Source organism: Lagopus muta, chromosome 15 (assembly GCF_023343835.1).
Source record: "Lagopus muta isolate bLagMut1 chromosome 15, bLagMut1 primary, whole genome shotgun sequence".
NCBI classification, from domain to species: Eukaryota; Metazoa; Chordata; class Aves; order Galliformes; family Phasianidae; genus Lagopus; species Lagopus muta.
In genome coordinates, this window is record NC_064447.1 from 8,490,133 (window position 1) to 8,551,080 (window position 60,948).

Here is a 60,948-nt window from a genome sequence, read left to right on the forward strand (position 1 = left end):
TTTTGAGGAAACAGTAACCACTAAAATTGATGGAAAAGTGTTAATGTCCAAGTATGTCCATGAAATAAGACAGTGCTTCTCTTACTCTTCCACAAACTTCATTAAGTCGAGGGAAGGAACTGAAAAGCACCCAGCACTCACAAACCTGGCTAGAAATTGGTTTATGTGAACACATAATGCAAAGAGTAAACAGAGCTAACATCATTTGCATGCAATAAAGAAAGGAGAACCTATGAAGCATACTCTTTGTTTTACTGCTCTCGAGTTCAGTAAAAATATCCCATAAATTACTTTGGAGAAACCAAACCAGTCAGAGGACTGACTGGGAATAGTGGAAGCGAATTGAGAACAGCATTCTGAGACAAGTAATGAGATCAGACAAAAATCTGCAGCAGACAGAGCCACATCCTCAGAGGCACTGCTCTGTAGGCAAGGCTGAGGTAGCACTGGGATGAGGTCTTTGTAGCCCAAATACTGCCAGTGTGAGCTGCAGAGTTCCTCGGAATAATTTCATTTTCACTGCCCAAGTCCACAGAATAACTAATGGCAAAGAGGGTTTTATACATACATAATTTTAGTTAGAGCAGTTTAAAGTGTTGTTATTGGCATAAATAAGAAGCATATATAAGAGGATATATATATAAGAGGATGATTTGCAATATCAGTTTTAAACTTGTGAGTCAGCTTAAACAGCATTTACAAACTCTATGGCTGACTTCTACTTCCAAGTTCCGATGCCTACGGGATAAAATTCTTAGAAAGAGGCAGATGTACCACTCTTAGCAGGGTGTCTAATAAAAGACAGATTATACAGTGAATACAAATCATCCTTTTCTTTTCAGAAAAGTTGGACTGGGAAGGCACTTGTGCCATACCAAGTACACTGATGTCATACTTGTAGCTAGCACATCTCTGCAAGAAAAAATCGAGATATATTAGCTTTCAGTACATTCTGTCTGGCCCCAGTGCTGGGTTGTTTTTGTGCACAGCCAAACTGTCATTCAGACCGCTACTTGCCGGCATTCCTGCATTTAGTTCTAAAGCACTACTTAAAAATATCCCGGCAGTCTGAACGGCTACTGTTCAAGGAATAATTGTTATTGTATGTGCCTGCAGCACTGTTCAGGAATTTAATTTTCTTCTAAGCTCCCTTCCACCGTTCACATGGAAATAAGCGTTGTCCTGCTTGCTCTAATATAAGAGCTGCATTGAGAAGTGATTTTGTTAGCACAGGGAAGTCCTTGCTCTCTTCAAGCATCCAGTTTGCAACATCATCACAAACATTTACCTGCTCAGTTTCACCATTCTTACTAATGTTTGTGGAAAAAAAAAAAAAGAAGAATGCCATTTTATGCACCTGAAAAATAAATGGATGTCCTGGACAAATGGGCAGTTGTCTCTGAAAATATGCTGTACTATCACCTGCCTTTCTGCCAGCATGAATGGTGTATTTTTCAGCTGAAGCAGATCCTACTTTATTCAAGATGAGCACTTACGACAATGCAGCCTAGCCAGCAAGGTTATTTTTGTCCTCTTCCTAGAGGCTTAATGATAGAGCTTGAATTGCTGTGAGCTGAACATGCACATGCATAAAGTGATAGTATTATTTTTCATGTACTTAAAGGAGCACTGACAGTTTGAAATTGGTTTTTCTGCTTCTATTAATAACTTGGAAGTTAAATTTGGTCTTAAGTTTATTTTTTTTTCATGTGGGGAAGTTAGGATTGTCATGTAATTGGGTGCAACTAAGAGCTGCTATTTGCTAGCATCTGGATTCAGCTTCCTCTGGCTGTTTCATTCACTGCAGTTCTGTTTTATGTGTCTTTAAAGGGACTGTGCTCAATGCAGGAGGGCTGCTGTTAAGGTACTCCTCAGTTATGAAGGCTAATACATTCATTATGTATTCTTTTCATGTTGTTTTGTTAACTGTATTATGCCTCTTTCAATAAAATTCATAGTCAAGATCTGTAGTTTTCTTTATTATTTTAGATTGTTCCCTAATTTTATTTATGCACATGCTCCTAGCAGCTAGACTGCTGCAGAAAATGCTTCCATTCTGTCTTACAAATATTACAGTTGTTTGTACTGCTGGCCAATCAGCTGCATTAACTAACCCCACTGCTTATCTCAGCATCTCCTCACACCAACCTTGCACTCCTGCAGTTTTCACCCTCCCAAGTGGCACTTTATTTCAGCTGTGTTCCTACACTGCTGGGTTACTGCTGGGCACGCTGGAGAAATTCAGGCGAGACAACAACGCTTGGACAAGAAGTGCCTCTTCTTCAAAAAGCAGCAGAAGGATGAACTTCATCCCCATCCCACACCAACTGCCTGCACCCCAGCAAAACAGAGGTGCTTTGGGATTTGGGAAGCAGCACATCGTGTCCTGTTAGTGCTGAACTTTGCTGCTTTCCTGATGAGTACATGAATATCTCCAAAGCACCACGGCCATATGTGAAACTAGAAAAAATGGAAACAACTACTGAAGGGAAAAACCTGCTCTGCCGTCATGCAGCTGCCAGCAAAGGATCTCTGTTACATTTTCACCACTCAGTAAACATGGCCTTCTGGTCACTGAGCCCCACACATCCTCTCCCAACAGCAGCCGCCATCTGCCCCCTGCCAGCCTGGCATACATCTGGATCCTCCTGTCTTCAGTTCCCCATTAACTTTTTAATTAGGATTTTTACATAATCAGAGTGAGAGAATAAACTGCAAGAGACAGAGGAACGCGCCGACTAAAAGCAGTTGAAAAGGAGCTGGCGCCATTTCAGAGCTCCCCTTTCCTCCACCCTCCCCTTTATCTGCGTTTGCTGTGAAGGCTTAGTGTGAAAATGAAGCTCCAGCATGGAGTTCTAAAGCTGACATGTTAGGAAATACTTTCTGCCTAATGTCTGGGGAAAATAAAGCAAGGGGCTCTTTTATAAGTCGACATGAGAAGCACGGGCCTGAGCATGTGGAAAATTTGCTGTCAACAACCCTTTGCTGCTTGTTACATTCAGCATCATTATGCAGAATGAGGAAGCCGTCACGAGCAAACCAGATTGTTTTCAAAATTGCACTTGACTTAAATAATCTAAATGAGCTGATCTGACAGACAAGGGAAAACAGTTTTCTCGCTCACAGAGAGGCTCTGTGCACTGCTCTGTGGAAAGGCTCTTCTTGTTCATGGTAGGGATTTTATTTACAGGATGCATTTTTAGAACTATTTAAAAATGACGTGGTAGGAGCTGGTAAGGTGAAAGCCCTGAAGAGGCAGTTCTTGCTCATAAAATAAAGCCTGCCCAGGAGCAGCTTAGTTGAGTCAACCAAACTATTTATGTTACACATCTGGGTCTCCGTAGGATCCTTATTTAGGAGGGGCAATGCAAACAAGAGAGTTGGAAGGTGCTAACACCAAATGCCTTCTTGCATTGCTCAAACGCTTGCCTTCTGAGCAGCTTTGGGAAGCAGCTCCCATGCTGTGCTGCAAGGCTCACCACAAAGCAGCCAGCGCCTGCTCATGGGCTGCAGCAGCGAGCAATCATCAGGTCTGTGCTCGGGAGGACAGAATATGCTGCTGTGCCTCCAGGCTCCCAGTGCCTTTCCAGCATTATCGCTGTGACACAGAGTGATCAGAATGGGGGGAGCGGTCACTTGGGCTTATTAAATGAGAATTTAATCCTACCCTTTAAATCAGCAAAATATTATAAAAGATAACAAATTTCCCTGTGTTTTAAAGCTAGTCCAGCTTGCTTCCCTTGATCTGCACTTGGGAAGGCTGCCAACTGTAAAATGGAATCGCTGAGCCTGACTTTCACTCTGCATCCAGCCAATTACACATCCCCTGGTCTCTTAAGTGGCGCAGTGCAATAGATGCTTCCAAGCTTTATTTGCCAGGGCTGCACCACACCTCAGAAGAAAATCACACTGAGGGTCCCTCTGTGGGGAGGGGACATGGGCACGGCATCGGTCCCCAGGCTGTGCCTGTGCTGGAGCCATCTGAGTCACAGCTGGCAGGTGGCTGCTTTATGGCCATGGTTTCTGCAAGTTTTGTTTCTCTGTTTTTACTTTTCCTAAATAAAAAAGCAAATCCAAAAATACTGTGGCACTGTTTGGAGAAGAATGCAATAATAAAACAGTGTCCTTCATCACCATTATCAGGAACATGGAGTGAGGAGTGCAGGGAAAAACATGGGCTTTTCCCTGGCCCCATCACTGCTGGGATCCTAGTGCTGCCCTGATGTCCCCTGCATGGCAGGGTTAGGGCTCACAGGGCCAGCGGGGGGACATTTCAGCAGTCCCACCAGCTGTGCTACTCTCTCCCCAGCAATGTGCTCCTGAGCATCACTGCTGCTGCTCCTGATTTTGTGCACATCAGCTGAGGACACACATCTCCTAAGGATCAGTTTTCAAAGAGCTCTAATTTTGAACTGGCCTTAAATCGCTCCTAAGCACATCTGAAAATAGACTTACTTGGTGTGGCCACATATCACATAGCACAGCCAGGCTCACAGCATAGAACAGGCCCCAGGGTTATCCTGGTAGCAGAGGACAGGCGAGGTCTGCTGCTCCGGACCTGCACTGGCTCCTCAGCCTCCTCCATTACCAGGTGCTGTGCAAGAATCTAATTCCAAATCTTTGCCATCTTGACAAAAATTCCAGTAGGTATCTCAAGTGTATCATTCTTTTTTGTTTGGCCTGTTTTCATTTACATCTGCAAAATCTTGTTTGTTATTGTGCTTGTTTGGGTTTTTTTCCCTGTGGATTTTATTTTATTTTTTTTTAATAAACTGCCCTTGTTTTTCCCTTTCTATTCAGTTCTGAGAAGTGCTACAGAGATCACAGATGAAGATCTCCTCCTCCTTCACTGCACTGCAAAACAAACACATTGCTTAAGGCCAGTGTGTTGGTTTTGACAAGTGGACTTCCATTTAGCTGTAAATGCTGTATTTATAGGATCATAGAACCATAGAATGGCTTGGGTTGAAAAGGACCATAATAACCATCTGGTTTCAACCCCTCTGCTACATGCAGGGTCTCCAACCACCAGACCAGGCTGCCCTGAGCCACATCCAGCCCTGAAGATTTTCACATTCATTTTCGCAATAAAATGTTCAGTTTTGCCTTAATAAGACTATCCACCTCAAAGAGACTGAAACGTAACAAGTAAAGACTGCTCGTGAAGTTGTGGGGCTCGTTTGGCAATCCTGGCCGGTTCCACTTGGCAAATGCAGGGTGCTGGTGGGGCAGCGAGCCCCAGGGGAGGGTCTGACCCACCCGGGAGCTGCAGGCCGGGCTGGTACCGCTGCTACTGCTGGCATCGAATTGCCGGCGCTGCCGGCGTTCCCTTGCACCGCACTGCACTGCTGGCACCACGCTGCTGGCAGCGCTGCCATTGCTCTCTGCCGCCGGATCCCCTCCAGCTCAGCAGCCACCACCGCGTGCCCGGCCTCCCGCCGCCGCCCGCCTCGAGGGCGTTCCGGGAGCCCTGGGCGCAGCCACGCCGCGCCTCTCCTGGGGCCCCTTCGCCTCTGGCAGCACGACATAGGCGGCCCCGCCGCGGAGCCCCGGCTTGGGGCAGCTCCTGGCCGCCCGCCAGCGCCGCGCTGCACACAAAGGAGCGGAGTGGAGCGGCGGCGCCGTTACCACGGAGACAGCGGCAGAGCGCGGAGCGGGGCGGCACCGAGCGGCGGGGGGCGGGCGGGATGCAACGCGGGATGCAAACGGGATGCACACAGAGTACGTGCAGCTGAGGAAGCCCCCTCAGGTGCCAGCTCTGGTGTGCACGGGGAAATAAACGCCCGTTCGCTACACGCAGCAGCAGTGCATCCCTGCTGCAGCACCGCACACCGCCCTGTGCCTCGGATCAAAACCCCACGGCCACCCCTGCAACCCCGGCAAAGCTCATTTCGCCTTGTTTTAGCTAAAGCTTAAGCATCCAGCAGCCGTTGATTGCTCCCATTAATTAGCGGGCAAACAAATCAGTAAAAAAAAAGTAGGAGAATGAAGTGACACGACAGGATGGAAGGCCTTTGAAATAAACGTGTGCCAGTTCTGTTGGCTTTTATTTAATCTGTGGCCCTTTTCGTAAAAGAAATAATTACGTTTCCAAACCTCTGTTCCCTGCTCAGAGAGCTGCCTCCTTCCACATTAATGCTATTTGCATGCGCCATCTCCTCCCACCCTTCAATAATTTACACCTTCATTTTTTATTCACTCAGTTGTCAGATTCATTTACATACCATATATCTATATTTAACACTGACTTCACTCGTCTTCTTTTAAAAACAGGAAATAGATTTCCCTTCTAATTTAATGGGAAAGACTGCAAAGAGAACATCGCTTGCACCGCTGTCAGCTGCTGGGGGCTGGGAGCTGCCCCTGCATGGAGCAGCAACACTGAGCCCCACAACCTTCCCATGCCTCCCCCCATGCCTGCCACGTGCGGGGCTGGGGACCATGGCTGGCACAGACGCTGCCTGACTTCCGCTCGAGCAGTTGCTGTGCTTTGACAGCTCTGCTTTATTAATAGCGTGGTGCAATTAGCAGGATTGCTGTTCAAGCTGTCATTAATTGTCACTTTCACTGCCGGCCGGGTTCCAACAGGCTGGGGTCCCTGCTGCAAATGCATTCAGAGCCACAGGGGCAGATTGGTGCAGGGTGCATGGCTGCGAGCAATGCACCAGAGCCCTGCTTTGTGGAATGTGTGGCTGTGGTTGTAGTGTGGATGCAGCACACGGTTTGGCTCCCTGATAGCAGCAACTGGTGGCCTGCAGCAGTCCAAAGCTGCCCTGCTCCGTCCTGCCTGGACCTTGCTTCACAAGCACCTGACCAAAGTGCACGGCTGTGTGCTCCTTGCAAGCACAGCAGTGCAGTGCCAGGAGAACACATGGCAGGGTCTGACCATGTTCACATGGACAGGCTTAAAACTATGGAAAGCAAGCTGTGCTACAGGCTGTTTGAAAGAAAGGACATGGATCAGGAAGGGCTAAATCAAAGAGTCAGTCACTGAGGGGCGGCTCAGATCCCCCTCCCTCATTTTCTACTTTACTAGAGAAAACACAGAACTGATATCAGACAAATGAGCCCTCTGGACCCAATTTTTCAAGTTAATGAGCTCCCTTGCAGCTCTTCCCCACAGCGGAGACTTCCAGCACCTACCCTTTGCCACAGGCTCTAATGAGCAAAGCCACCGCCATCCATCTCAATACCTGTGGAAGGGAAGGCCTCCACCTCACTGCTCAGGCTCTGCCCCCACCAGAGGGGTGTGCCCACATCCCTGGGGTGTGCTCATATCATTGGGGTGTGCTCACATCATTGGGGTGTGCCCACATTGCTGGGGTGTGCCCACATCATTGGGGTGTGCTCACATCACTGGGATGTGCCCACTGCCATCCCCAGCACAGGACTCCTGCTCTCCAGGTCTCAGCACCTTCATTCAGCTGAGCCATGCTCCAGCTCAGAACCACCTCCTATTCCAGGAGGAAATTGCTTTTCATGCCCCCGGGAACCTCTCTGCAGTCTTTGCTGGGAGATTTCAAATGGACCTCAGCGTATTACTAAGATTCTGCCTTGTAATTGCCCTCTGCAGGGCTGAGCAGAGGGAATAGCAAAGGTTGAGGATGGCTGCAGCACTCACACTGCTCTCCCACCATTATGCTTAAATTAACAGCGATTTTTTTTTTTTTTTTTTTTTTTTTTTTTTTTTTTTTGTAAATTGACTAATTTTCTCTTAGGAATAGATCATTAAATTACAGATTACCAATGAAAATTTACAGCATCTGGACAGGAGCCAGAGGGAGGGGCAGAGGCAGCATTCTGTCCATTTTCCCCCCCTTTTGCTTTTTTCCCCATTCGGTTTGTTGGGGGAGCTGCAGCCCCAGCCCCAGCTCCAGCCAGAACCTCCCCTGCACCTGGGAGTCACAGCACAGAGATGAGGTGGGGTTGGGATGCTGTGGGGCTGCCCCCACCTGCCCACCTTTGGCTGCTGGGGAGCAGTGGCCGCACTCAGCACTGCACTTTTCCAGACAAACTCAATTTCTTTGCAGCAATGAGGCACAATGGAGGCGAGAAGCTGCATTTTGGGGAGGGGCCGCTTGGGAGCATTACGTCTGGGGGCTCGGAGTGAGGAAAAGCAGATTTCTTTATTGCTTTGATCATACATAATTTAAATATTCAAACTACTCTGGAATTCACTGAATTATACATGAATTGCACAGGCAGCATTTTTGTAACTCCTGAAAGGCATGAATATTTTCCCCCTCTCCCCTCAAAACCTTGTATAACCTTAACATTTGTATTTTATTTTTTTTAACCCAATTCAATTGCATCCCGAATCACCCAGAGAACAGCACCTATCCCTCTGAGAACCACCAAAACACATGCTGCAGTGCTGGGGAGCTGCAGGGCTCTGCCACTGTGTGGCCAAGAGTGAATAAATGGGGAGATAAAGTGAATAAATGGGGGGTTTGGGCACAGGATAGGAGTGCAGGGAGCACAGCCTCGGCAGAACTGTCTCCTCAGAGAGCTGCCATTGATAGCCATAGGCTGACCCTAATTTGTGGCATTGCCCTCATCTCTTTGCTCTGCCTGCACTGCCACTCACCTTGGAGCCACCACTGCTGTCACGGCCACCACGGCTGCAGCAGCACCTTCTGCTGGACCTGAGGATGAACACACAGCCCTGCTGCCATGTGCAGGCAAGGAGGTGCTCCAGCCCTCGGTGGAGAGCATAGAGCAGCAGCCTTGTCTGCAGCTTTTCCCTGGTTAGCTCGCTCTTCATTATTGTGCTCTACCCTTTTAATTTCTCTCTAAACTCAACCAGCTATTGCTGTTCAAACTGAAATAATTAATTGGGACAAAATTGCCACTGTAGGAGGAAAGAATGATTAAACCCATCCAGCGGACAATGGGGCAATCATAGCCTAAGCATCTAATTACAGGGTTAGAGTGTGTGGACGTGGGGATAATAACAGGGCCTTTTGTGAACGTGTTGCTGGATGAGCTGGGAGGAGGCTCCGTGCTTGACTTCGCTCCAGGTTCAGTGCATGATTCCTGGAGTAAAGACACAAACGCGGGAATAAAAGACCATTCTGGGGTGGATACCCACAGCGGTGTGCTGGGGAAACAGGAGCAGCAGGAAGCAGCAGCCGCCCCCGTGGCTCTGTCTGCAGCGTGCAGGACTTGCTTGGGATGCAGCAATGACGGGGGGAGGCAAGCAGGGCACGGCTCAGTGGTAGGAGAGCAGGGAATACGAAATGGAGCACACGGACAGCACAAGGCACCCGCGTGTAGGGGTGTCTGTGCACAGCCACTGCCCGGCAGGAACCACCTGGAACTGCAAGGAGCACAGTGAGAGCTCCCTCCAGAGCAGCTCCGTGAGTCCTGGGGCAGGGGGGCGGGAGGAAACCTGGCAATGGGTCTGCCACGGTTTTATGGTCAAGGAGCAAAACAGGCAGCTAAAGGCAGCAGAAGGAGGACCTGCAGCACCACATGGGTGGAGGCATGCACACTCACAGCCTGTCCAAGGGTGCACAGCCCATGTTGCCCTGAAGCAAGAGCCATCCACCAGCTCGAGACAGTCCAAGCAGCCAAAAAAATGCAGCTAAATCCTTCATCTGGAGTTCTCCCACCAGGCTCTCACAGGAGCTCAGGCACCACCATGCCACCTCCAGCCCCGCACCCCTCACCCCACACATTAAAACGTACTTAGCAGCCAATCAGGGACCTGCGACTTCCCTTAATAAAGACATTTTTCATCTCCCCAATCTCAATGAGAGCGAGCTTATAGCGGTGTGAAATTGCAGGTGGTCACGGTGTGCTTGTGGTGAGGCTTCTGAAGTATCCAGCAAATGGAGCTCGAGCTGCCCAAAGCATATAAATCTCAGGCAACTCCGAGTCTCTTTGAGTAATAGTTCATTTTTTGATTTAATTTTGACTGTGACCGGAGTTTCTAAAGCCCATCAATGATCGGCTTGTCCTAGAGGAGGGGTGAATCCACGGAGTAAAATGCAGAGTCAAGGAGGCTCCTCCCTGGCTCTCAGCTACAGACCGGCGCAGCGCCGTTCAGGTTATCCCCAGGAAGATTCCCTCCATGCTGAGCTCCTGGCAGGGCTGGGGAGGTGGAAGGGGATGGTTTCCTCACCGTGACCCACGCACAGTGCTCCAACATAGGGCAGGGTGCCCGCAATGCCCCAGCACAGTGCAGCACTGACCACTGGGTTAGCTCCCTTTGTGCATCCTGGTGCCAAGAAGTCGCAGGGACTGGGATGAGTACTCTGCTGGCAGCTGGATGGGAAAACTGCAACTCGAGGGCACGAAGCACTGCTGGAAGGAATTCAGCACGAGCAGACAGGACAATACCCATCCCAGACACAATTGTTTGTGTGACTGCCAGAGCAGAGCTACGTCAAAAAGCAAAGAAACAGACCCCTGTGATCAAACACACAGCAGGAAGGAAAGAAATTGACGGAGTAAAATGCAACCCAGCAGCAACTGCTCAGAAAGAAAAAACACTGCCTTACTGTTTGAATTCTTGCACCGGAGAGTGGAAGGCCTCTTCGTGGCACTTAAAGGGTGGTGACTCTTCTTGGACCTACGTGGAAACAAGAGACAGGAGAAGTTCAGCTGTGCCACACTGGGAGCAGAGCCTGGAGCCTGAGAGCTGTGCCCTTGGTGCAGCTCTGTGCCAACTCAGTGCTGGCACTGCCACCGTGGCACCACCACCACGGCACTGCCCATGGCCCTGGGCTGCTGTGCTGCTGGGGCTGTGCATGCTGCCTGGCACTGGGCAGTTCTGCCCGGAGCAGATTTTGCTGCTTGCTCAGAGCCAGCCACCTCCATCCAAGAACAAACACAACAGAGCAGGCCTGGAACTGTAATACACACAGCCTAATTAATCACATTACTCATGAAAATATATTGGTATAATTAATAATACAAGGCATCTCTATTGGCCTCTGCGGCGCAGCAAATTATGAAGCAGTAATACTTGGACGCACTGACCTGGATTTCATACATAATCCATCAGGGCAATCCCACCAGATCGGGTCTCCAGAGACACAAACAATGCAACAGTGATAATTAAACAAAAGCGAGATGGACAGAAGAACGGGTGTCACATTAATCACTGCCAGTACTGCGGGGAAGGAATGGGACACTGAGCTTCTCTGCATATCTCTACACTGTGGGTATTTTAATGTTATCAGTTCTTGGAAGGCGAAGGCATGTTCAGAGGGAGTGCTTTGGTGAGAGGTATGGGAGGTGCAGAGCTGACTGCTAGCAAACTGGGGTTTAGTATCCCATTAGTGGGACTGTATCTGGCAGTGGGAAGTAAAAGGTTTGCTGAAAACAGACAAAAACGTTTTCAGTGAAGAAGGAAATCTTCTGCTCAAACCAAAACCACAAAGCAATGAATTTGCTTAATTCAGATATCATGGCAAAGGAGATCTGCAGCGTGGATGGCAGTGTGTCATCCCCAGGGCTACACCTGGGCTTGGAGGGCTGCTGTCAGAGCTTCTCCTTCCAAATTAGTTTAATCAGGTCTGTCGTTAGTCATCTTTGCTTGAGCCCTCATTTGGAGGCCATTTAAAAGGAATTAGAGAAAATCTCTTCTCTTTCTTCCCTTACAATAGAGATTAACTACTGGGACTCTAGTGACAGAAAGAAGCAGAATGTACCCATAAGCAGAAAGCCCCACACTCTGCACCATGCATCAGGGCTCAAAGACAGCAGGATGTGCTGCTCCTGCTGTCCCAACTGAACCCGACCAGATAAACACAGGCTGATGCAAAAATACAGCTCAGGGTCAATTTGGCGGCGGGTTCTTCAATATGCACAGCTTTGAGTTACACAGAGGAATTAAGAGCTTTCACTGCAGATGCAGTTCACGTTTTCCAACCAACGGGAAGTTCTGCCCAGGATTCCTTTTCCTGGAGGAGGGGCTTGGCTCCCCTCGAGGCCCATGCAGGCAGGGGGGCACCGAGCAAATCTTTCCTAATGCCAAACAGTCCAACACAGCTCATAGCAAAATGGTCAGCAGCAAAACGGGTCCGTGGAAACCTGCAGGCACTGCTGGGACGCAGCCACTCCAACAATCCCTCCCTCCTCATCCATCCCAGCAGCGTGCACAGGGATGAGCTGCACCCTGTGCCCCACGTGCTCCCTGTGCCCGCTCCCCATGCAGCACAACCTGCAGCAGGAGAGCCTTGCTGGAAGCTCGTTAATCTTTAATGAAGCATTTGGGTTATTCCAAAAGGTTACTCACCTGTCAGGGGGGAGGGATCCCGCTGTGAGTGTTCCTCCAGCTGACCTGCTCCAGCTCTGCCCAGTGCATGGTGACATGGGGACACGGGGATGGCTGTGGGGCGCAGGGCGCTGCAACCTGCCCTGCCCTGCATCGCCCAGGACCCTGCACACAGCCATGCACACATCCTAAAGGAGAGCCACTGCCTCCACCTTCATCCCCAGCAAATTTCTGACTCTGTCGGTCCAAAGGGCAACCGCTCCGGGTTTGGGTTTGGCATCGACTGAGAGAAGTCCTCGGTGCGTTCTGTGCTAAATAACTAAGGTTAATTTGATTTGATGCACCGCTTCATTACCATAAACAGCTCACAGTGTGTCAGTCCTCGGTAATTACAGCTCCCTACAGCCGGCATCATGTTCATTTCCCATCACTGACAGTGTTTCCCTATGATCGCCTCCCAGCTCTGCGCTTCTGCACGAGCTGCCCCATCATAATTAGGTGTCATTTATTCTGTAGCTGACGGTTACACTAATTTACAAAAATAAGGGCAAGCATATTAAATTTACTTTCCATCACAACTACATTTGTGTCTGATGGTTTGGGCCACAGCTTGGCTCTGCAGCTCCCAGTGCCAGCAAGGAGAAGGGCACAGTGCACAATAGGAATACACAGGATGCAGAAAGAACAGCAAGAATGCATCAGGAATGTGCAGTACACCCCAGGAATAGCCAGCACACAAGGGGAAAACCCATCAGAGGGAAGGAAAACTCAGTAATTAAGAGCACATGGCAGGAATCCCCAGCATACAAGAGCACAGTGTGTGCATTCAATGCATTGAAATGAATGGGATGGGTGTGTGGGGTCTGAGGGTGAAGCTGTGCCCTGGGATCTGCCTGCTCCTGCTGCTGTACAGTGACCCACAGCCATAGCCAAGCCCAGTGCCAGCAGCAGTGGGGTGCAGGAGCACAGCCCAGGGGCTGCGCAGTGGTTGTGGAGCTGCAGGAAGGCAGTGCCCACACGTTGCAGCACAGAGCTCTTGGGGCTGAAGGTGCTGTTGGTTCCCCCTCTTCTTTTTTTTTTATTTTAATTGAAATATCCATGGAGCCGAACTGATGGTGTTTGCAGTGACTGCTGAATTAGCAGGGTACCAGACTGTGACCATATAAAACACATATTGTTAAAAGGCACTTAGGGCTCCCTCTGAAAGGGTTTGCTCAGCCTTTGAACAAGAACCCAAGGGAAAGCCCTTTATTACCTCTGTGACCGGGTCAATTACTCTAGAACTGAGCAAATTATTTATGAGGTGATCAGCCTATTAAAACATTAACACATCCGTCCCTGTGCTGCTGAGCTGGCTCTGTCCCTATTGCGCTGGGTGTGGGGCTGGGCTTTAATTTACCAAGAGACTTCTGAGCATTAGAACTCAGCTGTAGTTATTGCCATCAACATCTCTGCCTGCCCTGTAAGTAGCAGTGCATGCACTGAGGGTGTGTGCGGGGCGAGCTGAGCCTTTGGAAGTGATAAAACATCAAATGCAGGCAATGGATGGGTGGTGAGAACATGCACAGGATGGGAATGGCTGTCTTAATCTACTACATGGACACTCTCAGCTTTTTAAAATGCCTTTTGGCTAGTCATTTCCCTGCATCTGATATTTTATTATCATGTCTTTGATGACATTTCCAGACACTTACTAAATCAAGACGGAGCTGTGCTTTGTGTTGGCTGTCAGACGGGGAACCCAGAGAGCAAAGGGAGCAGATGGGAACGGGTCCTGTCCTGTGCTGGGAGGGTGGAGCGGGGCTGGGCACGCTGCTGGGGTCAGCACCATGGGACAGGGACGGGATGGGATTTGGCCACAGGGATTGAAATCCATTCCTACCAATCGCAGTGCTACACCCTGGGAAGTCATGGGCCGTGGGTTTTAATCCGGTGCACAAAAGGGCTGGGTGTAACGAGCAGTACGAGCAAAAAGCAAGGAAAAGCCCACAGAGAAAACCCTGCACACTGCACTCAAGCTGAACCTCGGGAACAGGGGCAGAAGGCTCCTCAGTTCTCTGCAATGGACAGGGAGTTGCCGTGAGGAGGAAAATCAGTTCCCTCGGTGCACTTCAGAGTGTGCCGAGCTCAGCGCCCAGCCGGCACATCCCCATCGCTAACACAGACCCGCGGTGACCCACACAGCACCGGCAGCGGGACGTGGGTGATTGGCAGCCACATTCAGCAGCGGCAGAAATCCCCGTTTTGTTGTTGCCGTGAGATCTTTCGGGATGTCTCTGAAACATATGGCTTCCTTCAGCGGCACAAAGGGGCCAGCGATTACCCAGGAATGCCCCGCGTATTAAATACGGGATCACCGCCATCACAATGCCGCACCAGCGCGGCAATTCATACCCGGCGTCAGCTCAAAGGAGCTTTTGTAGATAATTAGTTCAAGGACAAAAAAAAATCGCCACTAATGCTTAAAACGGAGCGGATGCTCCGCGCGGTGCTATCTCCCGGTACGCGCTCGGCTCATTGTCTCCCCGTATCTCGAGCTGCGCCTGATTAATTTTACTTTTCTCTCCGATTTCTCTGCTGACAATGCGCGGGGAACAAAGGCTCCTGCCTGAACAGGGGCAGTAATTCATCGGCGCCCTCAGAGCCGACGCACAGCTGCCCCTTCCCAGCGCGGCTGCCAGGCACCGGCACCGCGAGCTCTCCGTTCCCATGGTCTCCAGGGAGATGGCGGTGGACCTGCATCCTAATGACAGCGCCTGCCACCCCGCCGGACCCTGCAGCCTCTTCCAGGCTGGGGCTCAGTCCCTGGCACTGGGAGGATGGATCCCGTCTGCCCTCAGGGCCGTTTGCTCGCTCGCGTGCTGTGAGCATGGCGGGGGGCAGGCGGGGCACCGCGGCATGGCCGAGCCGTACGGCAGCCGGGACTCAGCACCGCGGCGCAGCCCGCGCTCCGAACACTCATCCCGAGTGCTTATGGATGGGGAAGGAAAAGAACTAATCCCAGCATCAAGGCAATGAGCTGTAGTAGCTGCGGGGGTCCCACCAGCCCGGAGCACTGGGAGCATCTCAATGGAAGCAGGGATGCAGGATGGGAGCACAGCGGGGAGTTGGCGGGAGGAAGAGACACCGAGCAACAACCCTTGGTGCATGGCTCTGCACGAGCAGCAGCACCCCGCAGCACCACATACCCTGCAGCACCCCACAACCCGCAGCACCCCGCCGCACTCCCGCACCCAGCAGCCCCGTGCCAATGCTGCAGGCAACGAAGCGCCCACACGCACCCTGCATGCTAATGAGCAGCGGCGGGAGAGCTGCACCAATTAATTGCTGGCAGCAGCAGCGCACTCACCAAATGGGGAGCCGTGGTGCCAAACCAGAGGGCAGAGTCTCGCAGTGCGGTGGTGGCACGAAGCTCCGAGTGCCGCAGGTACGGCTCGGTGACAAAGGGGCAGGTGAAAGGAGCAGACAGACCCGCTCATGTTTTTGTATTTAAATTTTTCTTTCTTTCTTTCTCTCTTTCTTTCTTTTTTTTGGAGCTCACACAGCATTTGGGGTCACACGCCGCCACGTGGCGGGGTCAGGGCGCACGTGAAGAGCCAACTTGCCCCCCCAAAGTGCCACCGCGGCTCAACTCGCACCGACCCTCCAAAACTTCGTTGTAAAGATCTAATTTATAGCGAGCTAACGAAATAATTAATTTTTTGAAGCCGGCTCCTAACCTTTAGAACCAACTCATTTCGGGAGGGGGGGAAGCAGGCGGGGAGCGAAATGCCAAGATTTCGATGAATATTTAATAAACGCTCATGAGCTCGGCAACTTGGAGCCGCGCCAGCGCCATTTGAATGCTGCCCTTTGTTAATAACTAAATTGACGCCTCTGTTGCTATTCGGTGTTTGTGGCTCTATCAAGCTGTAATCTGTCACAGCGCATATGGGGGAAGCACAGCTCGGTGAGTGGCCGGCCCCACAGCGCCCACAGAGCAGTGATGGTACTGCACCGTGCTCCCACTCCTTCAGCTCCACGAGCGCCCGATGTGCACACATGTATGTACAGGAACAGATAGAAAACGGAGCAGAACATCCAAAAAAAGAACGCTGGGCTCTGTGGGGATGCGTGGGGATGGCCCCATTCCTGCTGTGGAGTCAGAGCACCGCGATGCTGCAGGGTCTCTCGTAGCTGCCCCCGCTTCTCAATTAGTTTAACTAATTGGGCAACAGCTCCAATGTAATTCGCTCGGTTCTCCCAAACCATTAATTATTCTGCATTCAGGACAAATGCACTTTGCAGTGGCAGTGTGGGCTCATTGGCATTCCCGGCACACGGCAGCGCTGGGAGCGGTGTCTGAGCGGTGCGGGCTGTAATGAAACGCGGCGAGGAAACACTCCATTGGCCACACGCAGGAGCAAAGGGGGGAAAAAAAAGGAAAAACAAACCCCATTTCCATTTGGCATGAAATGAGCTACACACAGAGCAGGGAAATGTGGGGCCTCGGGGGCTGAGCGGAGGGTTTGGAGGAGCCCTGAAGCCCCACATCTTGCTGCCCCACAACCCGCTGCAACACAGAATGCTGTCGCCCACCATCCACGACAGATCACTCTCGGAGGTGCCCATGTCATCCTCAATGGGCTCACAGCACAGCCCCCACTGTGACCTGAGCCCCCCCGAGCCACTCATCCCCATGTGCACAGCAGCAGCAGGGCCGGCCCCATCGTCACGGCGCATTCAAGAAAACAGAATACACCAATTAAATACAGCTGATGAAGGGCACCACCAATCTTGTGCCCGTGGTGCCACCGTGGCCACCGCACGCATGCTGCAGGCATTTCACAGGTCGTCCCCAGACCGCTGCGCCATCCTCGTGCTGGCGGCCATCGAGACCACATTTGGCTCTCCATGAGGCTGTGAGGCCCCACAACGCGTGCAGCGGCCACCCCGGGGAGCGGCATTGCCAGCCCACGTGTCTCTGCCAGCAGTGCCCCAATGGACGAGCTCCGTCCCACACCTACCTGCGGTGCCAGTGGGGGAGGACAGGGCCGGGTGCCCGCTGCTCCACGGGGACAGGGGGGGCCTCGTGCTCGGCCAGCGCCGCCCCACGCGCTGCAACCCGGGTGGGCACCGGGCACCGGCTCATTCGCAGAGGCGAAAGGGAGCGGCCGGCTGCAGCCTTGGCATGTCGAGGAGCTTCCCTTCCCTCTCGGAGGAGACGAAGGAGCGCCCCGGCTTCATCTGTCACCACGGCGCTGCTGCGAGGCTGCGAAGGCGCTGCGTTATGTCCTTGAGACACAGACCGATGCCATCTGGGCAAAATGCCACGAGATCCCTGGAGACCGGGGAGGATCGCGCTGCCTGCGAGAGCTGCACGGAGCCGAGCACGCCGCTGCGATCAACACATGTTAACTGCTTTGTGGCTGGGGCGAAGCACAGAGCGGCGTGGGGGCATGGTGGGGCTGCTGGCACTGGCTCCGTGGGCAGGGGGCTGTGGGTAGCGGGATGTGGGTCAGGCAGGAGCCCCCAGCAGCAGCGCCGTGCCCTGCTGGCGTCACACAGCGCTCGTGTGCTGTCATGTGAAGAAACACTGAACGGCCCAGATGAGCTGGAGCAGAGGGAATGTCGTGCCCAGGGGTGTCCTGAAGTCACTGGTGCCTTGTGCCCACCTCGATGCTCCCCTGTGCCGGGGGACATGGTACATAGACATGGCAGCCAATGGGCACAGCCATCACTGCCCCAGGGCGTGGATGCCCAGCAGTGACCCCAGCACAGAGCCCCAAGGGAAGCACAGGTACAGATGGAACAACAGTGCTTTTCCTTGGGGGAAGTGGTGACGCCAGTTGGGCTTAACCTTCCCCCATCCCTCTGCTGGAACGGAGCATCTAGGGAGTGCCTATGGCACCAAGCAGACGTGCCACACATCCCACCTGCTGCCATCCTTCCATAGACATCTGTAGAGAGCACCTCCTGCACCCAGCTGGCAGTGATCCTTTGTGCTGGGGGCCCTGGCTCCCAGCAGCTGAGGTCCCACAAGGAACAACGGTGCCGACAGAGGAATTTTACCCAATCTCTGTGAATGAGAAGTGTTTGGAAGCCGAACAGTTTCCCTTTTCCTCTGAGGAGCACAGCCCCACTGGCATCTCGTGCTGCTGCTGCAGGTATGGCACATGGAGGGGTCGCTGGAGCCCAGGAAAGAGCCACTGCATGGAATTAAAATGTACATCTAATTCATTAGGGATAATAATGCATTTCCCTTCCCAGAATGGGCTACTAGCAAAGCTTTTGCTGAAGAGAGCAGAGCAAAGCACTTTGTTTCTATTCGTTTTTTAAAAGGAGAAAGCCTCATTTATCTGAGCATGACCCCAAAAGGCAGCAGCTCACTCCGACAGCATCTCCACAGCCACATACCAACGAGATTCAATTATCCAGCAGAACACGTCCCAGAGGCATTCGGATAATTGCAAACATAAGTACAAAATCTGCTGCTAATTATTAAAGAAATACCAAATAAAGAGTCCAGGCGATGGGAGCGTGGGGTCCCCGCACGGCCCGGTGAGCACAGCGAAGCTCTCCTTCTGCACAATGAATGCACGGGGCTCACCTGGCCCCCAGCACCACTGGGCTGCAGTGGGAGATGCTGCTGAGGTTGGGACAGGGAGGGCAGGAGCACGGCTGTGGGCGCAGCACCGCGCAGCCCCAAGGCTTGGAAAGGAGCCCGTGTTTGAGGGCTCCTGAAGGGAAAGCAGCTTCTCCGTGACAGCATTTTGGCAAAAAACAGGGTTAGTTAAACACAACGGTTTCTTCAGTCAAAGTAAATAATAATTAAGGAAACCCAATTAAAATTAGGAGCTCTCCCAATTGTTCTCAGAGGCATCAAGATCTCCTCCCAGGACCCCGATCCCAGCTCATCCACCTCTGTGGGGCTGGACAGGAGCTGCCCCCAGGGCCGAGTCCCTCCTCAATGTGCCCCATAGTGGACCTCCTAAACATGCCCTATAGCGTCCCTCCCCATCCCAGCATCGTGTGCAGGAGCAGTGCTGATGCCAGTGGGACATCTCTGTACCTGCGTGGCGGCTGTTCTAGCTGTGTGTCCCCGTTTCCATCCCAGCCTTAAAGCAAGGCGGAGCGCTTTCACTGGCAACACTGAGAATTCCATTTTCTCAGACATTCTTTTGTCTCAGAGCTTCTCTCTTTCTGTCAGCATCATAATAAAACAACGTAAAATTGTGCTCTTTTGGAGGGATGTCCTCAAATAGCCCAGGCATTTCCGAGACACGCTCAGGTGCAGTGCAGAGCTCAGGGTGGTGCTCTGGGAGGAGAGCCTTCATCTGCACTGAGCCACTGCTTTGGTTTTCAGCCTGCAGAGCTCTGATGAAAGCCTCTGCTCTGCACACTGCAGCCTTCAGGTGTGTGTTTGGACGTCTCCATTTATTTTCCTGCAAAAATGTATCACGATGCATCCACTCTGGTGGCAATGCTGAAAGCAAAGCAATGTCCGTCCTACCAGCCCCGAGGACAGGCACTCGTACACCATTCTTGCAGGGCCTCACCTTCACCAATCAACAATCAGCAAGCATGACAAACAATTGTTCGCAGCTGTCATTAGCTGAAAACGAGGCTTATCTGCATATGCTTAATCTTAATGAGGTGGTCTTGGCAGGGAGCCCCACTCACTGCTACCAAACAGCCGCTGTGTGTGCAAAAAGGCAGCCAATGCCCACGTGCACAGACACACACACATGGAAGGAACCTGTGAAAGGAGAATCCAAAGGGCTCAGGGGGAGCAGTGCTGGGCGGCCCCTGGCTCTGCGGCCCCACACTGCGCAGTGCTGGAGCTGAGGCAAATCACAGCTGAGGGATTCTGAATGCATCACCGCCAATTATTCAGCTCTCAAATGAGAGGGCACTGGTGGACTTCAGAGGCATTTCTGAGCGAGGATAAGGAGAGCCAGGAGGGGTGGGAGAGGGCTCGTGCCAGCGCTGTGCTGGATTGTGGCTTGGAATTCACAGCTGCAGGGAGCTCTCATACACAGCTTCCATTTGAGAGCAAGGATGTGGGCTGCTCACCTGTCCGAGGTCTTTCTGCCACTCCTGCAGTGTCTTTCCTGGCAGCAGGAATGGGACAGGATGGGGTCAGGGCACTGGGACCTGCGATTGGAATGGCACTGACATGGGCACATCTCTGTGGGGCCAGACCAGGGCAGAGCAGCATCCCAAGGCAGCTCCATCCTCTCTGCCAGGTTTTATATCCTGATCCCATGAAATGCTCCCCGCAACCCCAGCCACCCCAAGGCACCACGGTGCCCTACATGAACCATCTGTGACATGGGGGACACCTGGAGCTATTCCTACCTGGCCACTCGTGTTTGTTGAATGACTTTAGCACTCATCAGCCCACCACAGATGTGATGGAGTTCCAATTCTTGTGTGCAGCCCCCAAGCCTGGCCTGCTGCCCCACAGCTCACTGCTGCTCCTGGGCCCTCCCAGCCATGCTCACACCACCATGTGTCACACTGCCCTGAGCCTCCAGGGCAGGCTGTGGGTCCTGCCTTGCCCCCCCAACTCCTGCCTCAGCAACCCCACTTAATGAGAAACCTCCTTCACCTGCAACGTGCTCCATCAGCAGCTCACCCCATATCCTCCCGCCCAGTGGGATTCCTGAGAGCTCCAGGCCTTGATTAGCTCTTCCTTTTAATTAGTCTCAATCAGAGGCGTCACCTCCTTCAACCTTGGGCTGCCTTTGCTTTCTCTCCTGTCCCAATAACAGACCCCAGCATTTCCCATCTGCCCGCCCCAGCCCTTGGCACTCCTCTTCCTGTGGGGGGCTGATGTGAGGACCCCTCTCTGCCCCTTCTCACCCACACACCGGCTCACAGGAACCCCATCACCCCAGGCAGCTGTGCCATGCCCTCAGCCCGTGCCATGGCCTCAGTGCTGTGCTGAGGCTGCCCTGGGCTGCCCTGGCCCCATGCCTTGTTGTGCTGCATTGATGCAGGCAGCAGACAGCTAAGCTCTCAGTACAATCATTCTATATTAAATTTGGAATGCAATTTCAGGGCACCAACGCTAAAAGCAAACCTCAGTCGATCCTGTTTCAATATAAAACCCAGCCTAATTCAAATGACTCACACAGCTTGCTAGGCAGGAATACAAGCAGTGATATGGCAACCATCTAAATGCTGTGCATTGTGGCATTTGGGTTCAGTCAAGAGCTTAGAAAAGTTCAGCAACAAACACTACAGTCTCGGAAGACACCGGGGTTGTGTACAGAAATGATGATTTTCCCCCTCCCACAGCCAGCAGCTCTTGGCCTGCAGCAATGGGCAGGGCTCACTGCACCCCTGTGCCCTGCGGGGTGAGGGTTGCTACAGACAGGATGATGTGAAGCCTTATCGTACACCACTTTGATGTTTCCCATCACAGCACACAGCCAATGCAAACAACTGACAAAACCTCCACTCTCTACAGAATCCCACCAAAAAATCATTTTGAATCAGGAAAACACAACTGGCAGAGAACTCAGCTAACAGCCCCCACCCAGCACCATGTTATGCCACCTGCAAGGCTCTCAGCTCGCCTTGCCCTCAGCACAGCAGCTCTGCAGGCAGGACCCAGCCCAGCCAACCTCACTGACATCATTGAAGTCAGCCCCCATCCCCTCCCTGTGCCATAACTCTCCTGCCAGGAGCCACAACTCCTCCCATCGCTGCATGTCCCTCACATCTCCCTGTTCCCAGGTTCTGTCTCGAACCCAGGCTGTTGCTCAGACTGGGGCAGTTTTCTGCTGTCCAACTACACTTGGATTTGCAAACTGCCTTCTTTGCTGGAGTTTTGTTAGCACTCAGTATGTTCCAACTGCAGCCTGGTAAATTCAGCCTAAACTGAACAGAAAATGAGTTCTATGAGTCCAAAGGTTCTCTGAGGACACTGGCATAAGGACCTGCAGCAGTTTGATGGAGCAGATCATGCTCCCCTCCAGTAGGTGACAAAGAAGGAATATAGTAACTTTAGCCAGTGAGTAACACCAGATTCTCATGCCTGAAAACAACGACAGCTTATTTTTCTCAGTAAATACGCCTTCCTGTTCTGTGACTAGAACCACACTTCACCACAGGTCACACACATTCCAAACTATTTACCCTCAGACCCAGAGAACCCCTTGGCTGCCCCCCTTCACAGCGCTGCAGAAATGCAGTCTGAAAAGTTCTGCAGTAACAAATACCCATCCAGGACCGAGCAAAGTGCATCTCGAGCGCCTTCAGCTCAGAATAAAGCTTGGGAAAAAAAGTGATCACAGGAAATTCCACGCACAACTAAATTCACAGCAGACTGGAAAATCATCAGTTACGCTGCTAGAGAGCTCTGCAAAGAGGAGAGTTTAACAGAGCATTAAGACAGGCATTGGCTGCAGCTTTCTCAGCAGGTTACACACAAATACAGCATTTTGCCTGCTTTCATGGAGCTATTCCAGAAAGAAACTTGCATGTTTTGCATGTAGGTTCACTAATTATTCTGAACCTTAATAAGAAAGCGTGTGAACACCTCCCACCTCATCACGTAGGCCTATTTTTGTATTTTGTTAGGCCAAAGCATCTCCCAGCCACTGAGCAGCGCTCAGTGCATCTTCTGCTCTCAATGGGCTCCATCCTGAGCCCACAGAACGCAGAGGGACAGAGAATGCCTTCACATCCCACACAGTTGGGTTTACTTTCGGGAAATGAGTTTGCTGAAGCACAAACAGTAAACGCTAGATGAGCACATTTAATAACATTTAATAACACAGACTTTATTTTTCTTCTGGAATGTAAACATTTGGGAGGCTTCCTCTGAATGCCTGCTTCACTTTGCGCAGAAAACACTTGAAATCCACCAAGAACGCCTTGGCATGCACAGGTGCAAAGCACTAGTTCTGGTCTGTTACTGCTCTAACCATCAGAAGGATGCTCCATATCTAAGCTGAGTCACTCGACTGAAAAGCAAAAGGAAGAATGATTTTACTGTCTTTGTACTCCTAGATACGCTAGCAATAGTTCCTACGTAAGGCATTTTCTGTACCACCTGCACAAAGCAGCAAGCCCTGAAATGCTGCTTTCAGTTGTAGCGCCCAGAGCTCTTTAGGGGCAAAGCCCACGAGCAGCAGGGGGCTTCCACCACCAAACTCAGTTGTCTCTGGGACGCTGTGCCAGTCTAAAGCAGAACTCTGCCCCTCTCGTGGCTTTTCTTGTTCTGCCAAACTCATTCACTGAGCCCCACACTGAGTCACCGTATGAAAATGTGAATCATCACACAAAGCTGCATGGAGACCAAACACACTGGCGACCAGCATCCTTGTGAGACAACACACAGACTGCAGCACAGCTGAAAATATAGGTGCATGTTTTTGCTGCCAAATAGCAGAGTTCTAAACAAACAGAGCTGAAACGTGGTTGAAAGCTGAAACGCTTCATCCCGAGCACTGCTGTTACTATCAGCTGTATTGTGGGACTGCACACCTTCTGAAATACAAAAGCAACACGAGAAAAGGCACCTCCTGGCAGTACTTCAGCATATTGCATCTGTTCAAAGACCTCCAGCTCGGCCAGCCTCTGCACACCTAAATGCACTGACACACAGTTTTCCACACACTTAAGCCATCAGCAAGCAGCCAGCAGCCTTGGCTGGATGCTCTTCTCCCTGCTGAAGTTCAGCTGCCACTAGAAATCTCATCACACCGAATAAAGTTTACTGAAAACTTTTTATTGTAATCAAAAAGTGACATAACAGGGCTGTAATGTATTCTGCAAATCATTCTGCTGATATTTTATAACTGATACCAGCTTCTTCTGCCAGGCAATTAAAAAAAAAAGAAGTCAAATGTGAAAATTTTCACAGTACAGTAAACTCCACCCAAACTAATTAACGGTGGTGAAAAATAAGACGCCCCAGCAAAACCTTTCATGTTACATGGTCACAACTCACAATTCTGTACAAAATGTTCACTTTTATAAAGCTCTGATGTAAAAATCAAATAATCAAGCAGCAATATTTTAAGTGCAGCACAGGGTCTTTTCATGTCATTATTTACAACGTTTGAATTCGTTTACATTTTAACAAAATTTAATACAGATGACTTAGGAATTAAGTCAATTTTTTCCTATCTGCCGTTCTATATGGTGACAGATTTAACTTTTTGGTCATCTTTCTCTTTATCTTTGCTCTTCTTCGATTTTTTCTTCTTGTGTTTGTGTTTTTGGCTTTTCTCCAATTCCGGCTCATTTTCGGCGTGTTTCTTATGCTTCTTGTGTTTTTTGTGCTTCTTGTGCTTCTTTTTCTCTTTCTTCTTCTTCTTCTTCTTGCTGTCTTGACTCTCTCCTGAGCTGGCACTGCTGCTGTGGCTTCGAGTCTGACTCTCGGCAGGGCTCTGACTACGACTGCGGCTCACGCTGGGGCTGCTCTGGCTTTGACTTCTGCTTGCCTCAGGCTGGCTAACCATGGCAGGAGCTGCTGTCTCCTGTTTGACCTTGTCAACAGCTTTTTCCTTCTGCTCTTTAGAATTTTTTCCTACAGTTTCCTCATCTTTTGCAGACACGTTACTTTCACTGTCACTTTCGTTGTAGTCTGGTACAAAAGCAGCCTCATCAGTTTCTCGAGTTGGATCAGCAGAGAGCCGTGAGGGGTTGCTTACCTGAGGCTTACTCTTGACACCAGTCTTGTCATTTTGTCCAGTCCCATTTTCTTTCTCATTTTTTGCATCTGGTGATTCTTGTACTGAAGATGGCTTATTGCAACCTGGCTCTTTCTCTTTATTGCTCTTTATCTCAGCTATGTACTTGTCCTTGTCCTCCTTCTCCTTTTCCTTCTCCTTTTCTTTTTCCTTCTCCTTCTCCCTCTCTTTTTCTTTTTCCTTCTCCTTTTCTCTCTCCTTTTCCTTTTCTTTTTCCTTTTCCCTCTCCTTTTCCTTTTCCCTCTCTTTTTCTTTTTCCTTCTCCCTCTCTTTTTCTTTTTCTTTCTCCCTCTCCTTTTCCCTCTCTTTCTCCTTCTCTTTTTCCTTCTCCCTCTCCTTTTCCCTCTCCTTCTCCTTCTCTTTCTCCCTCTCCTTTTCTTTTTCTCTCTCCCTTTCCTTTTCCCTCTCCTTTTCTTTTTCTCTCTCCTTTTCCTTCTCCTTTTCTTTTTCCCTCTCCTTTTCCTTCTCCTTGTCTTTTTCCCTCTCCTTTTCTTTGTCCTTTTCCTTCTCCCTCTCCTTCTCTCTCTCCCTCTCCCTCTCCCTTTCCTTTTCCTTCTCCCTCTCCTTTTCCTTTTCTTTGTCCTTCTCCTTCTCCTTCTCTTTTTCTTTTTCCTTCTCCTTTTCCCTCTCCTTTTCTTTTTCCTTCTCCTTACCTGAATTTTTATCTAGAGGTTTGTGTTCCTCCAATGAACGCTTGGAATCATGAGCAGTTTTGTGATCTGACTGCTTTCTGTCACGTGAAGGGCTGTAGCTGCTTCTTTTGGAATCTCCGGCCCCCTTTTTGGAGGGCTCTGCTCGTTCATCCCTTGGTTTACTTTTTTGTCCTGACGTAGATTCTCTGTTTCGGGAAGGAGAGTCTTTTCTCCTTGCTAATTCACTTTTCTCATCTCTGCGCTTGGAACTAGAATGCTCCCTGTTGCCATCATGGTCAGACTTTTTGTCTCGATTAGGAGTAAAATCCTTAGCAGTGGATCCACGGCCAGCATCGTGTTTCTCTGAAGATCTGCTGTCCTTGGAAGATTGAGAAATATTTTTCCCATTTCCTTGTTCAGTGGCACGCTCTGAGTGGTCTTTTTCTGGCTGAACACTGCTCTTCCTCTTTTCAGAAGAGTCCTTGTCTGACAGAGAATGATCCCGCTCTTTGGTTTTCCCTTTTTCACTCAACACTGAACTTTTTGAACCTTTTACATCATGCTGAGAGCTTTCATAACTCACCTCTTTTGTAGTTTTCTGTATTTTCTCCAAAGACTCCATTTCTTTCTCATTGTGTTTTATGGGATTTGGTGGCTTAGCACTCACATTTTTTACAACACTAGCAGGTTTTCCTATGTTTGAAGATGGCTGGGTAGATTTAACGTCTTCCTCTTCAGACTCAAAGTCATCTTTATCCCACTTCGACTGAGGGACCTGGATCATAATAATGACATCTTCAGCAGGAGCAGTTATATCATTATTATATTCCTCCATTGTCTTAATGACAGTCCGCTTTGTATCTGTCTTTTCTTCAGGCTTTCTAACAGGGCTTCCTCCAGTAGAGCTGGTGCTAACAAGAAAAATATCATAAATTAACACAATGGTAGAGATGCAAGCACAGCTGTCCTTTGCAATGCTTTACAAAATGACCTCTGTTTCACTTGTAAAACACAGTACTTTTTCAAAAGATGATCAACTAAGGGGACAGCCAAGATGAAGGATGAGTCCATTGACTGAGATTATGAGCAACCAATTAGTGTCTTTCTAATTAACAAAGACACAAGACCATCAGTGCTTCCTCCCTGGAAGCATTCAAAACCAGGCTGGATGGGGCTGTGAGCAACCTGGTCCAGAGGAGGGTGATCCTGCCTACAACTGGGAGGTTGGAACCAGATGATCTTAAAGATCTCTTCCAACCCAAACCATCCTATGATTCCATGATCCAATCAGGAATCATCTGACCAGGTAATTCCTTGATGCCCTATTTCTATCTGTGGTAGACAAATTAGATATGCCATCTCGTTTCAACAAGCAAGCAAGCAAATAAGGACCAATTATTTGTTCACAGCAGTATAGGCAACAAGTTGCTGTTTCTGCAAATTATAATTTCATGTCATACTAGCAAAAAAAAGTCATTGATAGTACCTTGCAATTTTAAAAATACAAAATACTGCATGATACAGACATATCTGTTATCCTTGCCCTTGGTATTAAGCAGGATTTGAGGGAAGACACGGAGAGGACATCACAAAGACTCAATATGTAGCTGTATTCAAAAGGCTAATTCTCAAGAGGGGAAAAAAGTCCCAGAAGTAAGGGTCAAACGTCACCCATTAACTGAACTTACCAGCTTTCTGTTCAGACTGCTTGTTTGCTGCAACAAAACTTCATTTGTACAGTTCAGCAGAAAACCTCACAGATCATTTAAATACTCACTGAGCACGGATTTAGCTTCTCCTTCCATCAGTTATCAAAAAGATTTTAAAGAAAGAAGGCAGAGAAGGGAGAAAACGTAGGAAAAGAAATGATGAAGTACCTGGTATAATCTACAAGAGTTGAACTGGATCCATCAGCTGCTGTTACCTTTCTTCTCGCTTTTCCTTTCACTTTTTCTTGTTTGACTTTGCTGCTGCTTGCCTCAACTTTCTCAACAGGTTCTTTCACAGGAGGCACGTTCTCTCCACTCACAATCTTTTTGCCAGTTTCTCGGTTCAGTTTAATCTTTTTTGCAGGAGTGATAAGAAAACCAGATTTATCTTTTTCTGGAGTTCTCTCTCCTTTCTCACCATCAGGTTCACTCTTCCCTTTTGGCGATGCTTTTGATTCAGCAGTTTCTGGTTTAGGGGCCTTTCCAGAAGCTGCCTCGTGTTCTTTATCAGCCTTTTCATCTGCTTTCCTTTTTCTTTTTTCAGTTTTTGCATCAGAAGATTTGCTTTTTTCAACTGCTTTTTTTGACTTGTCCTCTTTGCTGGAGGGCTTTTCTGACTTTAATTCTTTCGGATGGTCCTTCTTTGCCTTCTCTTCCTTGGCTGGCCTGGCTTCTGGGTGATCTTTTGCCACTTTTGGATGAACTTTCCGTGGTGTACCGAGAGCCTTCTCATCCTTTTGGGAGGAAGATGCCTTAACGCTGTCTGTCTTTGGCAGCTCCTCCTTTGCTTTTTTCACAAGAGGTTCCACTCGAGGAGATTTTTCACGATCGGTGTCCACCTTCTCTTGGGAAGCTTTAGCTGGTTTTGTTACATTGTCTTTCTTTGGAGGAGCAGCCACTTCTGCTTTCCGTTTTGTCTTATCAGTTTTTGCTTTTGGCTTATCCTTGTCCTTTTTCTCTTTTTCAGAAACTGGTTTGAAAGCTATGGAATCTGCTTCCATAGGTTCATCTCTCACAGGGGTGGCATCATCTCTACTCGGGAGCATGAACAGCGAGTCTGATTTAATGTCCTCTGCTGTGCCTGGTTCCCTGTTTTTTTTCGTACTTTCTAACAATTCAGCATTGGGAAATCCTTCATTCTCATCCCCTTTTCTCCTCTTCCTGTGTTTCTTATGTTTATTTCCTTTGCCATCTCCCAGGGGATTTTCCACCTCCTTCTCTTTTGATTTGGCAGGATCTTTTAGACCATGGCCCTCTCTTCCTGAAAGCTTTTCAGGGAAATTTCCAGCTATGTTACGATTTCTATGGCTCTGCCCACCAGCATAATCCTCCCTACGTCCCCGCGAGTATGGCGAATTTTCTCTTCTGGTTCCAGGTGGACCAAATCTATCTGGAGAAAAGTTCTCTCTGTTTACTGGAGGTCGAGGTTGGGCTCCGACAGCATAGTCCTTGTAGAACTTTTCATACCATTCTCTGTAGTTCCGTTCCCATTCTCTGTATCTTTCCTTCTCAAACGGATCTCTAAAGTCAATAGATCTGCCATAGTAAGCTTTCATATCGTATGGTGGAACTTCTCTGTATCTGTTAAAATACTCCCTTTCTCCTTCCCCTTGAGGTATAGTCCGCTTAGTGGGAGACTGGCCCCTGAACACTGGAGACCTGGACCGTGAATGGTATCTTCTGTACGGGGGTGACCTTGACCTTGAACGGTGATAACCGTGTGACCTTGACCTAGAGCGATAGTTACGACTCTTCCCTTTGCCTCTTCTTGGGTATGGAGGTGAACGTGAGTAGGAACGAGAATGGGAACGACTGAATGACCGAGAGTAGGAACGGGAGCGCGAGGAGCCCGACCGCGACTTGGAGTAGGTGTAGGAGCTTCTCGAGTAGGACGAAGCGCTATAGGGAGACTTGGACCTTCAAAAAAACACAGCACAGAAAAAAGAAAAGAAAAGAACTTAATTCAAAACAGTCGCTCTTCCCCGTTTTTATTTTTATTTATTTATTTTTTTTTTTAATCTCCAAATGCTTATGGCAAAGCTTCTTTCAGCTGCTGGCATAACGCTACTGCAAATTGAAGAACTTGATAACGCGTAGAAGGTTTTGCTTACAAGACAAAACAGTCACTGCTTTGTTAGTGTAAAAACACACAGGAAGGGTAAGTCTATTTCCACTTGCTTCTATCGAATTAACTACTATAGCTACTGATATATTTAAGTTGGAATATGCTGACCTCTACTGGTACATGAAAGCACAATTATTTTAGCACTACTTAGCAACTACACGAAGTACAACTTATTGTAGTAAGACGCAAAACGAGCGAGTCTTAATAGCTAAAGTACAGTACCAAGCAGTAAGAAAATACGAATTCAACTGAAGACAGTAAAGCCCAATTTTAAAATACCAGTTAATACCTAAACAAAGTAAATACCTAGTTAATTTAACTTCACTGTTTATTTGTAAATCTATACAGGACGTGGAATACTTTGTACTGCAAGGTTACACACCACAAAATTTAATCAACTCTTCTAGCCAGATGTTCTAGTAAAAGTATCTCTAACCAAGGCTAAAGACACTGTTTCAAATAAGGTCTTATCTAAAAGTAATATTATGCCATTATTCTAAGAAATGCACTGATAACATTACTAATAGATAGTTATTCAGGCTGTTGTCCAAGTGATTTTTTGAGATAGAACATATCGACTACCCTGAGTATTCTCCTTGACACGTTTTTCTTCGACTATTTTTTAAATAACTATTCCTCATTATTCTGCACATGCTCATTAGCATCACTCTTCCTCTAGAAGCCCTTCAGCAATTTGAGATCTCATTGTAAGCACATCTGACCTTTTAACTCCTAAGAAAAAATTATCAGTGTCAACAAGACACTAGCACAAGCCATCAGTCTGCAGTCCAGGTTGAAATCTCTCCATGTATCCACATGAGAAACAAAAGAGGAAACGAAGACAATTTCTCTCATTTATTTCCTCCCAAATGCTTCGAGGTAATAGCTATAATCACAATAGGGTGAGGAGAACATCCAGCTACTAAACCTACTCAGCTCTTTGCCTCCTCAAGGTCGTCAGGAGGTGAAGGATGGTTACAGAAATACTTCAGTGAAAGAGACACCTGCTCCTTAATAACTGCTGCCAAATTACAAGTCAACTGTGCTCCGCTATATCTGAGCTAGCAACCTTCAAATGAAACTCCTAACAACGCTAAGCCCTTTAATCATCCAATCCATCTACAGATAGTGAGGTGGAGTGGACCTCCTCCTGATTCTTCTAGACAATCTGCTTCTCCATTACGGACATGTAAAGCAGTTACCTGGAAAACGAACGCCTACGCTCCTTTTGAATCTTTTTATATTCCATCAATTCCTTAGCAAAATCATTTGTAAACTCATCAAGTTTGGACTTTTTCTTTTCCCTGTTAAAATAAGTTTGACCTTTATTACAATTATAGTTTGACCTTTATTACAAAAAGACATCAAGAAACAAAACATGGCCGATATGAGAAAATGTATACTGCATGCAAATGCAAAAGGCGAGCATCCTATTTACGCAAAACAGTTCAGAATTCCTCTGAGTTTTAGGGAAAGTTTTAGAGTTACATTTGTCTTTAGTTTTGCACGTTTACCATCCGCAATGAAAACGTACATTGGAAGAAAAAGCTCTACATGTAATTTTGGCTTATGTCAGATGCACTTTAGGCGTAACTGCAGTCCGATTTGCTACTGAAATACAAAGATGAAAAACACCACAATCACTGAGCCAAATACTTACTCCTCTTTAAGTCTCCGTTGTTCTCTGTAAAACTCCTCCCTAGATAAAGGAGGTGCTTGTGTCGTTGGGATGGTATTTGAATGAGCCGTTGGTACTGCTGTTGGTACCCAAGCTGATGACATGTTTGCAGGAGCTGGGGGATATCCTGGAGGGGGAACAGGGTACCCAGCTGATGGAGGCTGACCAGGTGGAAACTGAGGAGGAAACTGTGGTGGCGGTACCCCCGGTGGAAGAGGAAGTGCATGGGGAGGTGGAGGATACAAGGGAGGTGGAGGCACAGGCACAAAGACTGGTGCTGATGCTGGTAGTGTTGGGGCCTGAGTCCTTTGGGAACGTTCACTATGCGGGCGTCCTCGATTTGAACTTCTAAAGAAACCCAAAAACACGTGTCACTGTTTGTTACACTCTGCCCCGATTTTAAAGAGGAAAGCAAATGAAGCAGGAGCACAGTGTGACCACATCTCGTTCTGAGATTAAGCGCTTTTCTCCCTGCCTTCTGGTCATTTCAGTCTACATTCGTTTCCTGATCCACATACTTGATTTTCTCATCCTCACGCTCCTAACAGTTCCCTCAGTCTTCTCTGCTTACACTCATCTTCATAACCACAGATGGAGGCTGCCTATGCTTAAAAGAGACACCCATTTCCCATGCGACAAGTGCCCATTGTTTCTCTGCCACTCCTTGAAACATCTAATATTTCACACTTCCAATCTTCAAAGTAGTGCACAAATATTAATTAATCTTCTCTTCAACTTCTTTTAACATCTTCCACATTGGCATCCTATGTTGTTGCCTCACGATGATGCATTTGGCCTGTCCTCGTTCCTAAATCGTTATTTTCCTTATTATTGAATCTGAGATTTTACCTCATTTGTAGGATGGATGTTTGTTTCTGTTTTGATTTATCCTTAAGATTTTATAAACGTAACGCATACTTAAAATTTATCTATAACAAATATTTACCAGAATGAAAGACAGAACTTAACACTATGATTAGTAAGTAAAATGGACTCCTCTCTCTCCAAGTGAGAGAAAGCAGTCTGGCTGTTCGAGAGGACTGAAAAAACTCCACATAGTTGTAAAATAAGAGCACTGAATTTGCCAGAAATTTGTTTAACTAATATATCAACTAAATTGCTGAAAAAAACAGCGTTGGAGAGTCATGTCCATGAAATCAACTTCTTTGACAATATTCAGCCAAAGGGCTTTCCATCTGGTCTTTTAATTATATTTAATTTGAATACGTAATCACTGATTCCTCAAAAAGAGTTCATTTTTCACATCCTCTTCAATTACGCAATGTAGCCTTCTCTTAAACAATCTTTTTGGAAGCACAGATCCCCTTTGTTAGACTTAATTCGAATAAAGCTATTTAAAAATTAATTACCACTCCACAATTATCTGTACATACTTATATATATACTTATATAATTATCTGTACATACTTATATATATATATACTTATATAATTATAAATAAACTGTTGACTAAGTTATGTGCCACTGCCATATTCAAAATGTTACAAGCAACAATATATTGAATTTCTGTAGAATGTACTTACAGTTCCCAACCTGGCCTGCCACCAGCTGAGCGAATTGCACCAATTCTCATTGGATGACCTTTCGGATTGGAAAGAAGGAAAAAAATCCATTCAGGTTTATCTGAAGTGGTTTTTTGTGTTTGGTTGGTTTTTAATTCTAAAGCTGCAGACACTTACCAGTTGTGGGAATTGATTGTCCTTGTGGGCCCAGAAGACTAGGTATTGCTGGTTGCCTTAGTACAGGAACCTGATAGCCCTTGTGAATAAACGCAAACTGTTAGAAAATAAGATTAATTAAAATACAAGAATAGGCAGAAATCGGTCAAAATACAATTGTCTGTTGAAATAAAATTTACCTTCTCTTCCAACAAACTGCTGATTGCCAAAGAAGAAGATTTAGAAAGCTCAGCAGCTGTCACCAGAGCAGCAGGAGGTATAATATCTGGATCACTAGACAAAAAAATAACCAACAAATTTTCTTACTTAAATACGTTGTTTTGAAGAGCTGCTAGAAATGCAAAGTTCAAAGTAGGAAAAGGCTGAGTACTGTAAAAGGAAAAATAAATTAAAAAATAATCTACACCAGATTTACAAATGTAAAGTTGGCTGATTGCAAATGAAGTACTGAATTCAATTTGAACTAGAGAGAGTTCAAGGGAAAAACGTTTTATTAAGCTAGCTGCAAATGAAAGGCTTAGAATACTTATAATCCACATACTAAAACTCAGTTTTGGAAGATGCAAGAAGAACTTAAATTCTTCTAGGACGTGTTTATGTACTAGTTCATAAAGCTGCCTCAGAGGCTTCCTTAAAATTGTGACCCTTTGGCCTCAACAGTACAGCTGAGCCTGACAGCCTTCTGGACAGAGCAGTTATTTGCATCCAAAGCTTAAAGTCGAAAGGATACAAACCCTAAACAATAGTTCCTAGTTTAAATATATTTTCAGTCAACTTCACTGGATTGCAAACTTTGACTTTTATGTTTATAAACGCTTAAAACTTACAATATTTTAAAGAATTATTACCCAAATCAGTACGAGTCAGACTGCACTGTGCTTTACTGAAGATGATTCTGACATCATAATAAGGATGACAGAATTATTGTAGAAAAAAGTAATGTGAAAACACCTGGTTAATTTTACCTGTAATTGACCTTGTATGCTTTTCATGAAAACACTATCTCCTCAGTAACAGGAAAACTAATGCACTCAAAAAGTATTCACGTGATAGCTAAATGATCACTTTAGGAATTGCTTGTCATTAAATTAAAGGGATGCTGAGGAAAAGAACTCCTGTTACAAGATTCATTCTTAATCACTGATAGGGAATCAAACTAGAAAAACTGAGAAGTTCTTGGATGAGGCACAACTCCAATCTAAAGTATCCTCATCCAAAGCAAAAACAAGAAGCAGAACTTATACAGCTACAGGGAACTGCCATTAATGATCCATACGTAAGTCACCACGAGGCTTCAGAGGAAGAATCTAACTTCAGCACTTTGCTGTCTTTTGTGTTTGTGCTGAGCTACAGATTCACTCACCGAAAAGGTCCATCTGGCTTTTCACCACGGAGAGACAGAGACACTGCTGGAGGGAGATCGGAGACGAGGACAGAAGATGGATTTACTGGTAGTGCAGCTGCAACAGACTGACCGGGGGCCAAGGCAGCAGCAGAGTGAGAAGACAGAGAAGCTAATGGAATCATCAGTGGATCCTGCTGTCTGGAAATTGCTGGCCTCATTAGGGGCTGCAGGTTGCGTGTTATGGTTTGTCTCATTAGTGGTGGTGGAGGTGGAGGTGGCGGTGGTGGCTGCTGCTGTTGCTGCTGAATCTTACGGAGCCTTTTTGTGTAGCCAGTTTCATTTTTGAAGTTGTTCACAGCCTAGAGGTGGAAAGACAATTCAGCAACAAAACAAAAACTTCCAAGGAGTATAATTACATGTGTAATTAATTCAGTAAATGTATTTGTATTTAGAATTCTTGACTTCAGCATTAACAGTGAATCCCAAAGCAAGACAATCATTGTAAAAAACAAAACAGTGCCTGTAGTTCACCAACTGCCACTAAAGAGCTGTTGGTTTTCTGTAGTAACAATGCACTTGAGAAGTAGATTTACTCAACTCAGCCTTGCCGAAGGAGACAAAAATCACTACTCTCTTCCACTTTAGCTTCTGACAAAGGATTTTTTTCTTACAGAGGCTTTGTGTAAAAGTGACCGTATTACCTGGCGTAAGAACTTGTTGGCGATCAAAGCATCTGGAGACACATCTGTTTGATGACATGTTGGGCAGGTATGTTCCTCAGATTCCAATAATGCCGTTCTGATACCTGTGAATAATCAGAACAATCAATATCATTTTTAGGCACATTGAGAAAATCTGGAAATTGTAACCATTTATAAAACCAGCAGCATGATTAACGAGTACTGTCTTGAATTGAGGGCATAAAGCTCTAAGTATAGTATAAAAAACAGAATTTGCAGCAAACAAGTATAGCTGTTATACTTATGGTAACATTTGAAGCTGCAGACTGGACTGCACCATGCCACTTCAGCCAGTCCTTCTTCCCATTACCTATTACAGCAAGTTGTCAACCACCCTCAAAGTAAACATTGCTAAAAAAACACTGCTAAAAACCATCAGTAAGCTCAGATTCACCAGTTCTTAACCTTCTGGATTGAATAACTAATTATCCACTTGTTTCAGTTCACAGTAAGTCAAGACTTCTGATATATAATAGCAACACTGCATAATGAAAGAAAAAGCTGGAGACAAAGTAAATGTATTCAACACCTACCACTGTAATGACCTGCACAAATAAGTACACTTCTCATACTCATCCTTCTGCAGAACAACAAAAGCTTTCTGTATTTTTTTCCCACCCTTTATACCTTTCTAATTAGGCTATACTCCAGCACTAAACAGAGCTGGTAACAAAACCAATTTTGTTAGCTCCTATTTCTCCCATCAGTAGATCATGTTTGACGTTCTGAATTAACAAACGTGGGAGTAATACTTACATTCATCACAGTAACTGTTTCCACAGCAGGGAATAACAACTGCATCTGTCATTATATCTTTACAAATCAGACATAACAACTCATCTGGAATAGGATCATCCTCTTCTGAGGAGGAGGATGGCTCTTCTGGCAAGAAAGGAGGCTTTTCCTTCTTTCCTATAGCATAAGCTTCCCTGGAGGGAGGAGATGGCAGAGAAAGGAAAAAGAAAATAATTTGAATATAGGTTAAAAAACCCAAACTTTTCCAAGCTTTTGACTTTATCAAAGGACTTCATTATTACCCTTGTGATCAAACCTTTTTCTACAGCCACAACACTACCAGAGGGAGTATCTATCCATTCTGGAGAATTCTCCCAACTGTTAGTTCAACCAAGACAAGAAATTAGCCTAGACTAGAAAGATCACTGACAGTTGGAAATCATGTGTAGCGAATCCACCACTTCAGTACCAAAGAGTAAACCAAAGTTGTAGGCTCAGGATATACTTTATCCCTGAGAAATTACATTTTCTAAACTAAAAATGTCTACTTGGAGCTTCTACAAAAGAAGATCCAAACCAGAAAAACAGAAGCATTACCAAACACTTCTAAAACTGGAATAGGCAGACACTACTCTCAGAACACACCAGTATTTTCTCATTTCATACCAGCAAGAAAACTTCACTGCTTCACAAGTGAGATCTGATAGACAGAGGGGGAGGAAATCTCAGTCCTACAGCTATTTGTTAAACCTTTCAAGAAACCTTTGAAGCACAAACCAGGAGCAAATCAAACCTTCTCAAGAGAACAATTCTGATTGTAAACACCAACAAAATACTTTGCAGAAATGTGGATTCTTAGCTTACAACTAGTTTAACCCAATTCTAGAGGGATGAACAGTGAGACCACCTTATTTTACTATGAGAACTCATCACTCTGAGTTCAAGATACAACAGTGCATCCTTTCCTGCAACTACTGATGCTGAACAACTTGTTTGAATTGCCACTCAAGTGTTTATATAGGGTCTCATTTGCTTTTTGGTCCACCTGGAAACTCCCATACTTACGCATCAATAGTTGGTATAGCATATTTTCCAGTGTTTGTCAGCATAGCACCCTTTGTATTGGGATCTTTCACCTCCATCATGAAACTCCTGGGAATTCCTGTGCTCTTTTTAATCCTGGGTACTGACTCAAAATTTTTGTCCTGTTAAGAAAAGAAATGCAGACACTTCATCCTAAGGGCCACACTTAAATGACATTTCCGAGATTAACCAATGAAAGCTTTTAATCCTCTCCTTTTCTCTGGTGTGAGGGTTGCATGACTGAAATATTAATTTTGTTAAGTATAGTCAAAGGTTTGAGCTGTATTCTGAACTTAACAGACATTCATACAACTTCTGGCTCCTCGGGGTGAAATACATTCCAGTGGTTAAATATTCCCCAGTTCACCATTCCAGCAAGACAGAAATAAGGTCTTGCTCAGAAGGAGTCTATTTCAGAGCTCTGAATCAGCCACTGGAGACTTAAATTCCTTATCTATGTATGAAGGTTTGATTCACTCCTACAAGTCTATGTCGAGTGCTCAATGTTAAGTGGTATGAATACTCAACATGCAAATCTTCAGTAGATTGGGTCAACAGAAAAATCACCTTGCAATGCAAAGTACCAACTGATGGCCATCGTAAATTTGAAATTCAGGGGAAAACGTCCAATTAAACTGGAGTGCATCAAAATAGAAACAAAGATACACAAAGAAAGATCTGTGGGCATACTTAAAGCCTATTACTGAGAAAAAGAAGGAAGTTTTATGCTTATAATTCCATCTTTACCCTTGAAGTTTCAAGGGCTTTGCAATATTGTCTTGCAGCTCTGTATTTCACCCTAAGAAGAATGACTCAAAATGAATGTCGATATATTTGTTAAGTAACCAAGTTTAAATAAATAAATAAGCAACTAAATAACACCAGCAGCCCGCCACAATCTTACCCCATTTGTTGGGCAGTTCTTTATATAGTGACCAGGTTTTCCACAACGAAAGCACGTGTATGATGGTGGAGGTGGACCCAACGGTTTCTTCATGTAACTAAAAAAGGTTTTTTTGGGGAAAAAAAAAAAAAAGTATGCATGTGTATCTCACTTTAAAGCAAACAATTCTATAACACTTTTCTGCAATCTTCAAAGATTTGATTCTATCAACACTTACTTGATCGGATCATATTCATGGCCAGACTGTGACATCATAGCTTTTATTTTATCTTCTTCGGAAGCATTGGCTTCAGCCAGATTGGCAGTCTGTTTAACAGGTAATTATTTGACACACACATTAGAAACACATTTAATTCCACACAGCCAAAGACAACACCACTCATCCAATCCTGTAAAGAGCAGCACAACTCTAGCTGAGGTTGCATGAAAACAGCTGCTTATATAAAATATATTTGTCCTGAAGATGTTCTGGGGAGTCCTTATGCCATTACATGATGTTTATGTGCCTGTTAATCTACTTGAAAAGAACATTCTTGGGCACTCAAAACCTTAGGCTCTGTTTGTACCTTACATAAAGACTTGTGTAACCAATCCAAATTTCTTCAACATAACGTGGACTGAAGCTACGCGTCAAACAAACAGAAGAAAACCCCAAACCACCACTATCTGGTATTTTAAAAATGATTTTTAGGCTCCAGACTATTTTGGAGAAGATATCCATCATACATTCAATTCAGAAATATGGTTGGCAAGGAACCACTTCTTACATTTTGCAGCGTTAAAAGGACACACGACTTGCTGTCGGGGAAGCTGTTTCTGCTTGCTGAAGTTCTGACAGAGGAGCATTAAAAGGAATCCAGTTTTTAGGAGATGTTCAGCAAGACAAATGTTAAAAAGACAAAGGAGTCTTTTTGGTAGAAATTTGACCACCGTGTGCTGTGGAGAATCCAAACTGCACGTCGTCCCCAACAAACTATCTTCCTCAGACTGAGAGCTTTAAGTGCAGGTAGAACCTGTAGGGACTTTTTTTTCCCCAGTTCACTGTATCCTTTTAACTTACAAAATGTAATATAAGCCTTACACAGAACTAGATCTTCACATCATTGAAGCGAGCTGATTTTTTGAAGCAGTATTTGTTAAAATGATTTGTTATACACTAGTCCAGATACAAGCAGGGTCTAAGGGAGTGACTGCAAATTATTTGGACCTTCAAGCACCTATCATTCAGATCAACCACTCATGTTTCTGTTTTTATATGCATTCATTCACAAAAGCAACCAACTAGTTTCAACATTTTATTAAATGGTTGTTTCACATACACAGTTTTTCTCAACATTAACAGATCGACATCTATGAAACCATTTCCATTAACATTTACAGAAAACTTTTACAAAAGCTTGCCTAATTTGTTTGAACCCAAACGGTTTACAAAACACACCCAAAACCCACAAAACATTAGTAGGAATAGACCAAAATTCAAATATGGCATTTAATACATAGTGAAAATAAAACAGAACTGTGAACACATTGCCTCCACGCTAAGGCAGTCTGCACTGAAGAGGGTAGGGTACGTGACAGTTTGGAGCTGCCTCCTTGTGTTCCTGTACTTTTCTGAAATTGACTTTCTTGAGAGCTTAAATGTGTGTACAACACTTGGACAGTTTCTTGCATTTTAGAAAAAAACGTGACATGAGCTTACAGAACCAAGGACATGTTCAGGGACAGCACTAATGGAGACCAATTTCTTTAGGTGGCTACATTCCAAGTGGTTTTTTGGAGGGGCTTTTTGTTTTTTGGTCAGATGGATAGAACTTATTTTCTGAGTGGGTAAGGGAAGCATTTACCAGTGGGCAGACTTCTCTCTTGGAAGTTAACTCCAGGTTTATTGTCAGAAGAACAAACTCCAGCTACTCTGCATTAGTCCCTGCCTCCTCTGATCTTTGAATTGTGATGACTAGCAGTTTAATTGGCTAGCACTAAGCCTTTTCAAAGTGCAATCACTAGTGCTTTCCCAGACAAAGGTACACATTATTGAGCAAAGAATGCAAGCAGTTTCATAGCAAAACATGGCATTACAACAGTTTCAGAAGGTCACATCTGCTAATATGCCACACATACACATTGGTATATTCCTATAAACAATTAGGTACATTTACACAATTTACAGTCTGTGTTCAAACAAATTAGATTGTGTTGCCCACTAGATATACTACAGTTTATAAAACTGTGCAACATTCAGGAATGGATCTGTATCTAGGAAGACTAGGAATTCAAAAATAGCCATGCAATTGTCCATGTGACAGAAACACTCGTTTTTTGGCTGTTGCAAAGCCCTCTGGAATGTCCATAACTTACAGCCAATTAAATTCTTCTGTAAAAATTGTGTTAGTTTCCAACGAAAAATTAACGAAACGTATGGAAAAAAAGGTAAACCGCTTCTGAAGTGCTTCTTCTTTGTGTCTTGAAGATGAGTAATACTGCAACATTATGTTGAGGCTGATAAGGTACTCCCCTTCCATCTTCCCAAACTGGGAACTACTCTTTACAGGATAGTATCAAAATTTACACACAGTTTTAGAATTAAAATAAATACTTAAAAATCTTATTAAAAATTAACGGTTTCTTCAAATTACAACAGTAAGCCAACTATAGATCACAACAGAAGATTTAAAAATACGAAGCAAACGCTTTTTTTTAATACTTGACAAGAATATATATATACCTTCGTAAGCTGGGCCAGAGAAATAGATGCAGAAGAGTCATCAATCTGTTCACAAAAAATTAAACACATATTCAAGTTCTACAATCAAAACATGGCAACATTTAACCTCTACTGTAGTCAAAGCCTGCACTATATTGCCCGTCTCTTGAAGATGCATTTTCAACTAAATATAAAATTTGCATTTATTCAAAACAAAGTCCAAACAAATGAGAGCTTAAGGGTGTCTATACGGTTAATGAGAAGAAACAAAAGCAACCAAACCCAACTGACATCAACTTATCGCTCATGAGTACCTCGGAGAGATACCTGTCAAACATTTACAAGGGCATAAAAGCCAAACAGGTAAGGAAACTGTCAATTTTCAGTTAGAAGGGATTTTTTAAAATAATACTGACTTTTATTTGAGGAGGAAACATCGTGGGGAAATTTATTTTCACTGTAATTTGTAAGTTAATCACTCAACGTTTCACCATTTATAAACGCACATGGTTAAGCTCTTGTGAACACAATGGCAGCCTACAGAATTAAAGCACAGGCCTATCAGCTCCGAGCCATGAACTATTTCTAAATGAGGAGTGGGGCCAATCTCACCACACCCCACAAAACCCAAATATCAATCCAAAGCATCAATCACAAAAGCAATCTACCAGCTTTCTGCCTAAACGAACCCTAACAAACAAAATCCCGATGGAATTATTGAAATAAATGGGCTTACCATGACAGAATAACCTATGAAAACGGATTTCTACTACTTTATTAGAGCACTACATGAATTAGTTTGGAAAGTGTAAGAATTCAATATTTTCTCTACTATCTGATAAAAATAGTTTCCAAATAACAGCCTTGTACTAAATGCACAAAAGCAAGAAAACACAAAGCATGCAATAAGGAAATAATGAAAAGAACATAACAGTATTTTTCTCTTTTGCAACCACTTTTCTCTTCCAGCTACTTACAGGATCAGCCTGAGGGAATCAGGTCTTAAGGCCACTAGTTAATAATGGACCACAATGCTCACTGAGATCCAAAGCGTAGCTTTCCCACTACTGGACAGCATCCTTTCCCAGTTTTTGAATCATGCACAAGCAGCAGTAGGCTCACACTAGTAAAGCATTGCCAGAAAGACACTCAAAATTTGACTTATGTTTTAAGTTCAAAGCAGTAGAAAAAAATTCAGCATGTAAACTGAACAGATCTCCTTGGGAGATCAATGAGCTGATCAGAAAAGGGACAAACAGCCCTTCCTTGAAAAATAAGCTTTATTACCTAACAGAGAGGAAGAATTCAAGGCAACAGCTTTAGCAGATTGCGGGGAAAAATAGCTATCTGCAGACAAATCTTCACTCCAGTGAAACACTGGTTTTAGTTAATCACTCGTTTGCTTTTCAGAAGATTTTGCAATTAGTCAGATTAAAAAGGATGTCTGAGTATTGAGAAGCACGACACTCCATGAGCCACTCCTTTAAGCATGAGAGAGCTGTGTTCTCTCATGGGAGGCACAACTTGCCACTATCATTTGGTGATTTTTCGGGAGCAAATTAGAAATTAAGGACACTACCTAATGGAGCCTAGAAATTTGATGACACGTTGAACGGTCTAGTACTGATGAGTAACACACAAAATATTAATCAATTCCTGTGTTTTATTAGGAAGATGCATTATATGGCCTGTGGGCAAGTGTCTAACTTCCTAAGGAGGTGACAATGCTCCTTCCTATCAAAAGCAGCAGGCAGGTAATGCAGTCAGTTTGCCCAACTGCCATCTTCCAAAGATCCTGCATTCTTGTCTATTTTTTTCCCCATTACACTTCAGCTGAACTAATTGCTGCCAGGCCACCCAGTCAATCAAGCAGAAACACCTCCAGGGATCCTGTGCACAGCCCTATGGTAGTACTGCAGGAGAACTGGGGGAAAAAACCCAGCGTTGCCAGTCAGATGTATAAACTCTCAATTCCTACAGAAGACTAAAGAGAAGGTAACATGAAGTAAAGAGAAAAGGGGACAGAAAACAGGGAAAAGGCTAATCTTGCTGCTGGAATGCTAGATGTAAGTTACAGTGGTTTTCTAAGACCTGAGAACTTAGCCGAACTGCAAATTCATTGCAGCTGTATTTCATGGCACTAAAATACAAACAGAACTGCGCATTTCTGCAGCCTCTACGGCCAAATACCAAATAGAGATTCCTGCAGTCCCTGAAATACTAATGCTAAAGCAAGATAACCTACTGCCTTTATTTGGCTGCAATAACAATTGAACAACACACGTTTGGAAGTGAAGAATGACTGCTATCATGAAAGAGAAACAATGAAAAAATAAGCTGTAAGCTTTTGTGCATCTTGGGTTGGTTTTTTTTTTTTGACTCATTTCAGTTTTGCTGCCTTTGCCTTATTGCTGAACAGCAACCAGTGAGCTTCCCAGGAATTTATTCCTACCACAGTAAGATCCAGGCTCTACTTTTAAATATATGTGATTCCGTACTTATTGCAAATAATAAGAAAAAAATCATTAGACAAAATCTGAGCTGCCTTTAGAAGTGAATCTCACTGTACTTCCAACTCTAGAAGCCCCTGCCAATGCAGTGCTTTTAAAGTCATCTTTAACTTTTATATATGCATATACATATATATATATGCAAGGAGGTTTCCACCCTCCCTATTCCTACCCACAGCCCAAATTGGGCACAGTCAGAGCAAACAAGAGGGAAATGTTTTTGCTTTGTCTTCCATTGACTTCAATTAGCTCTAACTTACACTAACCCCCCCAACACACTCCAGATACCTTTTTTTTTCTTTTGAGGTATCTACATTAGCTTATGGTAAGATGCTACTTAAGAATGCAATACACACATGCCAGGGAACACACAAGGCTAAGAGAATGTTAACTTTATTTATGAACATGTGGTTTGTGTTTATACACATGCTAGTAAACAAAAAGAAAAATAACTGTTTCCAAGAAATAAAAACCCATCTGAATTAGATCAAATACTATAAACGTGGTTTATGTAAACGCATTACATTAACTACGAGGGTCACTGGCCCAGTTAAGCTAACTTGAACTCACAATGAGAGGTATTTATGTCACAAAACGAATTCAAACCAATCAGGGATTGAATTACGGATGTCAGATTCAGACTTAAGTCTTTTTAGACCTACATACAAAAAGGTTTTGATCTGAAGTTGATTGCAAACCATTCCAAGAGAACCAGAGGCTGTATTCTTCACAGAACACAGACAGGGAGTTTATGAATTTCTAGGTTACGTTATCCTAACAACTCAGAAAGTGATCAGATCCAATGATCCAGGGTTAGTGTAATGCCTCACACCATTCTAGTGAAGAAAAAGCAGTTATACTTAAAGATGAAAAACAAAAACCACCAAGCAGTAATTCTTATACTGTAAGGACTATATTGAAATTCAGAGTAATACATAATATTTGACCCAAGTGGCAAATCAATACCTAAGGTCATCACCAGTTAAATATTTCCTTGTGTACTTATCTATATCTTAGCAACAGAGTAACAGTGTGTTTTCAAGCCTGAAGAAAAGCACTGCCCCTTTTCCAAATGTAAATTCCAAATGGTGGTATACTACAGAGAGGCTTAACTGTTGGGAAATTAAAGCAGCATCCAGCTGGGAGGCCGCCCAAATTCAAAAACACACTGCAAAGGAAAGTTCAGAAAGATGAACACGGACTGCAGCCACACAGGCACCAGGCTGTAACCTCGTGCTGACATTTGTACACCACGTCTCAGGCATTTTCACTCACAGTTAAACTATTAAACTAAACTGTTTCATCAGATAAAGTGAGAAGTCCAAATGCAGAGCTTTAGAATACCACTTTGTAGCAATGATATTCAATGATACTCAAATTCAAGTTGATTTTTCAAGACATTCACGTACTCAGAGGGGCCCAAACAATATCACTTCAATTACAGTTTTAGGAGCAAACACTCAAGTGTTCAAGGACTTGAAAAGGAATTATTTAGCTGTGCAGAAGTGTCCTCAGAAAATGCACGGGATATGTTGGTTTTGGTATTTGTTTGAACCCCCAGGTCAAAAGTAAGAAACAATACCCAGTTTAACAATAATGGTTTCTCAGTGGTTTTTGATAACATTTTCAAAAACCATTAGGCAAAAAAAGGTATTTAAAAACAAAAACTAAGTGATACAATGTGAAAATGGCAAAAAATACACTCCAAACATTTTTATTGCAAGAAACAAAAAGCACACAACAGCCTATACAAACATACATATCACTAGCTATAGACAGACAGATGTAGAACATGGCACCATGTTCAGTTGTGCAAACCTCAAACCTACACGATCTGAAACGATCATACAGTATCTGTACAACAAGAAGTCATACAGGAAATATTCTAGCACGTTCAATATGAAATACAATGCATTACTAAGCACAAATACCAATATTCACATTAGAATTGTGCAAATGATATCGTTACTCAGTTTTTACTACTCTGAATCAAATACATTGTATTTACAGCATATACTACGTTTTGATTGAAAAGATATTAAGTTAATATTTGGAAAATTAATGTAAGACTACATTGTTTATAATTAAGTGCAGTGTGTAGAAAAAAGTGTGAGATTGTGTTTTTACATACTGCTTTTGATGTTCCACTCACTGGTTCAGTTCGACTTCTAGAAGAAGAAATAAAGGTGATCAGAATTTAAGGAACAGCACTTGTACAAAGAGATCATAAAACCTGAGCATTGAAAAGTCACCTTCTGAAGGCCCAGTGAAAGTAGAAATTTATACATAACTCTTCTCCCTCCGTACATTCAGTACAATGAAAAAACCCACATTCCTACTTTGTTAAATATCATTTTAAGATTTACAGATATAAATCAGATTTATTTTCAGGTACGTAACAGTGCAAGCAGAAGTCCTCAGGCATTTTGTCTCTGCTATGTAAGCAGCAAAAATATGAAGCCTGCACTATAGCTTTGTGTTCTGAAATAACATTCTAAACATGAAGCCAACTTCAGCCAACCCGTATACCCCTAGTGTTACAATTAGTTGGCTGATACAATGCCTTCATTTCTAAGAGAGAGCACTGACAGTCTACATGCTCTCAAGTGCAAATTTACTCGAGTGAAAAAAACAATGTAGAAGTCAGTCATCTGACAAAGGAATAACAAAAATTTCTGCTTCACAGTCTTTAGAACTGTGGTTGTTTGTGGAAGTCCAAGCACTGCGTTCAGATATCTGCTATATTTGCCACGAAATTGCCAAAATATTAGAACTTGTTAGCTACTCTATATGGACTAAGAATAGTAGTAGAAATGTCACCTGAAAGGAGTTTCTACCATTTTGTGCGATTTAGGAGTCCTGTGACAAAAAAAAAGGTCTTAATTGCCAGAATTTGCTTTAAAATAAACTTGAAAACTCTACGATATTTTAGGAAATATTTGCTATGTTTAAAACTCGCTGAGATTTCGCATACTGTTTGGTCCATACCTGCACACTGCTTCTGAAACTGACATAACTCACAAACAGTTCAAACACTGGAACTGCCCCACAAGCAGCAGCAACTTGAAGGCTGCTGTGGAACTGATGTACTCAGGGAAAGGCTCCTGCTCCCTGCCACTGCTAGAAAACCACAGGGCTCATATTGCATACCCCAAAGATGAGGAGGTATATGGAAATATTCAGATTACCATTCAACAGTTTCTTTATGTGTTTACCTTGAAGAACAGACTATGTGAAGAGTAAAACGTTTACAAAGGCCTCTCCATCATTAGAGCATGTGCTCATAACTCCCAAGACTTAGCCAGTCTGCCACTGGTTTCTGCAGCGTTTCCAGGTGAAGGGACAGAAAGCTAATCTACCTGGTTAATTTTCAACATTAAAACAGCAGCACAACTCTTCCTCTATCCCCACACAGAGATATTTCTCATATCTTTGATACTAGCTGCACCTGTCCTCTAGTTTTAGAGCAGCATGATGATACCAGGAGGGGGTGCCATCCAACCAGAGACGGAGGATGCACCAACAAGACAGCATTAGGCATACGTACTTAAGCCCTAAAACAAGGCGATGTTCATAAGCACAGGGCTGTATGGCCCAGAATTACCAGGCAGCATCTGAAAGAGCTAACCCAACTATGGCAGTAATGTACTAAAGTTCATGTGCAGAGCCACGTAAATTCAACCTTTTTGCTTGCAAATACTTCATGGGTACCAAGATGCTGCTGTAGAGTTTGTTAGAGACAAAAATGTAACTCATCAGTAAACTTTATTTGCTGAGAATCAATGTTAAAAGGGTGAGACAAAACCACAAGTTATAACAGCTACTAATTGTGGTGGACAGGGATATCTATGGGAGGGCAGGAAAACTGTGACATTCAAACAATGCTAAAGGCTGATGCAGAACTGGACTCTGTGAATGAATAAATGACAGCAACAATCCCGTAATCTAATTATAATTAACACATGTGATTCTCTGTTCTCCAAGAATACTAGGATGAAAACCTGGAGCACAGATACCAGTTTAATTAAGGTAAAAACAGAAAGCTGAGTAGTAACATTTGGCAGCATGCTAACACACCTGCTGAGTTTAAAGCCAGAAAAGCCTCAGCTATTCCTTCATGGTACCCCCACAAAAAGCAGTAAACTTAAGGGTATTGTGCTTTTTCACTTGCATGACTCAGTTATTGTCTTAAGGAAACTTAATAGGAATCAGTTATGCATGAGACTTCTTGCTTGCAAGGCTCACCAACTGGTAACCCTTGCTCCAGCCTCTACCACTAGCATCAGGTTTGGGCCATAAGAATCTTACATTTTTGTCTTTGTGAAATGGCAAGTAAGGTCTTGCACTGAGAAGCAGACTACTGAGATGGAAACAAAATATAAATATGCATGGTAGTGTAAATTTCTATCTACCACACAGTAAAATGGAGTTATATATATAATAATAAGGGATTTCCTTGTGTAGAGGAAACAGGATCTAAAATCTTGGGTCGCAGGAAGTCAGCCCCAGGAACAAAGCCAACAGAAACACCTCAAAAGTCACTGCTGCTGGCAGGCTTAAAAATGTAACTCTGTTCTGGGAGAGGTACATAAAATTCCACCCCATTATAAAGACAAAAATAATGGCAGCTTCAAAAATAAATACACAACATGAATGCCCTTAGGTAACTAATATCAATCCAAATAGTGAAGAAACATCTCACAAAGAATACAATGCTTTATGTATACTTACATAACATATGTTTTGCTTGTAGCTTTTACTCCACCAATAGGGATTCTTCTAACAATTACAGAAGAATTCTTGGGAATCAGAGCATTATCATCTGTGTATTCTAAAAAAATGCAAATGCAGAAAAAAGATCAGAAGAGCACATATTAATATGTATTCTGATAACATTTCAAAGCACCCTATTACAGATACAGAAGCAGAAACATACACGTACCATCTGCACTGTTACTGTCTGAAAGATTTTTTCTGAAGCAGACCATTACTTTAAGCTTGATAATCAAATGTAAGCAACAACTTGTTTTTTTAAGCTACTCTGAAAGCTAACAGCAAAATGGTCTCAAAGGTCACTGAAAGAGTCTGTGAGCATACCACGTTCATTCCTACCACGCTGGGTTGCTTTTACTTCTGTTAGGGTACAACACCAACAGGCTTTGGGAGAAAAAACAAGCCCTGCAGTCCCACAAGCATAAAGCAAATTTTTAAGCCCAGTTATTCTGCCCTGTAATAAGACAGGATCTCAACTAAAGCACGACGACTTTGAGCTACTGCTTCTGTAGTTGATAAACCGATTCATTTTGGCTGCTAGTGTCTGACACAGAACACAGAACAGAACCTATCATCTGTCTAGGATCTTAACAGATCAACAGCCACCAAGCTTTTCAGCTGCTCAGTGTTTTAAATTTAAGCTGAAACTAACCTGACACTGCCAGAAACTGTAGAAACTTTTCTTTTTCAGCCCACTCTCACAAACAGGCCAGGAGTGACTCAAACTATAGTGGTATCTCTGTTCTTAAGCTCATTATCTAGCTTAATTAACTACAGAGGGGTGAACTCTATACAGTCACTTTTTGCAGAGCGAAGTAACTCAAAATGACTTACAAAGGCAGATTTAAAAAAGCTTATACAGAACAGCATACCTATCTGAAGCTATCCATGCCTTGCCTCCCTTAGCACCATCTTGGCTGTTTGAGAAAGAGGAAACTGCCTGACCTTTTACATAACACTCAAACAATCCTATCTGAGACACTGAGTAACACTGAAACACCGAAGTCTTTCCACCAGAATAGCTTTTTGTTTGGAACATCTACAAGCCAGCCACGACTATTTTAAAGCATTGTCAGCAGCCATTCCCTACAATCCACTCACAGTTTTAAATACTAAAAGCCATTGACCTTTGCAGAACAAATCAGAAAACCAAAGGCTCTGTGCATCTGGCCACGTGTGCACTCACAGAGGTTTTGTCCAGTGATCATACACAAAGTCAGACTATTTCATGACTTAGGCTCCATTTTTCAGCTCCATGTTACTCCTAGAAAAAGGGGCATCATTTAGACTGAAACACAACTACCAGAGGGTATCATTTCAACTCTGAAAGATTTATTCCTGTTTCCAGATGATAGATTACTTCTTCAAAAAAAATGAACAATCAACTAGCTGATTAATTCCTGATCTTCCCCAAGGGAATTGAACAGCACACTTCCACTGAATTTCACAGTCATTTACAACCGTGTGAGAAAGGACTACTCCTAATGACATCTATGAGAACAGAAGCTTTTTCTGGAGTTACACATCCTGAAACCAACCCCTAGAGCTCTAGGAAGATCTAACCATCACAAAGACGAAAGGCTTGCAAGTAGGACTTCCCAATGGAGGAGTTTGCATTAGAAGCCACTAGACGAAGATTTCAGAGCTCTAGGATAACCAACAGTGGCTCCTCAACAAAGCAGGAGCTTGCTGTGCGTGTTGCAAACACAAACACTGGCAGTTCTACAGAAGACTGCATGTTTTTGCACCTCTCCTGGACTGTGAACAAGGGGCAGCTGATCGATCCTGCCGAGTTTGTGCAGACCTCAGCTGAAAGGAAAGAAGGGACTCCTTTCCACGTGCATTACACATACATGGATATTATCCAGGAAAACCTGGGCTAAAGTAAATACAGACAGAAGAACCACAGACAATGAATACCATGAGGAGGTACCTCCGAAGTTTTTTAAATCTCTCGTCCTCAGGCTCACAAACAGCAAACTAAACTGAAGAAGTTGAATTTTCACACTAGATTAGGACAGCCAAAGCCATTCCAAGAACACATGCTTTCCCTTTGAGACCTTATGCTTTTCCTCTTCAAAAACACACTGCATTTTTTTTTAAATGCACAATTTTTCTGCAACAGTGGAAATAGGCTTCATTTCTGTTCCCATTATAAATCCATTGAGTCTAAACTGTTCTCTCCTGCAGCCAATGCCTTTATTCATAAATTATGCAAGCCTGCAGAGACCGATCCGAATGCACACAGAAGGTGTATGATGCATAAGGGTGAAAAAATCGTCTTTCAGTCATTTGTGACAATTTATTGACCCTTAGAAGAGAAGCATCAACACAAGGAAGCCCTTAGAATAAGCTACCCTTGTGTGCATGCACGCTTGCTTGCTTTCAGTTTGCATGTTGAAAGAGTTCCAGCCATCCAGGAGCAGACTGATACAAAAGCAAATATACTTAGATGTCAACAGTGCTTTCATAGTTAACCTGATCAACAGAGCCCCAATACCTCCTTGTGAAGCAGACTTCACTCACATAGGACACTTCTGACATCTGTATTTGGGATTTCATCCCATTTGCTTTGTCACCATGACAGTGTGACAGAGAATTGGTGGAAGAGCAATTACCTACAGCTGGGTGCATGAGCTGAGTTACATCTGCCAAAGGACTTGGAAGCAAATAGTTGCAGTATGTTTATTTGTTTTTTTCCTATTTGAGTGCATTTTGGTGATGAAATTTCATTAAAAGTGAAGTAAAACAACACAAAGTACAAATGTACCTCTTTTAAAAAAGGAAATGGCTGAAAGCTGAAGCTACTCCTCAAGTCCCTGGAAACGCACTTGTTCAATTTGAATTTAACAGAAGCCAGCTCAGCCTAACAGCGCTCAGACTGAACTGGCATCTCCCAGGATCTGCAGAGCAGTGCCACCGCACAGCCTCCCTCACCACGTGACTGAACATCTGCAAACCAGCACTGACATCACGCTCAACAAGGCCACTTCTCTCACTTGACAAGCAGAGCTCTAACGGAAATTCTCCACAAAGCAGCAGGTAAGCAAGTTGTTGACTCCTCCAAACTCATTTTACTGATGGTGCCAGCCAGTGAGTGGCTACCAGGCCTTAGTCAATCTGACCCGTGATTAAAAAAGGAATTCAATTAGTTCAAAAAACTTCCAAAATCAAAGGTAAACACGGACTGTGCATTAAGCAGAAGTGAGATAAGTGTAAAACTTGCTATCTATTCTACAAGACGACAGTATACTTTAAAGGCTCAAGGGAAAGAGATGTTTCAAGGATTGAATGGAGGTAGACATGTCAAAAAATAACTGATTTCAGATTAAAAAGCCACATTCATGCATGCAACCTTCTGCAAAAAAAGTATAAAGCACTGAAAATCTGATAGTTTTAGTAATTTGAGTCACATGCATACCATAAACGAGTTGCTCTAAGTTCTTACTGCATTTTATGGTCTGTTTTAATCCACTGGTTTCAGTCTGACAGCACTGCATCTTTCTGAGCACAGCTCAGAGAGGAAGCACCCTTAAATAACATGAGACTATGTGAAATGACCTCTGCTAGGCCTAGATATCTCACTAATCTGACACTGTGCTATTGGTGGAAGGAGCTGAAAAGAGAGGAAAACCACCACTAACATTCAAAACTGTCTCATCTAAAAGAAAAAGAAAATAGGGCTTTTTCTTCCTAGCACTTCAAAACACATTCCCTCATCATCAATTCTTTTTAACCCTACTTTAATCAATACTTATTTTATTATTTTGCAAAAAGCAAGTAAGTTATGTAGCTGGCACTGAAAAACTGCCTCGAAACACTCTGACTAATGGAGTGGGCTGCTATTTCTGGTTTCCAGCATCCACCACAATAGGTATTGATGACCTCATCTGACATACTATTTATTTAATGAGCCAGTTCACTTGTCAAATAGCTCACAGACCTTTCATTTGCAGCATTATTGTGAAGTGCCGTGCTTCATAAGAGCACTTACGTGATCCTGAATGGGTGACTCAAAGTCTAACATATAATCATCAATCTGAGCACACAGGCTGCCCAAAGCTTCAGCGTTCAGCTGGCACCACTCGCCATCTCAATGTGCCACTGAGGAGAAAGTGAAAGCAGTGCTGGAGACCGTGTGAAGATGGATCAGACTGAGCTTGCCCACAGCACCTGCCAAAGGGACATTAATCCAGCTGACAGCCACGAAGAGGACGGATCTCAGACATGCTGGTGACAGAGCAGCTGACTCAGACAAGCACTGCATCTGAACTCTGCCGTAAACACCAGAGCTTGACTAGGTTCATAACTTACCCTCATCTTACCCAGGGCAACAGGGAACTCCACATCCTTTCTGAGGGCTCTGTATACAAGCACTGCACAGCAACCCAAGAATTGTATTGAGGTATAACTAAAGCAATTCCTATACTAGCACTGCAGCATAAAATCATACAGCAAAGGACAAGGTTTAAAAGTTGCTTAAGCATCTTATCTTTAGTGCTATGTTGGCAAATCACTGAAGACATTCCACACACAGACATGAGCTGTGAGACCTGTGATCTCAGAGCGAGCATGAGTTTGAAGACATCACACTGGGCACAAGGAAAGCTGCTAAGGACAAGCTACAGCACTGCACTCGTGCAAGATGCCAGTTCTGAGATTCTCCTCCTGAAAACTGTTCATCCCACCACGACCAGCTCACTCACTTATAACTCGTTTTAATGCATTTTGACAGATGAGCAGCACAGCACATTCTCTAAGTGTTTTGGGGTCAGAAGGTTCTATGCTAGGAAAGAGTACTCAAGAAATTTGAGTTCTGAAGTTTCCAGTTCTTTCATAACACGGTGAGAACACCTGCTACAAAAGACTGCAATCAAATTCTGATCAGGTAGATATTTAAGTGTGTCATTCCTGAGTACAGGCTTTTTCAATGGGCCCTAACCATCCTTTTTGCTTTCTCTGCATATTAAGGTTTACCTTCACATTTTTTTCCCCCACTACTTTTAGGTTATACTAGAACTGCTTTTATTTCTAGATTTCCATTATGAAAATTAACAGCTACTGAATTTTGAAACATGAGTTTCCAAAAAAAAAAAGAAAAATCAGACCCAGCAGGCCACCTTCAGTCAAGTTTCACTTTATTCTTCCCAGCATCACTTTAACATCTGTCAGAAGCCCCACATGTACATGAAATCACAAGAAATGATTACTTTGTGTCCATATACAAGAACTCCAGGCATCCAATTCAGGTAAAATACCTTTGTCTGATTTTTCCTTCTGCTGATAGTGCATTCAAATACCGAATCCAATTAATTCAAAATTAAATTCAAGGGTATGTACATAAACTAAAATAATTGGCATCTGGCCTGGTTCTGAACCCCACATTTATTATTATTTTAAATGGAAATGACCCCTACAAAAACTTCCACAGACATCCATACTTCTAATACATAAGTCTGCAAGTTATACTTATTCTCATAATGGCCTAAAAGCAACGCAGGGGGGCCAGAAGACAATCTTGCTGCCCTTAAACAAGAGCCATGCTCTCTGAAGAGATGCTCTGCCTTCAGGCAACACCACACTTAACAACCTATTGAGGCAGATACTTTTTCTTCACTGGATTCTGATTCGTATGAGAACAGAGTACAAACACCCTTTGTAAAACTAGTATTAAGAATATGAGTAACACTTTATGGGATGCACACTTATATGTGCATAAATCAGTAATTTTTTTCCTTCAGCATTTTGCTTTCTGCTCCTCTCCTCACCTGCTACAAGGAGATTCTGTTAAAAACAACAGGAAAGCCTCCAAACAAGCCAACAAACAGAATCCAAAACCAAATCAGTTTTTTCTTTTGGTGATAACTGGGCTGCACCACGTTTTGTTACCATCTAACACTGAGGTGCCAAGGCTGTGCTCTACACAGACCCAGCTGTTACAACACAGCATCAGACAGCTGTCCACTCAGGCTACCAGTTCTGTGAAGCCAGCAGTGCATCAGCAACTGCACACAAAACTCACAGATTTTCCTGGAGCAAAGTCCTTAACATGAGGAAAAATTTTCCAAAAGCATCTCCCCATTTTACCCTGCACTAATACAAAAGTTCAGGATCTTCGTAAGATGTTTATCTACCTACACACGTGATACAATGGCATCTCTCAGCAGCTCCCTGGTTGTTATGCTGGTAAGTCTATCAACATCCTGAAAATAGTTTCTGTATCTGTAGACAATCAGAGAGCTTTAAATCCAGTCACTTAAAATGCTACGGCTGAAGTTACAGTTACTGGTGTACAAATCACATTGCTTGAATTTTAATATGTGAAACAAAAAACAAACACTAACAGAAGAAAAACTTGAGTGTCCCAGAACCACAAGGCAAACAGGTAAGTTTACTACTTAAGAAATAAAAACACTTCAGAATTCTTTTTATTGATAAGAATTGACATCCCAAAGTCTTTTATGACATCCAAACACATCAGGATGGCACGTCACCACCACAAACTGTAGTATCACACCAAGCAATACAGAACCATTATCATCACTGATAATTGAGCACCACATCGGAATTAGAAGAATTTATGTCATTTTCAAGAATATTTCTTCTCATATTCCCCATGAGCCCTCTGCCATTAGACTGCATCACCTGCCTGGCATAGTAACTACATAATAATGCAAAAAAGGGATATGAATGAAACATAACATGATGTTCATTGCACTTGAAGGGCAATGTCTTCGGTGGAAAAAAAAATAAAAGCAATAGGCAAGAAGTTACACTAACAGGAAATTCCAAAGTGTAATTTACATACAGAGAACACGCAAAATGGCTTTAAGGGTCTGCAAAGATGGTAGGTCAGATAACTCGTGACCGAGGACGCTGCTAAAGTGGTTTCTGCAACAGCCACAGAGACAGCTTTCCAATACGGTGAAGAAAATGAAGTCATCGAACCGACTTTATTTCTTCAGACAAGTTCGACATCTGCTCTATACCTCTCTCTTACAGCTTTCTCCATCGGATTTCAAATAAATCCGGCAAGTTCGCCGTGCCAAGTTAACCTCCCTTCTTTGCTAATTTTAACCAGAACTCCAGGCTCCCGCAGCTCTTAACGGCAGCCCGGCCCGCCGCCCCGCCAGCGCAGCGTCGACAAAAGCGCGGCTCCCCACGGCCCCGCCGCGCCCGGCCCCCGCCCGGCCCCACGCACCTTCTTTGGTCTGGGCGTTAGTGATCTGCAGGTCGCAGTCGGCCGCCTTCAGCTTCTCTCGGGCCATGATCTGGCGCTTGAGGTCGCACAGGGAGATGTGGAGGCCGTCGAAGGTGACGGTGTCATAGTTCAGCTTGGAGGAGAACTTGTAATGGACGCACGACATGGCGGGGCCGGGCTGGGCCGCACCGAGCGCCGGGCGGCGGCGGCGCTGAGCTGCGGCGGGCGGCGCTCAGAGGCCGCGGCGCTGCGCCATGGCCGGGCCGCGCGGCCTGAGCACGCTGCGCTCGGGAGGCCTCAGGGCTCCATGGAGGCCCCGCTCCCCGCGTCGGCTCCGGCTCTCGGCGAACCGAGCTGGGCCTCGGCGGCGCGGCCGGCCCCCCCGGCTCTTCCTCACGGCGCGGTCGGGCGGCGCGGAGCGTCCCCGCAGCTCGGCTCCGCTCGGCCTCCGCTTCCCGTCCCCTCGCGACGTTCCCAGGCCCGGCCTCCGGCTATGGCGGATCCGGCGCCCCCGCCTCGGCGTTTCTCCGAGGGGTTTCCCGGCCGCCGACCGCACGGGGCACCGCACTGCGGCTGCGCAACGGCACGTCGCGCCCACCGCTCACGTGACGCGGCGCATTATGACAAAGGAGCGCCCGGCCCGCGTCACGTGACGTGAGGGTGGCCCCGCCCCTTTTGCCGGCGGGCGGGGCGCCCCCTTGCGGAACGTCGCCGCCGATCCGTTACCGCCGCGCCGCGTCACGGACCGCGTGGCCGCCGCCGCTCTTCCGTCGTGCTGTGCGCCGCTGTGCCGGTGGTGACAGCGCTTAAGGAAACGCTGGCAGCTTTGCGCGGGTAGCGTCCGCGTCTCGAAATGTCCCGTGGAAACAAATATGGCTGAGCGACACTGTAACCGAGCGGCACGCTGGGGTCAGATGCGTCCGGCGGAGTAACGGAGGGAACGAATGAAAGCACGTTTCCAACGGACTCTTTTTAAAGGGAGGGATTGGCAGAGGTTTGCTGGGCTGCACTAGGAACCGTGATTAATTAGAACGAGGAACAGCACTTGAGCAGGAATAATGTTATTAGGAAGTCTAATTGTTGATAGTTCTGTATGCCAAACAATACATGCATGTCAAACCCATTTATCAGTAAGTAGTTTTAAACCTTCTAAGTACAACCTTTCACTTTAAAAACTTGTTTTCTAATCCTCTGGCCACAGGTCCTTAGAGACAAAACCTTCAGAATGTCAGGCATCGGTGCTATCTCAAACCCATCTAAAACAAAGTTCATTTTTCAAGTAAAAATAGTGAAAGCCAGCAGGCTTTGAAAACAAACAAACAAACAAACAAAAACATTTCTCATTGCAAACGTTGGGCTAGGAAACTTCTGATAGCTGAATCCTGCAGATTGCCTTCATGCTCTCCAGGGGAAAAGACCTGTGTGTAAAAGGGGACAGCAAGCTACATATGCTATATGTAAAACCATCTCCACTTTTATTTTTTAAAAATTCTATTAAAGACTGCCAGCATATCCAGATCACTGTTTTTAAATTACCTTCCACGTAAGCACCAGACCTTTGTGCTGTGGATCACCTGCCAGATAAATTGATTGTGAACCAATGTAAGCACAACCATACTCATTTTAAATCACCCATGGTACTGTTTTTATGCTGCCCTTTGGCTTTTTGCTGGCTGCGGGAAGGCAGGTGATACCTGATCTGGATGAGGTATGCTGGGACAAATTCATCTCTTCCATAAACTCGAAAGCAAATTTGAATCAGCTGAGCGTGTACCAGGTCAGTGCATTGCATCATGTTTCCCTGGCCCCTTGATCTGATATTTGGTGTCCCAAAAGGAATGCAGCATCTCCAGCCAGGAGATTCGTATCACAAACAGATGAGGGCACTGCACCTCCCAGCTGCTCCCCAGTGCTGCCCTTCCTGGGCTGCTGCCCCTGCAGAGTCCAGCAGTCTGCATGGCCGCTCCCTCAGCACATCAGACAGAACACGTTGAGCTGGTGATGATCTGCAGCTCAGAGTGCTCTGTTAGCGCTGCCCACTTGGAGTGAAGCAGGATGAGGGCTGCTCCCATGGGGAACTGAGCTGCGAGGTTGGAGGAGAACGCTGAGGACAGTCATAGCCACACTGCTGCACACAGGAGATCTGCAGCCAGATCTGTCTGCGTGTGCCGGTGCTGCTGTGCTGTTACTGAGACAAACTCACCTTGCACAGAAGATCTGACAAGCCTGTTAAATGATGCTTACCAAACCCAACAGAAACGTTTGTGTCGTAACAAACAATTAGCTTGTTGTGGCAGCACATGAGCAAGCATCCTCAGCTACTCATTTATAACTTCAGAAAGCCTAGGAGGATGAGAAAATACCGTGTGGCTTTCAGAGGGAGCTGGTGTAGGTTCTGAAAGAGTGTGTGTCTGAAAGTCTGTATGCAAGTTCTGGGTGTTCTCTGCACACCTGTTGGCATCAGGGCTATTTCTGCAGCTTTCAGTTACTTGTATTTTTATAACCCTTTTTTAAACTGTAGCTGTGACTTCTGTGCAAGAGAAGAGGAACTTGCCTCATCTGTGAGCCCACAGGGCCAGTCCTGCTGGAGTAAACACATAGCTCTGCAATGTCACTGTTTCACAGCTCAGTGTCATCCGTGCTGCTTTCGAGGTAACACAGCTGCTGTAAGCAGGCGCTGGTTAGTGCTAAGCTTTAATTACAAATGGCATTCTCATTAGTGCACTAAAAGATAGCAACAGAAGGACAACAACAACCAAAACCATCCAACGAATGAACTCCCTGCTGCACACCCTACTGGCTCTGTCCTAGGACAGCAGTGTCAGCTGAAGAATAAATCCAGGCTTTTTCTTATCTTTGCCACTGTAAATAGAAGGAGCTTTGTCAGAAGCAGAGCAGAGATAATCAGAACACATCCTCCTGTTTTAACAAATATTCTGTTTCACTGTTCTGAGTTCAAGCTGAAAAATGGTGATTTTGGCGCTGTGTGATGAATGCATGAGACGTGTGCTGGACTGATAGCCCAGCTGGGAGCTGTGAATCCTCCAGTTCCTCCAGAACAATACAGGATGACTATGGGATGAAGTAGCAGAACTCTCCTGTTTTGTGCCTTTCCCAGTGATTCCGTAGCTGAATCACTGACCCTTCTGCTGGGACAAATAAGGAGGAGCATTGTGGTGACATTTGTACCTGTGCCTGGAAACTTGAGAAAAACAGCATCCCAGGGCTATTACCTACCTGTCTTGATACAGAGCAGTCCCCCAGAGGTAGAAGTTGGTAAAGCTCCCAGGAGTCCATTCCATCTGCCTGCTCCCCTGTGAGCTGTCAGGTTACTTTTCCGTGAAAAAAATCCATCAGAGATCTAGGACAATTCACTAAAGGTAAGGACTCAGCTGATTCCTGCACCCCATCGTCACTGTGTTGCCCCACAGCCCTCACTGCTGCCAGCTGGGATCTGAAGTCAGGAGGAATGGGCCCCAGGTGGACACAGGAGGGGTTGTTTATAACCCTAAGTGCTAATAAATATTACAGAGAGCTGTGAGCAAATGTCCTACAGCATGAAGTGAAAGGAAGGAAAAGTAATTAACAGTCAAAGGAGACAGATCTACAGACACTGAGGGGCAGTTTGACTTCACAGGACCTCCTATAGGTTTTCAGCAATGCAGCATTTATTTCTCAGGATTTAACACCCCCCAAAGATGTTAACTGCTCTCACACTGATCTAAGTCACCAAAAGCATTCAGAGGTCTTGGAACCACTTGTCCCTGCTGTTCCTTTGCAAAGCAGCACGTGACCAGCAGTGCTGCCACCCGGCATCCCTGGCAACAAGGAAGAAAACTATGTGTGGTTTTTGTCCTGCTTTAGAGGCTCCCAGGACCTGGCCATCAGCTGCTCCGTCAGTTTCTGCCAGTGCTGCAGCCCTGCTTGAGAACCCCTGCAACACAAACTTGTTTTCTAGTGAGTAAATGAGTCCAGGAAACATTCAGCAAAGCAACATTATGGGTCAGGCCTCTCCTTGACAAACCTACTTTTCGGGATTGTTGGGTGTTTGCAATTTTCATCTGTAAATTGCTTCTCAAATATTAATTAAGCCCGAAAGAGTGCTGGCAACAGGAAGGACTGTAGCTGCTGTGTGGGATCACGCAGATAGACAGCCCCAGAGAGCTCCCAGGCTCTGAACACAATGTCAATCCCAAGTCCCACATAGTTGGACAGCTTTTCTTCCTGCTTTTGCTCCTTAAGCTTCAGCTTCTTACCAGAGCTCATGATTATGGCTGATTCTTGCCTATCAGCACTGCCTCAGCTTGAGCAAATTCAGGGAGAAAACCATCAGGTGCTGTGCACTGCTGCCCTGCTTGCCCTGCTGGCCCCAGGGAGGGATGGAAGGAGGAAGAATCCTATAAATATGCCATAGCACACTCTAAGTCTGCCTGACAGAGGAAACCTGACCTCATCTCTGGGTGTGCATGCCCTAGGAAATGGGGGAATTCTTTCAAAATGAGTCTGCAGGCGCTGGCACAGCTCATCTGCTTGTTTTCCAAAATCGTTTTCCAGTCTCCTCTCCCAGTTCGCATTTGGTGATGTTTTACAGCTCCCTTAGGCTTGAAGGACTTAGAGTTGGGGAATACAGCAAAAGTTACGCGAAAACTCAGGAAACAAATCCACAGCGCTGCTCCTACATAGTGAGGAGCTACCGTCTGAGCTCAGCGAAGCTCAGCCTGCAGTTTCCAGCAGAGCCGGCAGATGCCGGGCCCGCTCCCCGCACCTCGCTCCGTGCGATTCGCGCTCAGCGCTGCCAGTCCGGTGCAGACGGAGCGGGACCTGCTGTCCCGGCAGCGCAGCCTCACACGGGCCCGCAGCTCCTCACCGAGCCGTAACAAAGGCATCAAAGCTGCTGCGGCCATGCCTACTTGTACAAGTGTGGGAGAGGCACCTGTGGCTGTTCCTGCTATGAAGGGCAGGAAACACTTAACTCACAAGGTCACCTTCATCAGTGACAGTTTTGCAAAACGTAGCCCTGTACAAACAGCCTTCCCCAGCTCATGAAATTCCCCAGACATGAAATTCCCCACAGCACAGAGCAGCCCTCTGCTTCTGAGTGCCAGAGCACTTTGTGCAGACAGAATTGCTGTAAGGCAGGTCTGGAGCCTGCAGCTCCTGCACCATTCCTGGTGCTCTCCCACTGTGTGGCTCCCGAGGGCAGCACCCAGGTGCCCATCCTGCTCAGTGCTCCCTTTCTGCGTGCAGCCCCAGCTGCTCCGCACCTTCTGCCCCGCACAGCCTCTTTGCCACATCCCCATGCACACATCAAAGCAGCCCCAGCTTCCTCCTAATGCTCAGTTTCATAATGCATTTTAAATCAAAGTTAATTATGGGGATCAAAGGCCTTTCTCTGCATCCTCCAGAGCCCTTCTCTCGCAGCCCCTACCGGGCCTTGCTGCTGTGCATGGCACTATCACACTGAACAGATGAAGAGTTCCAGTGCCGAAACAGAGAGCTTCTCCTCTGTAAGGTCCCTATGCAGTGCACTAATCACTCCAGAAATCATGCTGGGTTGTGGAATTGGCTGATGGGGGGGGCTGTAGCAGCTGACTTTATTCCTCAGATGCTGCCTTTCTTTGAGTCATTTCAGTTCTGAATCACCAGCAGTCACAAATATTTGGGAGGTAGCAGCCAGCCCCTTCTGCACAGGAAAAAATGCAGTTCAGGATGAGTTCCTGCTGTCCTGGGCATGCTGCAGAGCCATTACTGCATGCCACACAGGTGGCCATGTGGTGCTAGGTGCCTGCCATGGCCCCAAAACCTTCTATAGAGCCACTGCTTTCCAGACCACACTCCCACTTGCACTGGTGCATGTGGTGCTACCCCTGCAAAACTCTCTTTACATCCCTCTTTTTCTGTTGTACCTGCAGTTACACAAAAAGCATCCTGCTGTTTCCAGAAGTACTTCCTTCCCCTCTCATCTGAGACACAGATGGAAGAGAAGAGGCCCTGTCCTCTTGCAATAAGGCACAGCTGAACACAGGGTGCTGCTGGACCCAATGAAGCGCAGCTGCAGAGCTCTGCAGATACAGCAGACTGGAATGGGCTAGGAGGTGCTGCTCTATATGGAGGTGCTGCTCTATATGGAGGTGCTGTACTTCATGGAGGTGCTGCCCTGCACAGAGCTCAGCTGGGCTGCATCAGCCTCATCC

General features: G+C 45.5%; 1 protein-coding gene and 1 long non-coding RNA gene across 6 annotated transcripts; both read right to left on the reverse strand.

Annotated features, from left to right (window-relative positions):
* Positions 1–7,880: 7,880 nt before the first annotated feature.
* Positions 7,881–17,483, reverse strand: LOC125700737 (uncharacterized). The gene is made up of 3 exons (XR_007380034.1): positions 17,233–17,483; positions 10,506–10,576; positions 7,881–9,036 (listed from the first exon to the last, which is right to left on the reverse strand). It is a non-coding gene; the product is annotated as an uncharacterized LOC125700737 (long non-coding RNA).
* Positions 17,484–23,930: 6,447 nt separating this feature from the next.
* On the reverse strand, positions 23,931–55,326 carry RBBP6 (RB binding protein 6, ubiquitin ligase). 5 transcript variants are annotated; one of them, XM_048961422.1, is made up of 17 exons: positions 54,755–55,326; positions 47,512–47,611; positions 44,912–44,948; positions 40,292–40,336; positions 37,787–37,875; positions 37,570–37,666; positions 36,648–36,787; positions 35,604–35,776; positions 34,809–34,912; positions 34,126–34,466; positions 32,942–33,035; positions 32,763–32,841; positions 32,607–32,664; positions 31,045–31,410; positions 30,587–30,688; positions 27,428–29,176; positions 23,931–26,461 (listed from the first exon to the last, which is right to left on the reverse strand). In XM_048961422.1, exons 1-17 carry the CDS (start codon positions 54,918–54,920, stop codon positions 24,361–24,363), a joined length of 5,841 nt encoding a protein of 1,946 aa, XP_048817379.1. In that variant the 5' UTR covers positions 54,921–55,326; the 3' UTR covers positions 23,931–24,360. The 5 variants fall into 5 exon arrangements, with proteins under 5 accessions (XP_048817379.1, XP_048817378.1, XP_048817382.1 ...); XM_048961421.1 differs by having other exon boundaries at positions 32,763–32,859; XM_048961425.1 differs by lacking the exon at positions 30,587–30,688.
* Positions 55,327–60,948: the final 5,622 nt, after the last annotated feature.

Coding starts and splice junctions, on each gene's coding strand:
- RBBP6 (XM_048961421.1), bottom strand. CDS start 54,920: ATGTCGTGCGTCCATTACAAGTTCTCCTCCAAGCTGAACTATGACACC. Junction 36,788..37,569: donor AGAACTGCCCAACAAATGGG/GTAAGATTGTGG, acceptor TTTTCTTAACAG/GACAAAAATTTTGAGTCAGT. Junction 29,177..30,586: donor CGTAGGCGTTCGTTTTCCAG/GTAACTGCTTTA, acceptor GTTTTTTTGAAG/GTCCAAGTCTCCCTATAGCG.